The sequence below is a fragment of the Coenobita brevimanus genome, chromosome 86, assembly GCF_032717465.1.
Source record: "Coenobita brevimanus isolate Jiangsu-jjx chromosome 86, ASM3271746v2, whole genome shotgun sequence".
NCBI lineage: Eukaryota > Metazoa > Arthropoda > Malacostraca > Decapoda > Coenobitidae > Coenobita > Coenobita brevimanus.
The window spans coordinates 27,762,304-27,823,251 of NC_137039.1; the positions used below are offsets into that span (position 1 = coordinate 27,762,304).

Below are 60,948 nucleotides of genomic sequence, written 5' to 3' on the forward strand. Positions count from 1 at the left end.
AGGAGAATGATGGACTGCAGGAAAAGGGGAGTGTCAGCCTGCAGGCCACCAAATTCACGTCCAAATGAACTTGGGGCTGCAACTACTACTACTATTTACTACTACGGTACTACTACTACTACTACTACTATCACAATTTTGTCTCCCATAGTTTTCTGCTACCGTCAAATTATTGCCGTTCCGTTAAAAATAACCCGCTCGATTTTTTTTTCCCGACACTGTGCATGAACTTAGTGACCCGTTCCCTGAGGCCCAGAAGCTCTCCGACGTAGCCTAGCACACCGCCACACATGTCACGGGTTAACCTCTTGAGCGCCATGATATATTACTGAATACTGTGCTTCCTACCCCTGATGATTTTGTGTAGGGCAGGATAAACTTTTCTCCTTTAATAGAGATTGACAGATACTATTGCTACTACTCCTACTCCTACTACTACTACTTCTACTACTGCTACTGTTACTGTTATTACTGTTACTGCTACTGCTATTACTGCTACAACTAGTAGTAGTAGTAGTAGTAGTCGTAGTAGTAGCAGCAGCAGTAGTAGTAATAGTGGCCCAGGTTCATCTGAAATGTTAACACGGTGGAATACAGGCTGAAGTTATCCATCTCCGGCAAGGATAGAGTTGAGGGATATTTTGTATAACCTCGGTGCCACCGCATGAAGGCGTCCCTCCCGAGCATAAAGAGAGGAGAGTGAGTGGTAAGGGTGAGAGTGAGAGTGAGGGTGAAAGTGAGGGGTGGTGTGGCTTCACAACCCCAAGGGAGCCACAACCACAACACTCAAGCACACGAGTCAGGTGCAGAAGTGGAGGGGGAGGAGAACGAGAGGCACGAGAAGAGTGAGAAAGAGAGGAGGAGAGAAAAGAGAAAAGTGAGGGAAATGGGAGAGAGGAGGAAAGGAAGGAAGAGAGCGTGAGGAAAGGGGAAAGGAGGGAAGTGAGGAACAATGGGAGGAAAAGTATTGGGGAAAGGGGAAGAGATGTGAGGGAGAGGAAGAGTGTATGTGGAAAAGGAGGAGGAGGGAAGAGGGAGAGAGGGGGAGAGAAAGAGCAAGAGTAAGAGAGAGAGAGAGAGAGAGGAATGAAGAGTGTGTAGAGAAGGGAAAAAGGGGGGATGTTAGGGGAAGCGAGGGTACACTGAAAGGGAGAAAGAAGGGGAAAGCGGTGGCGATGAAGAGGGGAAGAGGGGAAATGGAGAAGAGTAAGTGGAAAGAGAGAGAGAGAGAGAGAGAGAGAGAGAGAGAATATGGGGATGAGAAGGGAGGGAGGAGAGGAAGAGGGGAAGGGGAAATAAAAAGGGGAAATGCAGATGGGTAAATGAGAGAGTAAAGTGAGACGGTATGTGATGGGGCGATTTTGTGAGGTCTGTCTGTCTGTCTGTCCACATCTTCCTCTCTATCTATCTATTTATCTATCTGTCTATCTATCTATACCTTCCAGTCAAACTATTTATCCATCTACCTAAATACTCTATAGATGCTTGCATGACTATACCCGTATTTCCCATCTATCTATCTTTCTCCTGACCTATCTATTTATCATTCTCACTCCCTCTACCCATCTACCTAGGGTGTTCAAAAATCCTGACTTAGAACCATTTCATTATCTTCGTCTGATTTACCCTACTCTTGCTTCCTCTACACGATTTTACTCAGCTAAGAATAAATCCCCTGATAGTGAAGGAGTTAGTGAAGGCTGCATTTAATCCCTCCCTTTCGAAAAGTCAATCCTATGCTGAATGAAGTTGTCAGGAGATCGTGAAATAGTAGTAGTAGTAGCAGCAGTAGTAATAGTAGTAGAAGTAGCAGCAGCAGTAGTAGTAGTAGTAGTAGTAGTAGTAGCAGTAGTAGTAGTAATGGTGGTGGTGGTGGTAGTGGTAGCAGTGGTGGTAGTGTGGTGGAAGTGGTATAACAGTTGCAACCACAGGCTCATCTGAACGTGAACTCAGTGGACTGCAGGCTTAAGGCGTCCTCTGGCAGCCCACCATCTCTCTGTAAGGGCAAAGGGAGGGAGTCGAGGGACATTCGTACAACCTGGCAGTTCAGCGGCCAAGGTATATTGGTGCCACCACATGAAGGCGTCTCCCTCCGGCATCATGAGAAGACAGCAAGCATGAAAAAAATGGCGTCCTAAGCCTGAAAGGGTTAAACTGTTCACCATAAAAGGGTTTACCTGAAAATAAGTTGTGGCAGTAATCATCATCATCATCATCATCATCTGAGGTAAGAGAGTATGCAGCCCCGCCTCCTGTGATACCAAAGTTTACTGGTCCCTCCTCCTCCCTCCCTACACTGTCCCACGATTCCCACCCCACTTGACCTGGCATGAGGCCGGATTGTGTCCTTTCCGTACTTTTCATTCCTTGCCAAACGTCGGAGTAGTCTGTGTGGTCCATACTTTTCAATTTTGCTGAATCCTGTAACAGCAGACATGTGCAAAAAATGAAATGAAAAACATAAAATTCAAGAAAATTTCCATGAAGCATTATTCTGTAAATGGCCTATGGCGTATTGTTGATTCCCTTCCAAATCTTCAATTGTAGTACTTAGTGAGCAGGGTCATGGGGAAGCGAACTGCAACCAATAGTCTGGCCGGTCCAAAAAATCAAACCCAGTTTAATGGCAGCGTGAGAGGGGGCGGGATGGCGGGAGGCGTGGCGGCGGCGGCAGGGGGGCGGGGCCATCGATCCCGGGTGGCGGTGAGTGGCGGTGACGGCGGCGGCGGCGGCGGTGATGGCAGAGTGCAGGGCCAGCTGGGCGGAAGAGCACTGGTGCGCCCCTTACCGCCGCCATGAAGCCACACCCGCCACACAGCGACAGGGACAGACTGCGAGCCCGATGTGCTACCACCCTTAAGCCATCCAAACAATCCGATCTACAGCACTCTAAACCGCCTACACTACAGCCCATAGACAAGCCTGCAGGACAGTCCACTCTACAGCCATTAGACAGGCCTGCAATACAGCCCGCGCTACAGCCCTCAGACAAGGCCACACTACAATCCTTACACCATTCCTCACTACAGCCCTCAGCACAGTCTTCAACACAATCCCTACTGAGAACCCCGTGCTCCTCCAGTTGTGACCAGCCATCCACGTCCGCGGGTGTAAGTGAGGCGAGTGCTGGTGTGGATACAAATGCAGAAGACGATACAAGTGCCGGTGCAGGTGCGGAAGGTGGTACAAATGCAGGTACAGGTGCGGAAGACGGTTCGAGCGCGGGTGCAACAGCTGCAGGATGTGGTACAACTGAGGGCGATGGTACAAGTGCTGGAACAGGTGCGGAAAGTGGTACAAATAGTGCGGGTGAGAAAGGAAGTGAGATGCGGATGTACCTGAACAAATTACGTGAGTTAGTGCCATATGTACCTCGGGAGGGTCGAGTGTCTAAGGTGGCGCTCATTCACTCCGCCATCGACTACATCACCGACCTTCAGGAGGCACTCGAGGCCCGTGCCAGGAGGAAGCTAAGAGACCGAGCTGACCCTTCTTCCCGGCCCCCCCTAGCAGCTCTTCCCCAGGCCCAGCACTGCCCCAACACCGACCCTCACTGCCCCAACATCAACCCTCACCACCCTTCAGGTGTCACTTCAACCAGTTTGCAACTCAGGGACCGACTCGACCCCACAACACGGCCTCCTCTGGCAACCCTCACCCAGGCACAAGTTTGCCCCAACACCAGCTCCCACTGCCCCAGCACCAGCCCTAATACCAACCCTCACAGTCCCAACTCAAGCCCTCACAATCTCCAGTCCTCCACCGGCCATCACCAGCTGTCTAGTGTCACCCCTAGCAGCACACAGCCCTCAGTCCCCGCTCCTCCAGCCCCCAGCTCTGTCCTGTCCCCCTCTGTCCCTTGCCCATCCACCCTCAGCAAGTCCCCAGTCCTTCCCGGTGCCCCAGGCCCCCCGAGGGATCCCGGTTAGCGCTCTCGCATCATGCCTCCATCTGCCTCACGAACCCCGGCCCCTGTCAGGTCAGGTCAGGCCAGGCCAGTGTGCCTCCCTTGATGAATGTGTGATATGAACGTTGATTCACACATATGATTCATTCCTAATCTAAACTAACCTAACCTAAAAGAGGCTTTCGTCCCAGGGGCTTGTTCTAGGGGTTTGTCCTAGGAGCTTTTGTCTTGGGAAAGTTGTCCGGACCCGGGTTCATTCCCAGTCGTAGCTAAGGCTTGTTTATACATGGAGGTCATTGAACTGAGAAAAGATAGTATATTATTTTCCCATGTCCCACGATAACAACTTTAGTTATTAGAGGAAAATCATTGTGCTTTATTCTGAGTGAAGCACGTACCCAAGTGAGGGACAAAGAAGCACGTGCCCAGGTGTTTGTGAGGGGACGAGAAGGCACATGCATACATATACCGTAAGCATGAGGAGCAAGGAAGCACGTGCTCAGGAGTTTGTGAGGGGCAAGGAAGCAGGTGCCAAAGTATAACGGAAAGGAAACATGTGCCCAAGTGTAAGCACGTGCCAAGGTGTCTGTGAGAGGCAAGGAAGCACGTGTAAAGGACAAAAGAAAAGAACAAGGAAGCACGTGCCAAGATTTAGGGGCAGGGAAGCACGCGTCAAGATGTAGAGGAACAAGAACCGCGTGAACAGATGGTGATTGAAACGCGTGCACTGGTTGTATATATAATGTACAGGTGTTATTAATATTTACCTGAAAACCCCCACCACAGCTGATTACCAAAGAAACCTCACGCCTCTGTATTCAACCCTTTCAAACAAATTACGTATTTTTTATTTAATTCTCACTATACTCTGTTCATTTTAACTAGGCGTAAACTTCACCTCTCTCCACCTTTAATGCGAAACTATAACGGGAGATAAAAAAAAAAAAAAAGTATGGTGCCAGACACGAATAAGTGCCATGGAAAGGATGTAGAGTCGCAGCGTTGTCTTTTTCCGCCACTGAGTTACGAGGAAGGTATTTCAAAAGGACGAAAGAAAAAAATATATCCTTCAGTTTAAAGTGAGTGATCTTTAGTTTCAGACGATTTTACTTAGTTTAGAGGAGATATTTCTAACTGGGGAGGTTAAATCTAGCCTTCATTAACCCCCTCGCTACCAGAGATCCTTCCTAAGCTGAATAAAATCGTCTGGAGGTGGCAAGAAAAAACTAAGAAAAAAGAACAAAAAACGCATCATCATACTAGAAGGGTTCAGGGTCAATTTATCCACTTTTAAAGACCGATGACGAATTTAATTATCTTTATTCCTGCATTTCATTTTTTTTTTTTCAATTATTATTATCATTTTATTTTTGCTGTCACGATACTTTATTATATATTAAAATCATGATAGACTTTTAGATGTGAAGGAGTTAGGGAAGGTTATATTTAAGTGTTCTAGTTCAAAAAAGGCTTTCCTAAGTCAAATCAGATTATGTGGGGACTGCAAGAACACACACACACACACACACACACACACACACACACACACACACACACACACACACACACACACACACACACACACACACACACACACACACACACTCATCCCTTCCTCAGCTACTTATTTTGCATGTTACACCTTTCTATCCTGTAATGGTGCTGGAGAGGAACGCCTTCGTGCGGTGGCGCTGAAGGAATTGGTTGGTTTTGCTGCCCGGTTATACAAACTTCTCTCAACTTCTCTATCTCCCGAAACGAGGATGGTGGACTGTAGTAAGAGGGCAACTTCAGCCGGCAGTCCACCGAGTTCACATTCAGATGAGCCTGGGAGTAGAACTAATACTACTATCCTCTTATATGCTGCTAAAATAAATAAATAGATAAATAGCATCAAATTATATATGAAGGCATAATATGCATAATGAATCGCCAAAAGAATGGTGCTACGAAATATGCAATGCCACCTAGAACTGAATCACATTATTCTGCTTATTATTTTTCTTATATCATCCTACGGTTCAAATGTATGTTACTCGCGTTAATGGAGGTGTGAATATTCGAAAAAAATGAAAATAACAAGACATTTGCTCAACCCTGATGAAACTGAATACTGTATTAACAAAATAAAGCGGTGTTCAGTGAGCATCACCTAAACGCGAGAAGAACAGTGCCTCCCAAAAAAGATCGTTTCATCTTGGCGTCAGAGTTACAAATGAAAGAAATTGTAATGTTGTGTGTACCAGCTCACAGAAGGCAGGTGAAGTGAGGATAACTGCAGCGAAGTAGTGTTGTCCTGGTGGTCCTAGACTCATCTGAATGTGAACCCAGTTGGTTGCAGGCAGAACCTGTCTCTTTCCTGTTGCCCACCTTCATCTGTTCATGGGATCAAAATGGAGGTGAGAGATGTTTGCACAACCAAACAGCTACCCCGCCCTGTTATACTGGTGCCACCACGTAGATGCACCACTGAAGTATTAAGAGCCTGAAATAAAGTGTAAGCTATCTTAATGAAGGAAAGTGCAGGGGGCGTTGTTATGTTGATATAATACAAGGAACTTTCCGGCACTGAAGTGAGATGCCTTCCTGTGGTGGCGCCGATTCGCCGGAACGGAAGACCTGCCCGGATGCACAAACGTCCTTCCGTTTCCCCTCCCCCCCACCTCCGACAAGGAGGATGGTGGGCTGTAGTGTTAGTTTCCTGTGGTCCATTGGGTTCACGTTCCGATGACCTTACGAATAACTACCACCATCAATACTACTACTATTGTTACTACTACGTCCACCACCACCAACACCACCACTACTACTACTACTACTACTACTACTACTACTACTACTACTGCTACTACTACTACTACTACTGCTACTACTACTACTACTACTACTGTACTACAATTTATAATGTTCGGTTGTGCTTGGTCCCAGTGACGTTAGTTCAATAGCTTTCTTAATGAATCTAGCTTTAAAAAATCATAGAAAATGTTATACTGAATCGCTTCAAATGGTCATCAACTCACCTTCTTTCGTTCATATTATTTATTTTAGGTCCTGCAGAGCGTGTTTCATAATGACAATGCTCTTTTCACCTTAGATTGGCCTAAAACTGTCACCTCTCAAACTTGAATGCTGAGCTGTAAGAAGACATATACTTGAATATGGTGCTAGTCGCAAAGAAGTGCTATGGAAGGATGTAGAGCCGTAGATAAAGGTGCTAGTCATGAAGAAATGCTATGGAAGGATGCAGTGCCGTAGATAAACGTGCTAATCGCAAAGAAGTGCTGTTGAAGGATGTAAAGCCGTAGATAAAGGCGCTAGTCACAAAGAAATGTTATGGAATTAAGGATGTAGAGCCATAGATAAAGGTGCTAGTCACAAAGAGGTGCTGTGGAAAGGATGTAGAGTCGTAGTATCATCTTATTCTGCCACTGAGCTACGAACAATAGGCTGCAAAAGGATGAAAATCTCCGCCATGACAAGGTGAACAGAATACAGTTTGAAACCGATGAAAATGCAAGGGAAAATGAATATGACTGGGACAATACGAACGAAAATGAATTTACTAGCGGAACATACCAACCAGTGCGAAAATACTGGGTAAAATACAAGGGAAAATGAAAACTCCAAGGAAAAGTACCAGGGAAAGTTAAAATATCGGGGATAATACTAACAAAATTCAAAATACCGGAGAAAACACCAGTGAAAATGCAAACACCAATGAAAATAAAAATACCAGGGAAAACACCAGGGAAAGTGAAAATGCCAGGGAACATAAAAATATCATGAAAAATACAAGAAAAAAAAAAAACGGATAAATTCCCAGGAAAATTTAAGTACCAGGCAAACTGAAGAAATACTATAAAGTAATCTCTTCAGTGCAATAGCATTTTAAAAATCTTGGTCTTGCTATCTCGGGACAATTTGACGCAGCTTAAGAGAGACCTTTTGAACTCGGTGTGTTAGATATGCGATGACGTCTTATTTTGTTTTAATTTTGCTATCTCCAGACGATTTGATTCAGCTTAAGAAAGAACTTTTGAAGTGGAGGGATTGGATATGGCCTTCATTAACCCCATTCATTACCAGGAGGGTGGCACTGACAAGGAGCCAACACCTTACGGAGCTGTACACCTTTGCTGGAGCAACTGTTGTATCCAGTCGGGGCAAGTCCTCACATTTTCCTACACTTCGCCGTGGGAAGGACCCCGGTCCAACCCTGGTATTGTGATGTCTAGCACAAAGGGGTGCCGAAGCCCTACACAACGCATGTATTGTACTGTACCTGTAGGAGGACAACCCCACACAAACAGTTTCTTACCTGTGGTCGACAGGTCTGATCAGCCACGCAGTGGTATGGATATGGATATATCCTAGTTCGTCTTCAGGTGAGAGAGTCTCATAATTTGAGTGGCAAGAGCGGAAGAGTTAGATGTGTTATATTCCGCCCCAGGCAAAGTGTGCGTAGAATCACAAAACCCAACAGTCACCTTTAAGTAGTTAGGGTAATTGTCTTCTTATTGATAAAATTCTGGTCTGTGTCATGCAGTATGCTCACGTTTATTCGTAAATTTCACACTGATCTTTCATGAGTCTCGGTGTGGTGGTTGAGACAATGGGGCTCTACAGACATGCAGGTTGACGCGGAGGACGGCTATTACCACCCACGTCTGTTCTGGATTAGGAGAAAGCTCAGTATGCAATCTGATCATGCAGCAAGCAAGCGAGTACTGTTTATTTATTCAACTTTTTATAATTTTTTTTTACATCAATGAAAGTCACACAGGGTCGGATTTAGGCCTAAGCTAAACAAACCACAGCTTAGGCCGGGCCTCGGACTGAAGAGGCCACTTATAACCTGAAGTATTGTCATTTGTTACAGTTTTATTATTACTTATGTTTAAGTAATGTTTTAACCTAATTAACCCGTTGTGCACGAATTTCATATGCATCTTGGCGACATTCTTGTCAAGTTTAGTGTACAGCCTTATTCTGTTAACAGGTGTCAAACAGGGACTCCACAGCTTCCCATAGCTTAGAGCAGCGTTTCTTAACCTTCTCCGACCTCAGCACCCCCCTTGTAATAAGGTCTCAGTCCAGCACCCCTCTACATCTGGTTACTGGGACTGCAGTTGCTACACTACTGCAGGGTTAAAGTAAAGTGAAGTACTGCCTGACAGTTTATTTTATACTCTCAAAAAAAAAAAAAAAAAAAAAAAAAAAAATCAAGGATGTCAATACTAAGCAAATCCAGTAAGAAAAAATATAATGCAGCATTTTCCAGCACCCCCTAAAACTGATTTCAGCACTCCCTGGGGGTGCTAGCACCCCAGGTTAAGAAACACTGGCTTAGAGACTCACCATGTCAAAATCCGGCCCTGAAGCCTGAAACGAAGTTAACGGGGTCATGTTTTATTTCATTCCACTTGGCTTAGAATTTCGTCTTTTTTCAACTTATTTCCTTTGACTCAGTAACAGAATAAGACAATACTACGGCTTTACATTCTTTTCGGAGCACTTCTTCTTCGTGACTTGCACTGCATTTTAGTGTTAATCTGTTCTTATTGTTCAGTATTCAGAATGGAGAGATGCTGAGTTTGCGCATAGTAAAATTAAGGAAAATTTATTGTAAGTGAGAGAAGTAACTGAACAGTGTATGCATTAGTTCTGTTATTTAGTAAATTCCCGGAATGCTCCCTGCTTGTCTTCATGAACTCGACTGGTTACCAACAAGGTTCTTTGTTACAGTACTTCGTGTTGACTGTAAAGATGTGGTCACCCAAGGTTGGTACAAGCCTGTTATTGGTTTAGTTTAAGGTCGTCCAACAGACAACAGACAACTTTCATGCTTGCCACAACGACGCAGCTTTATTAACGGTCAGGCAATGAAAATTCCGTTCGTGTGTTCACAAATATCGTTTGTATTAGACATTACTTTGAAATTCTACAGTTTTAGCTACTGAGTGACCACAGTCTGCTGGAGTGATAATGCAGTACAGCTCATCGCTGTTAATAAGGTATACAAACAAATTTTCAATAGCACGGTGAAAAATCCACACTGATTATACACTGTTGACTTCTCCTATCCTATGATATATGGAAAAAAGTAACATGTAGTACCAGTCAAGATACATAGGTGATGTGTGTTATACAGCCATATTTTCACTGAGACAGGAGACTTTATAACACCTCATCCTAAGCGATTATCTGCAATTTATTCCTGGGTATACACCTTACATTATACGTTATTCACGACAGTAAAGAGGCCATTACTTAGTAAGTGCAAAATAAATCGATGAGGAGGAGGTGTTATGTAAAGCATGACCCATTAACACCCTCAGTCCGAGTATATATGATTTGTTTTCCTGCTGTTATCAAAGGGTTTTATTCAGCATATGAGAGGCTTTGTGAACTAAGCGGGTTAGATATAGGTCCGTGTTTTCATCGGTTGAGGAAGCTCCTTAACACCTTTTCCTAAACGAATATTACGCATTAATGTCCTCTTCTGTGTTACACAAATTCTCCAGTATGACCATACTCTACATAGACAACGGGAATAAAGGATATTAACCAGCTGTATCCAAAAATAAATCACTAAGAAAGATGTGTTAAGGAGCTTCCTTAACCGACGAGAATACGATCTATAGCCATCATTTTTTAACCCTTCCTAAATCTGAATAAAATCGTCTGGGGAAAGCAAAAATAATGCAGTAACTAACAATCGTCATCGAAGGAACGGGATTAATCGGATATGGCTGCAAAATTCAGCTATGTTTCATGCCTATAATATCATCACCTCAGTGTAACCAGTCCTAACTCCTATTCCTTAGCGATATACTTACTGTTACAGCAAGTCAGTATCAGTTAGTATGTTATTTTTACTGAGTGTCGTGGTACTTAAATGATTTAAATGACACTGAAAAGGATAGTTAGGAATAATAGGCAAAATAAATCGCATGGGAAGAGGTGTTAGGGAGCTAATTCCTTAACCGACGAAAATATGGGCCATGGTCTAGTCGTCTCGTGCAATATTAGCAACATACTCCATATTTATTTATTTATTTATTTATTTTTGTCAAGTATCGTGAGAGAATACAGGATGGCCCGTAAGCAATGCCCACTACAAACTCACGTGTAGGCATTTGGTGCTGTGGGAACTGCTCAGTCTGCTGGTGTGGGTGTAAGAGTGGCAGTGGAGGTTGGAAATGAGGATATATTGCACGTTAGATATTGTTAACACCGAGCCGTCCCCGCAACACACAAGAACTCTCCCGGCAGAGTGGAGGCAGAGGATTACTCGCATATGTACCAACTCGTACAATTAATTTCACGTACAGTACATCACATTACTATACTGTAAATATCTTACAGTAGGTAAAATTTTTCTTAGTTTAATATTTACACAGTGTTATTATCGAATGAAGCTGTGTTATTTAGTCAGTTATTCTCAGTTTTACTCGTTATCCAGTTATACTTTCTGAGCTTTTTTTTTTTTAGTTTATTTATTCTATCCCCCTGTCTTAATCCCGGAGGGGATAGCTACAAACAAATTGCCTCCACGTCGCCCTGTCCTTCGCCATAAGTTTGAGATAGCAGTCCTGTAGGTTATCACAAAAAGTGAAATGAAAAATGATGCAAAAAGGTCCATCAGGTAAACTTCATTAGTTTCTTTTCTTTCTTTCTTTTCTTCTTCTTTTTTTTTTTTTTTACTCTGGCTTTGGAGATCTCGTAACCCCCCTTCCTTAGCGATTTAAACTGAACATCTCGCCTCGTTACCCCCCTGTATTTTGCTGATGTAAATTATATCGGTATTACAACTGTATAAAATCACGTGCAGGACAATGTTCAGATGTAATATGCACAATAAATCGTTAAGGAAAGAACGTCACGAAGCCCCTTGTGCCACGTCTCAACTCGTCATTCTCTGCATCAAGTGGAATGCCTCAGGCAGCCATACAACTTATCTATACCTAACTTACAGTATATGTAACTTATGTTTTCTGTGTTGAGAGAGAGAGAGAGAGAGAGAGAGAGAGAGAGAGAGAGAGAGAGAGAGAGAGAGAGAGAGAGAGAGAGAGAGAGAGAGAGAGAGAGAGAGAGAGAGAGAGAGAGAACGCTTTTCATTGTGCCATAATGTTTTGTATTTATTATGATAGTTGTATACAGATATATAAATAAACATATTTTTGTTACAGTGACTCTACCTTAACCTGCTTCTACTAGAAAATATCGTTACTCTACAATACTTATTAAAGTATTTGAAAGAGCTGGAAATAACTGTGTAAGCTACATATATTTTCTATGGAGTACTGTGGCAACAGATAAAGAACAAGATATAAAAGCAAATATAGAAAAATACGCCATCATATCGAGTTCGAGTTATCCAGCCCACAGAGGGAACTACCCAGTGGGACCCCATGGCCATGGCTATGCACAGTAAGTACGTCCTGGCTATAACAGTGCTGCAACAACATATCAAACACGAGACTACGGTGGCAAGATGGAGGATGTAAGGAAATGGTGATACCTTGTAACATTTCATGGCCCTGAAATAGGTTATTTCCCTAATGCAAGTAAGTCCATCTTGATCTTGAAACCAGCTTACAGAAAGCCTTCAGAGACATAATGGTAGAAGACTAGATGCATTTAGATGCAGTGACTGGAAGCAGGAATTCAAAGACAAATATGTGAGTGATAAGGTAAAGACGGGTAGAAGAAATACATTTGCTGTCCTACTGCGCAAAAACTCAGCCCCACACAGCATACACAACATTTACATATGGTGCAATGCACATATGTTCCTTCGTAATGCAGATCATCCCCGACACAGATTTCTGTTACAACCACTGGAGGATGCTATCAAGTAATCATTCCTCCAATTAATCACCAACGGCCACATCCCCACACTAGAAGAAAGGGATCTTCTAGCAGTACCATTAGAGCAGAGTTTCTTAACCTTTTCCGACCTCAGCATCCCCCTTGTAATAAGGTCTCAGTCCAGCATCCCTCTACATCTGGTTACTGGGACTACAATTGCTACACTACTGCAGGGTTAAAGCAAAGTGAAGTACTGCATGACAGTTTATTTTATACTGTCTCAAAAAAAAAAAAAAAAAAATCAAGGATGCCAATACTAAGCAAATCCAGTAAGAAAAAATATAATGCAGCATATTCCAGCACCCCCTAAAATTGATTTCAGCACCCCCTGGGGGTGCTAGCACCCTAGGTTAAGAAACCCTGTATTAGAGGATGGGAGGTCTTGGCATCATAAATCCAGCAGCCATGGCAGGCTGTGAACAAATAAAGTTTACTCAGACTCATCGAATCCGTGCATCGAATTGTCTGACGACCCTGTCTCTCAAGGCAAAAGGTTTTGACTTCAACAAACAAGAATTTATAGGTACTATATAGCCTTTACATGTGGGCGGCCAATGGAAAAATCTACCTCAGCATTGTGCCTGTAACACTGTCTTTGATACAAACCATGCAATGATTTGCAAGAAGGGAGGCTTCGCGGTTATTCGGCATGATAAAGTGCGCGACCTCACTGCGAAGATGCTGCAGGAAATTTGCCATGATGTCACCTTGAAGCCAGCTCTGCTCCCTCCAGCAGGTGAGCACTTCATCCACAGAAAAGCAAATACACCAGCTAATACCATAGTGGATGTCAGTGCTCGAGATTTCTGGACATGGGGGTAGAAGGCTTTTATTAGACATTACGATATTTGATCCTATGGCAGCGTGTCACCTCGAACTCTCTTGAGACTGCACATCACAGGAATATTCATATACTGTATATATATATATATATATATATATATATATATATATATATATATATATATATATATATATATATATATATATATATATAGTGCGGGCGCTCACCATCCACTCATTCGAAGTAGTGCTGTTCGGGTGTTTGCCCTTTCCTCTCCTTCCTCCTTTCCTTCCTTCCTCTTCTGTCTTTCTTTACTTCATTCTTTCCTCGTCCTTCTGCCTACGGGTGACTTTACACTCTTTTTTTTGTCTTTCTTTCATTCTTTCCAGTTCCTTCTGCCTATGGGTGAATCTACACTGAGTGACAAGCTAAATGGTTTGCTGTACACCAGGAAACCATTTACTACGCTGGGTGGTAACCATATAACCAAATTATGGCGCCTGGTGGTTTAGTGGGTAACTGCGGCGCTCCAATCGGATTGAGCCAGTGTAGGTTTATATCCAATAGGTGGTTGGGGTTATTGCTCACGTAATGTCACTCAGGGATGAGTGAGGCTGGTCACTCAAATTAAGTTTCAGGACCATCTTACCTAGCCCCGGGCTCCTACGCTCCTCATGGGGCAACGTAGGATTGGATGATAGATGGATGGATATTATATATATATATACCTAGGCTGCTTCCCACAAAGAAAGGGAGGTAGCCGAGACAGGACGACACACCCCCAATTTACTCATTCACACACACACATTCATTCGCATCTTAGCCCTTCAAGAAAGAAATCAACATGTAGACCTCGGTCAATTCATTCCCTTTTGTGCTCACATGAGGTGGAATGGGTCCAGAGGAAAGGATACTCTACTCAAAGCTGGTGGAGGTTCTGTCTGAGAGGAATCAACCCCGGAGCTCGTACTGTGGCCTTGTGAGGTCTGTCTTCCTATTTCTTAGTGCATAAGATCATTAGCCCTCAGATCTATCTCTCTGGCGGGTATGGACTACGAAGCTACTGCGATCGAGAGGCCGCACTGATCAGCGACTCCAGTAGATTAACGTTTTAGTTACCCCTGTAATACTGATTGTAAAAAATAATACGAATAAAAACAGTAGCTTATAACAAGCAAGCACAGTATTTAGGGCCAACGGACTGTATTATGAAGGTTAGTGTTAACTTTCACAATGCAACTATAAATGGTGAAATATATTATGTACGTTGATGTTGATCTTCACAGTATAATATCCATATGGATGGTGGTAAGGTTATGTGGAAAAAGCCAGAAGTAGTAATAGTAGTAGTAGTAGTAGTAGTAGTAATAGTAGTAGTAGTAGTAGTAGTAGTTGTTGTTGTTGTTGTTGTTGCTGTTGTTTTTGTTATAGTCCCTGATTCATTTGGAACGTAAACCAGGTGGAATGCAGAATGATGTTACCCTTCTGCATCCCACCATCTTCTTTAGGGGGGATAGGGAAGGGACTGAGGGACGTTTGTAGAACCAGGTAGCCCCACCGCCCGGCCATATCAGTGCGACCCACAGTGCGACAACATACGTGAAGGCTTCCGTCACCAGCACCAGGGGGCCTCTGTAATCGATGAGAATACGATGTTTGAGGATTTCTTTAGACCTTACCATGCCCACCACCCTGCTTTCCACCACTCTACTCTCCTGCATGGGCATCCACCGCCACCAAGCCTTCTCCACTTGCCTCCACCCTGGGCTAGTGTCCACTCCTACAGAGTCTTGTCTCCCGTTTAAGCTGAGGACCCCCTAGGCATGGATATTGTCTCTTATCCTTAATTACCCCCAGGTCTCTCACACTAACACTCCTCGCCTCTGGTAGCTGTTGATAAGACTCGGTTATGGTTCTTAGGTTTTTAAAATATCAAGTAAATATTCGTGTGTGTGTGTGTGTGTGTGTGTGTGTGTGTGTGTGTGTGTGTGTGTGTGTGTGTGTGTTGGTCAGGGTGAGAGTAGTTCTGTTTCGTCAGACGAAAACAAACCACCTATACAGAAATATTAAAAATGTCCCATATTCACAAAGAATTAAGCAAGACATGACAAGTGACTGACTGATATGAACCTAAATTATTATATACAGTACTTCTCTCTCTCTCTCTCTCTCCTGTTCTACTTTTTTTTTTTCGTATACAGTATATCTTCAGGGTAAGAAATGCTGCATAGGTGATTAATGTGAGATCAGTCACTTCATTTTCGTTTTATATTGGTGACTGCGTTGATCTGATTAGAGAGAGAGAGAGAGAGAGAGAGAGAGAGAGAGAGAGAGAGAGTGAGATTTGAAATATTTGTTGTTGTAAAAGATATACAGAGTACTTATACGACAAAGGGTGGTGGGTCTTGCCACACACCTTCAGCCGATACAGTCACGTACATTTAAAGGTTATACATTAGACTATGCAGGCAAAATGCATTAGAGACTGGCAGGCATGTGAGTCATTTTTTCCTTCTGGGCTTGGGTTTGTATGTGTGTGTAGATTCGTCTCTCTTACTAAGAAGAGTGGACACGAGCAGATGGTGGAAGCCCGTCAAACTTGAGTTTACAGATCCTCCACTTTATAGTCCGCGCGTTATGACGTAATTATTTACTATAGTTCAAAGTATGTTTTCACATCGTTGTAAATGCTTCAGAATGGAATTACTTATGTATACCTTTCATTCACGATGAGTGATTATAGCAAGAGGTGTTCTGTTATCACAAATGTTGCTTTGTTCCATTATTGTTTTTAAAGAACCATTTATTCACCTTGCTAGGCAATCATATGATTGTCAGTGCCAATGCTTTGATGTCCCTTTCTTTATTCAGGAATAGTTGTGAGTAAAGACTTTAGCCTCCATTAAAGATTGTGATGTCTATTTAGCTCCCATATACAAGCAGTAATATAGTGTGCATGAGAATGTTACAGATTATGTAAATTCATGGCTAAAATTTGACTTTCAGTAATACTGTGTTTAAAAAGCTTTTGGTTTTCGGACAAAAATAATATACTTTGTTAACCGACTATGATGAATATAACTTTTCAGGTCCTCTGCGTGCTTGAATCAACTACGAAAGCATTATTAAATCAAGATTTTTTTAAACTATTATTATTTCCTGATATTTGTAAGGTGGGGTGGGAGGAGTTTTCATCGAGCGGCTCAATCGTCGTCATGGCCAGCCAGAGTCAGGGGGTGCAGCAGCTTTTGGCCGCTGAGAAAAAGGCTGCGGAGAAGGTTGCAGAGGCGAGAAAGCGTAAGAATTAAAAATGAATTCATACATTTTACCAAATCAACTTGATGTAAGGCAACAGGTCTCGCAGACTTGCGTACCTATTGATCTGAAGCTTATATTTTTCATAAGCTGATTGTAGATGAATTTTGGAGAATAGGATGACCTTATTTTGTCTCGGTCAGTTTTCAGTAGTTACATCACTCAATTTTGAAACAAAAAATATTAATTCTTTACCAAGCAGATGCGCCCTTACCATATTTTATACTGAAGTGAGTCTCACAGGTTACTTGTGACTTGGATTACCACAGCTCCTGGGCATTTTTATAACCTTACCTCTGAAAGCTGTAAATGAGGATTTGGAATGCATAAATATTCCACTGACGTCTACCAGTAGCTGGCCATATTTAATGTTCCTAACACGCATTTTTTTCACTTGAAAACTGGCTGTCAGATGCAAATGAGGTTAGGTTGGTTTGGTTAAATCATTGTCTCCCATAGCTTTTACACGATACACTGGCGCATCCAGTTAGAGCTATGGTTGGTAAACCGCGTCAAGTTGGGGAGAGCGTCGGTAAATATTGCTGCAGACGACCTTGCTACTTCCTTAAATACCCTAGAATTGGTATATTTTGTTTGTTGCTGGGGAGCAAGTTGGCTCAGTGGTAAAGCTTGTGACATGAGATCACGAGGCCAAGAGTTCATGCCGCGCCCGGGTAGGTTCCTTTGCTGGTAGAGGTAGCATTCTCCTGCAACCCTAGCAGGGCTAGGCCTATATGATCTAGCTTTGGGGAATAATCCCCTTTATTTGTTTCCAATCGTTTCTTGCTGTCAAAATTCTACAGTTAAATACTGTATCTGTGTTGCATATGTATACTGTATACCAAAATTTCTTACCTTGAGATCGTGAGGTTGTTATAGTATAGGTGAAATCACTGCATCCATTTGGTAAAGAATTGCTGTATTTTTTTCTGGTAGATTTTAGTGTGGTTGGAATGAATCTGAGCTTAATTTTTGTTAGAATTCACCCATTTTGGAGATAGACCTACCCAAGGCTATTTTTAAAACACGTGAATTCTGACAAAAAATGAAGGATTAAAAACACTCAAATCACACTAAAACAATCAGAAAATCACATTTCTAACTTAACCTAACACACCCTAGCATAGCCTGACCTTACCTTATGCAGCATAACTGATTTTCTTGATACAGTACCATTTATGCTGGTCCTGTCTAAAGTGAAGTTCACTTCCACACTTTTTACATCTCATGGAAGAAGGCAGAACACCATGATGGCATAGGAAGTTCACGGTTTCTTTGTCATTCTTTAAAAAATGAGCGATTACATGTTCTGTCAGGGTACACCCACTACAAGAGGAAGCCCTTGTGCAACTGGCTGAAGTAAGGGATATTTGAAATTTGAAGATGTGCATATGGTCTCAGCAATTTGATTGGCTTGCCTTTTGTCCGACTTTAATCTCATTGGCCGTGAGGCCTGAGCATGTGCAGTTGTCATGTGACGTCACGCCCGGGAGCAGCAGCTGGTAAGTCAGAAATTGAGGGGGAGGTCCAAGGTAAATAAATACTGTATAGGGTTTTCACGTTAAGTATGGGTCGTCCATGCTAAACAATGAGATGAGTTTGGGAAAACCCATCGTTGACCCAGGGTATCGTTAAATGGGGACATTATAGAAAGTATAGGGATGCGTTTGGGAGCCTTGGGATCCCCCCCCCCCAGCCAAGTCCAAAACCTACCCAGATGAGTCCAAAATCAAGTTTCTAGCTGACCTATACCCCCAAATAACATTTAAACAAGCTAAACTAAGCCTAAAAGCAGTTATAACTCACCTAAACCCAAAAATAAAATCTGAAAATCATCAAAATTTCATTCATTCATTCATTCATTGCCAGACGCCATGTATCCCAGACGGGGTGGCCAAGGGCTTAGAGTTAATTGTTTTACAGGGAGGGGCACTAATCCTCCACCAACCCCACTTGACACGTAGGGATGCCAACAGCATCTGGTGTTCCCAGGCGGTCACCCATCCAAGTACTAACCAGACTCATCAAAATTATGTCTGGAAAAATCAGACGTAGTAAACTGTACCCAGAAATGACAGTGTTCACCCCACCTATGACTAAAACACATTAATCTAGGTCTAAAAGCAGTTTTTAAATCAACCTAAACACAAAATTTGTCAAAAAAAAAAAAAATGCATAACCGGGGACTGGCCATCGTTAGGCAAGGAAGGCTGTTGAATTTTTTACATCACTAAGGCGGGGTATCACATTAAGGAGGATCAAATAGTGGGGTATACCAGTGCTTGTATACATTTCTGAGAACAATTTTATAGTGGAGTAGATTCAGAATAACATGGGTGTGTCAGATTTCCTGGATCATGTGATGTAAACTAATGAATATTGACCTTTCTTATTTCTACCTTAGCCCCATATTTTGAAGTCAATGAAAGAGTATTAGGACCTTATAAAAGGAAGTATGGTAGGCCTAGATTTCCAGTATTTTTTTTCCCTTGACCACTGTTTGACTGTGTCAGCATCATGGAAGGGTACCATATTGATGTCCCAGATTTGACTGGAAAGATGTTTACCCCAGTTGTTAATTTCTAGTTTTACGATCATGTAAAAGCAGTCAGGGTTGGATGTAGTTTGGTCTCCTACTCACAAATGTTATACAGTATATATATATTACTTTAGCTTGGCCTAGGGTGCTGATACATCCCAAATGATGTACCGGGTATGATCGGATGTTATGGTACTGTATTCTCGTTTTAGCTCATACTCATCATTTTGTGAGTGTTAAATAGTTAAATCATGTTTGTGCAAATGTATAACATTTTTAACCCCTCAGTAGCCACAGACGTCAAACAACGCCCCACAGTGCCAGTGGTGGGGGTGTCAAATTAGTGTGCCATAAAAAAAAAAAAAAAAAAAATGCAAACAGTAATAGGAAGGGAACAAAGGTCAGTGGTATGTTTACATGACACTACTGTACCGTCACAAGCACTCTGGCAGTTAGTTTATCTTGCATGTTTTCGGCCATTGGTTTACATATTATTGGCATATGCATAGTAATATTATTGATTTTTCCTTGAATCATAGGAAGTCACAGGGTGGGTCGGGTTTAGGAAACTAGAAAACATATTGCCAGTTGTGCCAGATGATTCTCTTCGCATCTGTAAGAAAAAAGGGGAAAAAAAAGTCAGTTATCAAAATTCAAAAAATGGTCCTGGGGTCTGGCCTGTGGTGCACATGAATGTATTTACCTCTCAGCCACTGAGAAATTAAGTCTAGTCATTTGGCAACCAGAAACTCATGTAATATAAGTTACGGTACTCAGGTCTTTCACCAGATAAGGTGCCACCTGGCAACTCAAGTTCTACCATGATCTTCATGAGTAACAGGTGTTGTCCCACTCATGCTGTTTGTTTTTCAGTTTTTGGTTAAGTGGAGACAAGGTAGGTTAATGCCTAAAATGGCTTGTAATTTAATCATTTTGGCAAGGAATTTATGTATTAAAAAAAAAAAAAAAAAAAAAAAAAAAAAAAAAAAGTAATTTCCAGTGGAATTAAATGTAGAAATAAAATTCATGCATAAAAGATAAGCAGAAAAATCATAGATATAACACCAAGTTGAGTATATGCTGAAATGAGAAAATTACCATCATCTTTACTGACTGACATAGGAAGAAAAGTGGGATGTACTTTGCGGTGCAAACTGTAACACTGTTGGCGCTGTACCAGTTTATTAAAAATTCAGCACCAGTTGTAGACAGGCATACAAGCTATGCAAAAAATACTGTAGCAATTTTATTCATAAGACAACCCTCAGTCTCCCCTGGGAGTTTTGAACTCTGGCCATAAGGCAAAATTGACCCTCTGGCTGGTGTCTCTGATCACTCATCCTTCAGGCAATAATCACATTAATCAAATAGGCCACCTTAGGGCAAGTAAAGATAATTCTTTCCCCTTAGTGATTGCGGCACTGATTTTTGTGACCCATGACATGGATACCCAGAAAAACCCCATTGCTCTTCCCATGCGTAACTCATTAGTACCTCACACTGCATCAGTTCTGTACAGTTATCAGTACATTGAACACTGCCCTTGTTATTGAAAATATACAGCCTATAGAATATTCTTAATGATATCAGTAACCTACAGTAGTGTATTTGATATGCCCATACGTTTGGGATATGACAGAATTTGCTGTATCGTATGCATGTTGTTGGTAGGTCGGGGCGCTCACCATCCACTCATTTGATGTAGTGCTTCTCTCAGGTGTCTGCCCTTTCCTCTCCTCCATCCTTCTTTCTTTCCATCCTCTTCGGTCTTTCTTTCATTCTTTCTTCTTTTTCTACAGGTGACTTTACACTCCCTTTTCTGTCATTCTTTCCCTCATTCTTTCCTCTTCCTTCTGCTTGTGGGTGACTTTACACTGAGAGACAAGCCAAATGGTTTCCTGTACACCAGAAAACCATTTACTACACTGGGTGGTAACCATATAATCAAATTTTGGTGCCTGGTAGTTTAGTGGGTAATTACGGCGCTTCAGTCGGATTGAGCCGGTGAAGGTTTCTATCCAAGGGGTGGTTGGGGTATATTGCTCACGTAATGCCACTCAGAGATGAGTGAGGCTGGTCACTCTCATCTTAAATGTCAGGACCAACTTGTCTAGCCCCGGCTCCTGCACTCCTCATGGGGCAACGTAGGATTGGATGATGGATTGATGGATGGTACAGTATAAGGAAATACAGTATATTTTATTTATGTTAAGGCTGTATCATAGGTAGATGTATATTTATGTTCAGGCTGTATCATACATAAATATATATTTATGTTAAGACTGTATCATACATATACAGTATACATATGTTAAGGCTGTATCACACATACTGTATACAGTATACCCTGTACTTAAGTTAAGGCTGTATCGTACATAGATATATGTTCACAGGAAAATACAGGTACTGGTATGATTCAATGTGAGCTATCCCTGAAGCATTATTTGAACCTCTAGACTTCTCACTCATGGAGATGAACTCTTTCACTTTTTGTCTGAGCATTGCAGTAGGGATATATGGGACTGCAGAAATTCAGTACTTTCGTTTAACTATACACTGTACTATGTAATAATTTTCACACAGGAAAGGCACGACGATTGAAGCAGGCCAAGGATGAGGCTCAGGCAGAGATAGAAAAGTTTCGACAAGAGCGAGAGAGGCAGTTCAAGGAATATGAGGCCAAGGTAAACTAAAAGCTTTACTGGCAAATATTTTAGGTATTATATAGTATTTACCTGCATTATTTTGGACATTTTGTAGTAGAGGTATGTATTAGGTTTAATTCTTTTGTTACTGTGATTTTACTACTCAGATATACTGGTAGCTAAAGCACCAAGTCCTGTATCAACAGATTTATTCACAAAATATAACTAATTTAAACTTTTCCATATAGATAACTTCACTTCAGGATTATCACTTTTGTTTATGTTGTTGCCATGCTTTGTGCCATGCTCATTGTTGATAATACTGTCCTCTGTAATCACAGTGCTGTGCAGTACTCCTAAGTCTTTACTTGTCAGTGCTTTACTTTCATTTACTTAGTTTTACTATTTACTTTTGTTTAAATACTGTACAGTACTATGGCATAACCAAGGCAAGTAGCACTTAACACAAATGCAGGGGTGATGGTGTGACAGATAGCACTTAACACAAATGCAGGGGTGATGGTGTGACAGATGTGGGTGTTGTGACAAGGTGCGGGTAGTGGCTGTAATGATGGTGCATGGCTAAGTTGTCATAATTTTTCTAGGTAACTTGATAGCCACTGATCCTGTATAGGTCATGGTGATGATGGCAGACATTAACTCAGGCACTGGGAGGCAATGTATGAGCCAGTGTCATGCGTGGGTAGCAGTTGGTCAGAAAATAAACCCCCAGTTTTAGGATCTTTCAGGACACCATTCACATCCATACTGCTGTGATATGGTTAATACTGCCTGAACCTCACTCTCCCAGACTCAGAACCACAAAATTATAGTTATGAAAGCAACATATAATTAATGCATGAAAATAAACATACAGGTCATTGAAAAAGATTACTGTAAAGAGTTTGGAGTAGAGGTCATGAATCCAGTGAGTAGTATTGATCTGCATAGTGATTTAACAAGTGGTTAGCAGTTAAGATATAATCTCAACATCTTTATCATGCAAATTCGAAAAGTTAGTTATTTTTCATTGGTGGTAGCAAGTCACTCATGCTTAGTGTAAGGGTCATTCATGATCTGTTTTCAGCACCTTGGGTCCCAGGATGACACTGCCCTCAAGATCAAGCAGGATACCCATGTAAAGGTAGCAGCCATGAATAAACAGGTGGCTGCCAACAAGGATCAGGTCAGTGTTATTATGTGGCTTTTAACTTCATCAGGGGCACAGGGGGCTCAGTGGTCGAGTGTCATACTCAGGACCAGGGGGTCGTGAGTTTGAGCCATGCCTGGTAGCTGCCATGCCAGGAAGAGTAGCACCCTCCTGTCACCTAACAGGGCTGTATGATCTAGTAAGATTTAGTTCAGGGAAACATTTTCCTTAACCTCATCAGTCCAACAGCATTTTTGTAGGTTTTATTCTTGCAGTCTCCGGGTACCTTAACTTTAATGATTACAGTAAACTGTCAGTTATCATCTGCCCTTGCAATATCCAGCCATCTACAGTATCTGGGGCTCCTGATTCGGCTCTGTTAAAGCAATATCCGGCGAAATTATGCGATATCCAGCACCGAAATGGGAGGTAACAGGTGGTTCTATGCAATATCCGGTGTTGAGGCATATCAACCAGCTCATAAATGGTACGGTAACCAACTGGTGCTGTGCTACAGTATTGCTGTACTGTATGATTATTTTATTGTATTTTATGCGTAGTTTTCATCTTTTACTCATGGGAATGTTTTGAGGATGGAGGTTTGAAGCAGATAGTAACATAATATCCAGCTTGTTGCTGAATGTTGGGCCTTTGGTGGGGATACTATGCAGTATCCGGCATTTCACTTTATTCAACATACGTCTTGGCTGAATTACAACAGGTAATTGAGAGTTTACTTTGTATATTGGAGAGGCCTTTGTATCAAGGGGTTAAGTATGCTTTCACTGACCTGTCTGCATAAAAGGGTCTGCCTCTGATGTAAATAAAATCATCTGTAGATAGTAAGAATCGAATAATTTAAGTGTTGCCAGATTGAAGAGGTTAAACCCTTCAGCCACCATAGCATATTTATTCTAACCTGACAAAGATGCCTAACATCTTTCAGCTCGGTTGATGCCCAGGTGTAGTCAGATTGGAGGACTGATTTGACTTGTAACCTCATAATTAAGGCTTATCATCATGCAACTGTAACTTAGTACAGTATTGAAGTTATGAAAGTGTCCCAGTTTCGTCAGTCAAGACCTTGTTATATTAGGTGTCAAGGAAAACTTTTACAAGTAAATTAAGCAGCAATGTAAATAGACGTGTCACTTTACATTATTACCACCTTGAGCCTCTTACAATCTTGCTTTCTTTAACAGATGCACTGGATGATTTGTAACTTGTGTTCCCCCCCCCCCTCCCCCACCAGAACCAGTCTTACTGGCAATTTTCCAGTGTTCAAGAGCAAATTTTATGTACCAGTATTGAGATTGACACTTTCGGTTATTTTAGTGTGGGATTTCTGCTGTAGATGAGTATGTGAGATGATTTGAGACATTTTTGTCGCTGCCTCTTTGGATGAACTTTGGGATTTGGCAACAGACATAAGACAAGTCAGATACTTAGACCTGTATTCTAAGTGATACGAGATTTTGTAATAAGTCCTTAGAAATTGACTTTGTGTATTGCACTTCAGTATCCATGTTTATGTTATGGATGCAAAGTATTTAAGAAGTTTAATGAAGTACCGTAATCAAGTGGAAATAAGTACAGTATAGGATCATGTATTGCGTATTCTTTTTTCTGCGTTCCTTGGGTACCTGTCTGCATTTATGGTCGCTGTGCATCCTAAATATTTGCATACTGAGGGTCTCTAATGGGTACTGAGAAGTCACCTGTTCCACTCAGAATACGACTTTTAATGTCACAATCTTTCCTAGGTGATCGAGCGCATCTTGCAGCTGGTGAGAGACATTCGACCAGAACTTCACACGAATGCCAAGAGAGGGTGAGAGCTATTGATGACACCTGCCTGATCTTATTGTGAAGGATCTTGTAGATGTGGAAATGTGTCTGTAATGTGATTGGTGTTGTTGAAGAAATGCTTTTGACATTAGTTGTACAGTACTATTTCAGATGTTTATTCTTTGTGCATAAATGAACATGGTAGGTTACGTTTGGTTGTACTTAATTCTGTCATTCTCAAATGAGCTGAGAAAATTGTTTTGATTGTCTCTCCTGTAAAGGGTGATGAGCACAATGATATAATGGGGAAGTTGTGAGGATACTTTGTTATTTAAGCAGTTTTGTACAGTAGAAGAGATTATCACAAACCCTACAATTTGACCTAAGATTTTAATTAAGAACAATGACCCTTCAATTATCTGACCCCTGGATGAAGCAGCTACCCAGCTTTACATTTATTGCTTCATTGGCTGTTAACCACATGAGCAACAAGGAATCTCTCTCTGGCTTTAGTTGCCCATGTACCCCCTCCTCCCCCTGTGGTGATAGGATTTATTTTTCCAATTGAAATTGATTACTGATACATTGTACAAAGAGTGAAGTGAAAATAAAGCATACAGCTCTTAGTGTTCACTAGAAAGAACTTGAAGAGTTGATGATTATTGATTTCACAGGTGGACAAGTTACTTGAAAGGCAGTGAGAGAATACAGTACAGTGCATGCATATGTATGTACACTATACCCACACAAAAGAGAGAGAAGAGGGAAGTGATTGTGTGTGCATGTGCATATGTATTTACTGTACATACTGCATTTTCATTGGACTCAGATTATCTGACTGTATAGCTTACCTATCCCATCCTTCTCCAAGTATAAGTTAGAAAATTGAGGGATCATTGTGCAGTATTCAGGTTTTGTGCATGGTATTAAACTGTCAGTAAACAGGCATTGGTTTTCTTTTACCTGGTTAATTATCATGTTCCTCCCAACTCAGCTCTAGGAGCAGTCTGCTGCCGGGGATAACTTAATGTAGAAAACGTTTCATTGTGCATTAATTATATATATATATATAAAACACCACATTTCTTGCAGAGTTCATAAATTGTCAGATTATTGTATACTCCTGGATATTTAACTAATTTCAGTTTAGTCATTCAGAAGCTGTATGTGGAAGCAGAGGTGCTACTTAACCATGATTGCATCTTTAGGTTTATTCAGAGGTAAGATAATGCAGATTTTACCTACTTCAGCTAAACATTTCTATTATTTACTGGTGCTGCTCTTGAGTGTCCGCCCTTTCCTCTCCTCCATTCTTCTTTCCTTCCATCTTCTTCTGTTTTTCTTTCCTTCATTATTTCCTCATCCTTTGCCTATGGATGACTTTACACTCCCTCTTGTCTTTCTTTCCTTTATTCTTTCCCCTTACTTCTGCCTGTGGGTGACTGTACACTGAGTGACAAGCCAAATGGTTTCGTGTACACCAGGAAACCATTTACTACGCTAGGTGGTAAACATATAACCAAATTTTAGCGCCTGGTGGTTTAGTGGGTAACAATTATGGCATTCCAGTCGGATTGAGCCGGTGAAGGTTTATATCCAAGGGGTGGTTGGGGTTTATTGCTCATGTAATGCCACTCGGGGATGAGTGAGGCTGGTCACTCTCATCTTAAATGTCAGGACCAACTTGCCTAGCCCTGGGCTCCTACACTCCTAATGGGGCAACGTTGGACTGGATGATCAATGGATGGATGGAGTCGTATTTTAGTGAGTTGTAACTCTATCCTTCTGGTTACTTTCCAGATGAAAGTGCATAATCTGCCTTCTATAATGCTGCTAGTTCCTGTAGGAACACAATTATATTTGCTGACTATGGAAAACCTTGTAGTAACTTATGCAAGCCAGTAACTGAATGTTTGTGTGGAATAATAAATTCATCATACACATGGCTAATTTCATGGCACAGTCGTTACATGTTTAGTTTCACTGTGTGTAATGTTTCTGTTCATAGGTCAGTTGGTTTGAATCTGATTATTCTTGCTTACTGTTCCACCTACTTAATGCTTTCCTTTTCTTAATTTTTGGGTCCTACCTCATCCCATCCCTAAGTGGAAAAAGCTTTCTGTATGTCATTACGCCCAGATTCAAGTTGTCAGTTAGATGTTTATCATGTCAAAAGCTAAATAATGAAAAATGTAGTTGGCTCCAAAAGTAGAAAGAAAAGGTTACAGCAAGTTGTTTTTCAAACCAAGTTTGGCTGGACACTCAGGAACCACAGGCAAGGAACTCCCCTTGCAAGACCATCCCATACAGTGAACCATGTTGCCTTATGGCTGACAGTGTCCCTCAAATGCAAGATGAGGGGAAAAGTGTGGGAGTTTGGTTCCTGAATGAATGGCACAATAACATTACCACCCAATTATCGGGCACCATAGCAGGTTCCACTTCACCTTGTAATTTGTTTATATGGATACCACCCAGCATTGTAAATGGTTTCATGGGTTACAGGAAACCATTAGATTTGTCACTTAGTGTAGAGCCACCTGAAGTGGAAAGCATAGTAGTAAAAAGTGATAGGAAGGAAAGGGAGAATTAAGAAGTGAGGAGAGCAAGCACAAAGAACGAAAAAGAGGAAAGATATAGGCAGCACTACATCAGGTAAGTGGATAATGGTTGTCATCTCCTACCATCATCCACTCAAGCCATGGCTACAAAGGGATGACTTCAAAATGCAAGGGTCCAGCATAAATTATTTTTACCTACAAACTCACAAAAGAACAAATCCCCCAGTCCAGCAAGATGGGCTGGCGCATATTGCTGGGCACCAGGTTGGTTGACGTACTGTATAAGTTAACTGATAGCCTGGTAACTCAAAGGTATTTCAGGACCTGCCCAAGGGTTTGGTAATTATAAACATGTCACTGACTATTGTTATCACAAACTTTTAATGAGTTTATCCCAAACATGAGGAAGCAATACCCCTACTCTGGCATTATGGAGAAAAAGATGGAAGTAAAATGCATTACCCCTCACTTCAGTGACATCTTTATTTTCATGCAACTGTCAGATTTATGAATCTCAGAAGTTCTTCAGTCTTGAGGTATTAGATGTCATAATGCATTAACTCTTAAATATGAGACCTATTTTTCCAAGTTGAGTAAAATCAATAACAGGAAGCATGTATAAAACAAAAGATGTCACTGTAGTTCAGGTGTCAAAAGCTAGGCCCACAGTACCCTTTGCAAGGTGTGAAGATCTAAAGGCCCGTCCAGACGATCGAGCAATGCCCGCGGGCACAAGCGAGCAGTTTGCCTGTTGACGGGCTCACCGCTTGTGCCCGCGGGCAAATGTGTAAATTGCCACGGGCAATTTACGCATTTGCCCGCGGGCACAAGCGGTGAGCCCGTCAACAGGCAAACTGCTCGCTTGTGCCCGCGGGCATTGCTCGATCGTCTGGACGGGACTTAAGGCTATGTACTGTAGTCCAGAACATACAGTACAGTATATGGGTTGATGATTGGCCTCTACACCAAGTGTTAATGTAGGCTACAACTGAGAATCTTTTGGCCATCTGTTGGAGATTCATACTTGGGTACATAACATTACCTTTGCCCCAGTTGGCACAGACTACTAGACCATCAGGGGGAAAATAAATCCATCTCTTTCTGTATGTTGGAAAAAAAAAAAAACAGTATTGAACCCTATGTAATGTACTGGACAATCTTACAACTCAAACTGAGGCTGCAAGTGCACTGAAAATTTCCTCTCAGAATATCCAATTTATGATGAAATAGAAATATGACTCTGGGTGCTATATTTTAGCTAAATGATAAATGTAATCTGCAGGCAAGTGAATTTGATATGAAATCTTGTCGTCACTTAATCTACTCATATCAGTCTATCTCTAGCCTGAGGCCTTAATCCTGGAAAGGGAGGCTACAAATAAATCTCCTCTATCTCTCCACCCTCTGCCATCAGGCTGCCCTTCTCTCAGTCTCACACCCCTTTCCTTCTTAACACCTCTCCACCCCATCCCTCTACTTCATCATCCAATCTTCCTCTCCATTTACATATACTTCTAGTCAGTATCTCATTCAACATTCACTTCACACGGCCAAACCATCTCAAAGTACTTCAAATGCTTTCTAGCATATCCACATAAACACAACACTCACTTCCTTATTTGTTTGTCATCTCTCTACATAAACTCCACATGCTCCCCTCAGGTAACTCATTTCCACTGCTGTCTTTCTTTTGTTTCCAACAGAGTCCAAGTTTCGTTTCCCTACATTTGAGTGGGAACCATAATACTGCCATGCAGTTTTTTTTTTTTTTTTTTTTTTTTTTTTTTAATGCCCACTTGCCTGTTTCATATCACTGATCTTAGTGAACCTGCAAAAATTCTTCCCTTATGTAACCTTTCATGTACTTCATCCTGTAAACTTCCTTCTCTGCTTATCACACCACCTAAGGCACTTACAGTCTCAATTTTTTTTTTTTTCCCCTTTAGAAATGCCTTTTGCATTACTAAATGATGTTTTTTTTACTTAGGAATGGTGATATTGGTAGCCATCATCCATTAACAATGTAATGCTGCCACTTCTTCCTTCACCTTTGTCATTCTATTTCTTTGTCTGCCCCCCCTCTCTTCTTTATTGCCCCTTTCCTCCTGTCACTTCTTATTACTGTACTCTTCTTTCCAGTTCAGGTGGCTGTACACAAAGTGACAAGTCTAATGGTTTCCTGTGACCCAGGAAACCATTTACAATGCTGGGTGGTAACCATGTACCCAGATAATGGAGTGGCATAGAGCCTGCTATGGAGCCCCTGCTAAATGAGTGGAGTGCCATAAATGCAGCATTCATCCAGGAACCAGACCTCCACAATTTTCCCATCTCAAGGTGCTGTCAGTGGCAAGGGAACATCAGTTCATTACACAGAACTGCTTTGCAGGGATGACTGCTTGCCAGCAGTTGATGGGTCTGCTCAGCCAGACAGACTGTGGTTAATCAACACTCACAATTGGTTAGTAATACATTGTTTACTTTCCTTTAACTCTCTTCTAGTCCTGTTTTTGTCATTATGTTTTTTCTGCTTAGAAATGCATCGTTTTGACTCGCTTTTCAACTGAAGTGACAAAATAAGAAATCAAAACAATCTGTGATAATTAGCAAACTGTTGTGGAAACTTATCAACTGAAAATCCTTCATTTTTTGTTGCTTATGGGAATAATTGGGGAAGCTTTAAAAGTGATGTGACATAAAGTATGGTAACTGTATGTGATAATTATGGAAATATATACCAACAGCACAGCAGCAACAAGGGGAGCAAGTGAGGATGCAAAGCCCTCATTCCTCTACAAGCTTACTGATTTATATTTAAAGGTGAGTTATTATTCTTTCCTTACTATAAGTCAGAATCATGTTTTGCTTATTTAAACCAATCATAATCATCATTATCCAGATCTTTCCCACCCCAAGGTGAGGTGAGGATCTGAACAGTACTGATCAATTGCACTACAGTACTTGGTAAAAATGGGTAATTTTTTTTTTCTTCAGTCCTAGATTAGTCTTTCCTATATCTCAAGATTTTTCAACTGGATTGAATAAACCAAAGATGTGTGAAAGTGCTTTATATAAATGGGATCATCTCACTCCTTATTCCCACTAAAAGATGTGGTAAGGTAGCATCCAGAATCATGGGTATACCTTAATCATATAATTATAATAATAAAGAGCCTTTCCTTCTCAAAAAGTGCCAGTTTTTACAAAGGAATTCACTAGTGCTTGAAAAATATTTGCATCTTGACAGTTACATGTATAATGAGATTATTCACATACATACAACCTTCATCTGCAGAAGTGACAACAACCAAATCCTATTATCATTCATCACAACATCTCTTTCAAGACTGTGACTTCTCAAGAGGGGAAACCTTTTGAGCTGCCCTTTAAAAGATGCAACAGAAATTAAGTCATTGATAACAGCACTCTGTTCTATAGCACAGGGGACATATAGGGGGAAAAAATAAGAGAAAGATTAGTGATGAACCACTTCCAATTCATCCAGGTGCAAAGGATCATCTTCACTTTAAAATACCTCATCCTGGCATGCCAATGGAAGTTTGTATGATTCAGCAAGATACTTCGGTTTGCCAAACATAAGAATCTTGGAAGTCAGGAGGCAGTTTAAATTCTATTCCAGCTTTTACTGATAACCAGTGTATCTCAAATAGAAATGGGGTAGTCAAAAAAACACAATAGTGGAAGAATCATAATAGCTTCCTCAGTGAAGTGGTAATTCATACGTCTGGAATCTTGGCTCCACCTCACAAGCAGAGTCATCTACATGTTTTTTTTTCCTTAGTAAAATATCTTTTTAAGTGGACTTCACACACACCTATCAGTCATTCTGCTGACTACTCGGATAAGAAATGGGTGCCAAACCCTTGTCATTTGCTTCAACTTGCATATTTCACCCATGCATTAGTTTCATCAACTTCCACACCTCACTTTCTCTCACACTCATTTACCATGCACATACCATGCTTTCTCCCACACTCACTTATCATGTCTATACCTTGCTTTCTCCCACACTCAATTACCATGTCCATCTTTTCGGTGTGCCACAGCACCTCCCACCTTTAAACTCACTCACATATACCTGTTTCACCATTCTTGATATACAGAGTCTATATTCTTCATATGAACCTACCATCTTCATCCATCCATCATCCAATCCCATGCTGCCCCATAAGGAACATAGGAGCCCAGGGCTTGGCAAGTTGGTCCTGACATTTAAGATACGATTCATCAGCCTCACTCATCCCCGAGTGGCATTATGTGAGCAATAAACCCCAACCACCCCTTGGATGTAAACCTGCACCGGCTCACTCTGATTGGAGCACTTTAATTACTCACTAAACCACCAGGCGCCATAATTTGGTTATATGGTTGCCATCCAGCATAGTATATGGTTTCATCTTGTACAGGAAAACATTTGGCTTGTCACTCAGTGTAGAGTCACTCATAGGCATAAGGAAGAGGAAAGAATGAAGGAAAGAAAGACACAAGAGGGAGTGTAAAGTCACTTGCAGGCAGAAGGAAGAAAAAAGAATGAAGGAAAAAAAGAAGAGGAAAGAAGGAAGAGAGGAAAGGGCAGACACCCGACAGCTGCACTACATCGCGTGAATGGATAGTGAGCGCCCCCACCTACATACCATCTACATCCACTCAACCCCTTAACCCTGGGTGACGACCATAATCTATCTAGCAAAACATGCTCTACACCCCAGGTAACCACTATAGTTGACCTAGCAAATTTGGAAAAATTGCAGGTGTTTTCCTCCATATCTTAGAAAATCGTGTGTATATATATATATGATTTATACAGTATCTATATATCTATATATCTATATATATATATATATAAAATGTGAAAAATTGCAGGTGTTTTGCAGGCGTATACGTGTCAGTATGGTAGTGACACATGACTTCCTCCCCTCTGCTACCCTCCACCATCACCTGCCTGTCGCAGACTGTTGTCCCATTGTCTCTGTACCGTGGTTTTGGTCACCTGTTTTCCCCACCTCCCCCCACTGTTGACTGCCTACCTACCGGTCTATTGATAATGTCATCGCATAGCCAAAGTTTGTACTTTCATCTCCTGTTTAGTTTTTGACTCTAGGTTAAGTAGGTTTTTTGGGGGCAAATATTTGAAAACAGGGCATAAATCACTGATTATCCCAGGCTAGGAGGGTTAGCTGCCGAGCCCTGAGCCCAGGGTTAAGGAGTTAAAGCACACCACTCCACACACATTCCTTACACACACATACACACACACATCAGAAGTACATAATCATGCCCCAAAAGGGTTAAAGCATTTACCATCACAGCTTTTGTTCTATTACAATTGTGAAGAGTGATATAAACTGTCCACTATAATCATATTCATTATTGGTCACCAACTGCATTATTAACGGAAATATGTATACATAGCTTTCTTAGGATATATTCAGTAATATATGATGTAAGATTAGTAAGCAGATAATCCATTCATCCATCATCTAATCCTTTACTGCCCCATCAAGGACACAGGGGCCTGGAGCTAGCAGATAATGGCTGCACAACAACAACTACCATGTTTGTCAAGAACACATCAAAGTTTATTAACAGAGCCCCACTATGAAGAGTTCCATGGTACGGTACTTGCTACCTTATGTGTCTGGTACTGCAAATTAATAAGAAATATATATAGTATATAAATAAATCATTGCAGGGTAAAGTTAAAGAATTTTCCATTTTAACACAACATTCGTCACATTTCTGTTGCTTAGTGGCTACAGTGTATGAGTAGCATTTCTGTATCAGGTTCAGTGTTAAAGGTACTGTACTTGTCACTAATATATGAGAATAATATTAGATGGCTGGTTGTAGGCAAGAAAAATGGGCAAGTGGAGGAGTAGTGAGTAGCATGATGGATCCAATGCTTGGGACACTGTCAGCCAGTTCTCCATGTACTCCTGCATGGCACTTGTGCTCATGTTCGTTGGGTTCAATCCACGCAGAAACAAGCACTGTTGAGATATATTACATTATTAGAATAACTTACATATTACTGTATTTTTGTCAATTAGTAACTAAAAAAAAACTATCAATAGTCATAAAAGGTAGCTAAGAAGAAAATGGAAGAGGAGGCTTGAAACCCCTCCTCTTTGTACAGGCAATGGAAACACACTTTTATTTCATATGGCACATGAGGGAAGGATATTGCACCTTAAGTTTCCATTCTTCTTTGATTTTCATCCCCCAAAGAAAATGAAAAGCACTGTGGTAGTAGCTGATGTTGCAACCCCAGGCTCATCTGGACGTGAACCTGATTGATTGCAGGCCGAAGCTGCCCTTTTCCTACAGTCCACCATCCTCCTTTAGGGATATGGTGTTATTTATGACAATGTATAGGGATTTCCAACCATGTGGCAAAGTAATGTTTATGACAATGTGGTGTGGTGCTGATTATGACTGCAGTGTGATGGTAGTAATGACAATATAGATGTGTTAATGACCATGTGCTTTCTATCTATCTATCTATTAACAGACGCCTCAATCCCGTACGGGGTGGCAACAAACAAATTGCCTCCACACTGCCCTGTCCCCCGCCATTTCACTGCCCTGCTCCCAATTCACACCCCCCTCTCTCATATACCTCTCCACCCCACCCCTCCATCTCATCCTCGGCCTCCCCCTCCCTCTCCCCCCCTCCACCTCACTCACATACACTCTCCTCGTCAGTCTCTCATCCTCCATCCTCTCCACATGGCCAAACCACCTCAGTGTGTTCCTCATAATGCTTCCTATCACATCCACATCCACACCACAACGCTCCTTTATATCCTCATTTGTCAGCCTGTCTCTCCATGTTACTCCACAGGCTTCTCTTAAATAACTCATTTCCACTGCTCTCACTCTTGACTTGTGTCCTTCCAACTACGCCAAGCTTCACCTCCATACGTTAGAGTTGGTAACACAATACTGTCATGTAGTAACTTTTTCACTTCCAAGCTCACTTCCCTGTTTCTTATCACTGCTTTCAAGGAACCTGCAACCTTTCTTCCTTGTTGTACCCTTTCAAGCATTTCACCCTCCAAACTTCCATTCTTACTCATCACACTACCCAAGTACTTAAATGTACTCACAGTTTCCAATTCCTCACCATCCAACCTCACTGTACATTCACTGACTTCACCTCTCTCAAAGACCATTACTTTACTCTTCCCTATATTCACCTTTAGATTCCGTTTCTTACACACTCTCCCAAACTCAACCACCAAGCCTTTTCCTCTTCGTCTTCACTCAACAACACAGTATCATCTGCAAACAACAGTACAGGGAGTTTCCAAACACTCCCCTTTCTCACCAGGGCCACTCCAACATCCACTACCCTACCTTGTGCCTCTTTTATTACTCCATCCATGTACAGATTGAACAACCATGGAGACATGACACATCCCTGTTTCAACCCAACCTTCAAAGAGAAAAATTCACTCAGTTCACCATCCACACGCACTGCAGCATTAGCACCGTCATACATACTCTTCACAGCATTCAACGACTTCCTATCTACTCCAAATATTCTTAATACTTTCCACAATCCTTGTCTATCCACCCTGTCATATACTTTCTCCAAATTCATGAAAGCCGCATACAACTTCTTTCCCTTCTCTAGGAACTTTTCCACTAAAGATCTAAGAATGAATATCTGATCTAAACAACCTCTTCCCTTCCTAAGGCCTATCTGTTCTTTTCCAACTAATTCCTCTGTTCTTTCCCTAACTCTGTCAATAAGTATCCTACCATACACTTTTCCTATTACACTAAGAAGAAAAATGCCCCTATGATTACCACACACTTCTTTTTCCCCTTTTCCTTTGTACAAGGGAATAATTATACCTGACTTCCAATCCTCCAGGACTCTACCCTCCTCCCAGGCCAATCTGCAGATCTTCCACATCCATTCTACTACTCTCTCTCCCCCATGCTTCAGCATTTCACCACACACTCCATCAATTCCTGGGGCTTTCCCCAATTTGACTTTCTTCATTGCTTCCACAACTTCTATCCTACTGATTTCTTCCTGTCTTCCAACCTCCCTCCTTCTCCCAGCCATTCCCCAGCCATTTATACTTGCATTACTTCCACCCTCTATGTTCAACAATTCCTTAAAGTGTTCTCTCCATCTGCTCACTTTTTCTCCCTTCTCCACTAGTAATCTACCATTTTTATCTTTTACTCCCCTGCTAACTTCACTGCAACCCTGTCTTACTCTCTTCACCTCTTTCCAGAACATTTTCTTAAAGTCCCTCCACTTTACACTCAAATTCCTTCCAAATTCCTCATCCACTCTCTTCTTACTCTTTCATACTAATCTTTTCACCTCTCTCTTCCTTTATACATATAACTCTCTTTTCCGCCTCTCAACTTCTTCCACGTCCCTATTTCTTATCCATTCATTGTATGCTTTCTTTTTTTGTGCCACAGCCTGTCTCACCTCTTCATTCCACCATGCTGTTCCTTGAACCCCCTTCCGTCTTCCCTTCACCCCACACACCACATCACATGCTGCACATATTTCTTCTGTGAAAATCTTGCACACACCTTCCATGTCCCCCATCTGCTCCAATTCATATTTACCCAATCGTTCCTCCACTTCTCTCTTATATCCTGCTTTTTTCTCATCCTCTTGTAACCTTTCCAATCCCCGTGCAACTACTCCTTCCTCCCATCTTTCCCTTCTTCTATTTCTCCATCTTACTTGGATCCTGATTCTGGCCATCACCAAGTAGTGGTCAGAAGGTCCACTCCTCCAACCTCTATAAGCTCTTGCATCTATTACACATCTTTGCATCCTTTCATCCACACACACATAATCAATCACTGCCTTCCTTTCATTCAGTTCACCACCCACCCTTCTCATCACTCGCCATGTATACCTGTGGATCATTTTGTGCCTGAAGAGGGTATTGGCTATCACCAACCCCCTCCCGGCACAAATGTCCACTAACGAACTGCCATTCTCATCTATCTCAGCAGGCACACCCCAGTCACCAACTATTCCATCCTCCTTCACATTCCCTACTTTACCATTCATATCACCAATCAAAAACACTCTCTCATTCCTTCCAAACTTTTCCATGCACACTTCTACATTTGTCCAGAACTCTTCTCTCACTCTGCTTGCACGATCTTGCGTTGGCGCATACACACACACAATCGCCCACATTTGTATTCCCACTTTCAATTTTACCCACACAATCCTTGAGCCAACTGATCCATACTCTCCTATGTTCTTCTTCCATCTTTTACTCACAACAATACACACTCCTTCTTTTGCCCTCTCATTCTCACCTACTCCTGCACATATACCCCATCCATACTCCCATTCTCTCACACTCTCACCTCCCCATTTAGTTTCAGTTACTCCACATATATCCACTTTCGCACCCTCAAGCACCTGGACAATCTCTCTCTCTTTCACCTCATCACTTGCACCCCTTACAATCCACGTCACGATCTGTACCATCTCCTTTGTCTGGTCCTTGGTCGTCATCTTTTGGTCAGTCCTTGTCCGAGGCTTCTTGTTTGTCTTTTTAGTTAGCTGTTTTCTGGGGAGGGACACAAACCCTCCACCAACCCTTTTAGTCACTTCATACAACAAGCAGGGATACTGGGGAAGTATTCTTGAAAACCTCCCTACACCCAGGGGGTAATGTGGTACTATTTATTATCATGTGGTGTGATGATGTTTATTACTGTAATATGTTGTGTGGTGGTGTTTATTACCACACAGCAAGGTGGTATAGTGGTGTTTATAATCATGCTGTGCAGTGGTGTTTATATCATAATTATGGAGGTGTTTATGATCACATGTAGGTGTCTATGACACTGTTGGTGTTTATGAATATTTTAATAGCATTTTGATTGTAATTTTTTTTAACAAAGTATATGTTGCAAGGGATGGGTACATTTTAATTTTTATCATATATATCTCAAATATATATAGTAAACTGTCAATTATCCTTTGTAATTCAGCCAAGCCCTATGCCGAATAATGTGAAACACCAATTATTGCATAGCATCCCCCCCATTGGCTAACATTCGGCGTTGGGCTGGATATTGCACTATCCGTCTCAGCCCTCTATCCTAAAACCTTTCCCATGAGTAAAAGATGAAAACTAAGCATAAAACACAATAAAATAATGATACAGTACAGAAATACAGCGCTGGCTGGCTATGGATCATGAGCCAGCTGATACACCATAACCCATTAACTGCTCTATGCAGCCTGGGCTGTTCCGAGTGTGACTGCTCAATACAGCCCTGGCTGTGCGGGTGAATTCTGAATATAGTGCAATGGTGACCAAGGCCGACCCATGCAAGCATGTTTGAACCTTCAAAACTGAAGCCGAAACCGAAAAAGAAAACGAAAACCATACATTCCAATAGGGAATCAGATACTTCGATGTTCATCCATGGCTTTACCAAAGTAAATATTGAGCTAATATTTCGGTACTATATACATTGGGATGTGTTCTCTCAATTCCTAAGACAAAATTTGGCCTTTGGGAAATTTCATTTTTACCCCTATGTCTGCGCACCACGGACACCTAAAAAAAAAACGCCATGCGCAGTTAATGGGTTAATGCCGGATATTGCACAGAACCACAGGTTATGTCCTGTTTCAGCACCAGATATTGCTGTAATAGAACCCAGCCAGCAGTGCCAGATATTGTGTTGGGCCTGATATTGCGATGACAGATAACTGAGAGTTTACTGGATCTGATGAAGGGAAGAGAGGAGAGGGTGGAGGAGGGGCATGGAATTAAGGAGCAACTGCTGTATGGTACACAATCCTAAAAAATTATGAACTGCTGGGTGATTTTAACAGAACCAGCCATATTCCTTGCTTCAGTCACACTACTTTAAGTTTCCTATCTACACCTCTTTCTTTTGTTTCACAGTTTCAAAGTACAGTATTTATGATATTCCATTAATCTTTTTCCATTACACCGCCATCTCTTTCATCTGTACTATACAGTACCTTCATTAATTTCCAGCCCATGCCAACCACAACATTTATGAAACTCAACCAACCTGCAAAGATCCCATTCTCCAAGTCTAAGATATCTGATGCAATATGGTCAAGCTGGAATTGTAAAGTAAGACACTCCCACCCAGCATTCTAAATGGTTTCCTGATGTACAGGAAACCATTTGGCTTGTCACTCAATGTAAGGCCCTCTGAAAATTAAAGAAGCATAATAAAAAGTGACAGGAAAGATGGGAGAAATAGGAAGACAGGAGGGCAGACACAGAAAAAGAATGATAAAGGTGAAGAAGTAGGCAGCACTGCATCAAGCAAGCAGATGATGGTCGGCATCACCTACCACAAAGTAAGAGACTAATAGCTGTATCATTAAAACTGAATATGTAATAGTGTTGACCAGTTCCTAATTTTTTACATGTTTTGACATACATAGTAAAAAAGCATAGATGTTTGATCTTTCTACTTCATAGAAAGTACTGTTATGTAAAGTGAAGTACTGTAAATTCTAACTAGTTCCTCTCCTCATAAGTATTTTACTGTTGACCACCATATATCAGAGGCCTTCCCAAACTGTACCTTTACATATTCAGTTTCAATAATAATGCTAAGTGTGGCATAAGTTCACATGGATATATAGGTGTTGTGCATGAAGGGTGAAAGTACACTTACAGTCTTGAGATTGTCATGAGAGAATGAGAACAGTTTTTCTGAAATCAGAGCTGCATCCATACAGTGCAGTATTCGTGCGTGATCTTCCAGCCGCCTCCGCCGGAACCCCCACACTGATCGTCCATGCAGACGAAGCAGTCCATTCTAAAGAAAATATATTTTTTATTATTATTACTTTTACTTATACATCACAGATGACATTTATGTTTCTTACAACTATCAGCTGATTACTCAGTTCAAAACCCACTCTGGCTTCACTCTCGTGTCATCCCTTATAATGTATGTGACTGACAAGGAAAGCACCCAAACATTGCCCCAGACTACAATAACTATAGGAATTAAGGTCCACGACTCTGTTTCAGTTCTATAGTAAGTATGAATAGGCTTGGGGTCAAGAGAATTTGCCCATTCCTTTACCACAGTGTTCATAAGTAACTATGGATGCAGTAAGCCACCATGGTCTAGTGGGTTACAGTACTAATTCAGGCTAATTTCATTGTGGTAATCTGGTCTGGTCCAAGCTCTAAACATTATACTCAGCACAGTCACAGCAATACTGGTACAGTATTAAGTAATGAAATTAACTACAACACCACACAGAAACATTAGGAAAACTTCAGTAAAGCCCTAATGCAATGAACCAAAATACATCATTATCTAATACAAAAATATTGTCATTACACATCTTATGCAATCAAACAATGATGCATCATTTGGTAGAATTTTTGAGGTCCTCATCCCTGTTCTTGGCCCTGTCCCCATTATTAGTCACTGCTCATTTCTTGTGAGTTCACTTTTGGCAGTTTCAGTTATTTGTTGGTTATGCCTTGTATAACCTTTGCAGTCCAGTAAATGCCCATAACTGCTGAGAAGCATCCATCAAGGGTATGACAGTGCTTGCATTTGCTTTAAGGCTTAGTAAGTATATGAAAAACTTACCAAAATAATGAAAATCAAGAACCCTTTGCATTCCAGTTGTAGTAGTAAGGGCTGGTCCATCCATCCATCATCCAATCCTACCCTAACCCATGAGGAGCATAGGAGCCCAGGGCTAGGCATGTTGGTCCTAACATTAAAGATGAGAGTGACCAGCCTCACTCATCCCTGAGTGGCATTACATGAACAATAACCCCAACCACCTCTTGGATAGAAACCTTCACCGGCTCAATCCGATTGGAGCACCTTAATTAACCACTAAACCACCAGGCGCCATAATTTGGTTCTATGGTCACCACCCAGTGTAGTAAATGTTTCCTGGTGTACAGGAAACAATTTGGCTTGTCACTCAATGTAGAGTCACCCACAGGCAGAAGAAGAGGAAAGAATGAAGGAAAGAAAGACAAGAGAGAGAGTGTAAAGTCACCCACAGGCAGAAGGACAAGGAAAGAAAGACAGAATAGGAAGGAAGGAAAGGACAGACACCCGAGAGCAGCACTACATCGAGTGAGTGGATGGTAAGGCTGGTTACTACACAAAAACAGCACCATGTAGTACTTGGTGAAGGAATGAGCTAAAAGTGTTTTTTATTCATACCTTTGCAAGTCTGGTCAATAAATTAACCTCAATGTTTTGGTAAATTCAGTCCACTTCCATGATAAGGGTATGTAACTAAACTTGGTGTTTAAGTAATGTGAGCCAATTAAATTGTAAGCAAGTTTAAGACTGGTATTTCAAGGTGTCAAGTTCTGTCTATGTTCTAAGTCAATCATCTTTCAACCCATAATAATCATTGCAGAAAATTTACATATTTATTTGAACCAATGAATAGGGTCAGAATAAAGTTGGCTGATTTTGCTGAACCAGTTGACTGATATTAGTGGATCAGTTTCACAGTGATGAAACTACCACATCAAAAGTATCATTACAGCTGGATCCGCCCGCCACTAGTAACACATAAACAACAATCATGTGTGACAAATACTGTTATTTGCACTTAACATCACATGTTTATTGATAATTTAACATCTGATTGTTACTTACCATATTATCCAGGAAAAAAAAAAAAATTGCTATGCTTGGTCACTTGAAGGTCAGCAGCATTACCTTACTGTGTCCATTTCAGAAACTTCAATACAGTGCTGCATTCTGAATTAGGGAATTTACAAGCACAGAATGGTTTGCTTCTTCTGTAAACCTATTCAAAGGCATATGTGATAATCATACAGTTATAACACTTGCGTCACACTATATTACTTCCAGAAAATGCCATCTGCAGCAATGAAACCACTGCATGCCCAATAATTGGAACCCTACCTTTGTCCCTGAGCTTGAACATATTTCACCCCGGGCAATTTTTCCGGGCCTTTTCTTTACTTCTATTTTTTTTTTTAATCTTATATGCCAGAAAATATAAAGTTATGACGTGACTAGGTCCAGTGATGATCAGTAAATGGATTATGATGTCTGATGATATGTGGGGACACCATTATGGGACACATCCATATCAAACTGCACAATATTTTATGATTTAACAGGTTTTACCACCAATGACCTGTATCTGTGTTGTTAAATCATCTCAAAATACACTTTAAAACAAGTAAATTCTGGCATCTGATGGCAATATGGAGCACCAAAAGGATTTTTAGGCCACTAGATAATTAAATTATGCCTCTTTCAGCCTTAAGGGGTGGGCTAAATATCATCATCAGGACCTCATTTCCCACCCTAAGGCAAGGTGAGGAGTAGAAATGTCCAGACAGCCCAAGTTTGCCCAATTCAATGGGCCACGCTTCCATTCACTCATCATTCAAGCCCCTGGAATCCTGACTCTATCTGATATGCCAAAAACTTTCACCACATTCTGTAGCTTCACATAAATATATCCGACAGAGTTGTGGAAATTCACTATAAGTGTTGTTAGGTCATTATATAATTAAATTACTGCTCTTTAGGCCTTTAAGGGGTGGGTTAAACATTGGTGGAAATTCAGGTCATTAGGCCATTATACTGTTAAATTACAGCTCTTTAGGCCTTTAATGGAGTGGGTAAAACATAGCTGTGGAAAATCACTATTTGTGAATGTTCTTGTTCCTTAACCCACTGACAAATGAGTGAAGACTGTACAGTACCCTGCGTCCAACACGTATTTGTCCAGCACGATTCGCGTCCAGCATGGAAAGCAAAAAATTAGTACGATTTAAATACTGTAAAACGGATGCGTAAGCATAACACGGATGGAGCTCCGAGAAGTGGGCGAAATCCGCAGAGTTCGCCTCCAGCACGATCACCTCTGGTCCAACACAGTCATACTGGATGTTCCCGTGACGCTGACAGCCAATCAAAAATTCCACTATCGTGACGTGATCGTGATGTCGCCCAATGAAAAACGCTTATGCTCTCATGTAATGTTTTGTTTAAATTTCTCCCGCCACAGCGCCACTCAGTCGCATAATTCGCATTGGATGGTGCTTTTTTTCTTGCTGCATTTTCTGCCCTTGCTACTGCATTTTACTCAGCTCATGATGCCTAGGAAGTCTTCTGAGAACCCCAAGAAGTCGCGGCACCTCCCTCAGGCCACCAAGTTAGAATTCATCGAGAGGCAGAAGAAACGGGAGAGGAATTTCGAAAGATTTATGAGGGAGGTTAAGGAGGAGCAGCAGCCATTACCCGCTAGTGACACCAGCAGTCATCCTCCGGGAACCCAATAGGACTACCTACAGCCTCGGATACCACTTTCCATTCATAATGAACCAACCAACATTATCCTAAAAGGTTAGTTATCATTCATAGTTCAGTACCATTCACTATAATTACAGCAGTACTAATATATGTATAGGTATATGGTAGATATATAGAGTGACTTTTCCTAGGGTTGCTGACATAATTCATTTTTCCCCATAAGCTCTATTGTTTGTCCAACACGTTTTTGGTCCAACATGGGACCCATGCATGACAATATTACCGTGTTGGACGCAAGGGTACTGTATAATCTCCCAAAATCAGGCATGTAAAATGACCAATATACAAGACTGGAGAATAATGAAGATTTCTTAATTTGAAACCCACTTACATGATCAGGAAGAAGTGGGAGGGAAGGTGTGAGTTTGTTCATCATCATCATCATCATTTTTTTTTTCTCTCTGACCTAAAGATGAGGTAAGGTAGGATTTAAAAATAAATAAATAAATATAATGAGAAAGAACAAAAGTGGGAGAACCATCAAGGGCATACTGGTTCAATGACAAGGAGGTACAATGATAAATCTTTCTAGGAAGGAACAATGTGGGCATCTAGCCTTTGGTTCCTTCTTTCTTGCAAAGAAAAAGGCACAATACATGAATTGGACTTTGCAATGAGATGTTGCCTCCTAAGAGCTTGAGATACAAACTAAAGTTGCAAGAGCACTGGAAAAGCCACCTCCCACTGCACAGCCCACTTGCCACATAGTCTAAATTTTTTGTGCACTACAGGGTAACCTTACCACATGATTCACCCATATACTCCTGATATGGAAAGGATCACCTCGAAATAATGGTATTAGTGATATTATTTCATCTGTGCTTGGGTGAATTCCTGAGCCAAGCTTGAAGAACACTTCCCTGCACTTATCTTGCTCCTCTTCATCAGCTATGGTTGAAAGCGCAGCCTGGAGTGACCTGGAATAAAGTGGAAGAGTCCTCATTACATGTCTGGGATGTGTTCCAAAATATCAGAACTTTTCCCTTACAAATGGTAAAGTAAATGGAGAGCAAGAATTTGACAGAGAATGTATGATAGTGAAGTGAATGAAAGAAGAGCAAATGGGTTGCCTGAGAGCAACAAATGGGGAAATTGTGGGAAAGCTGTGATGGTACTAAGTAAGTTCCAGACACCATCATGCATTCACAAGAGCTCCAGAAACGAAGCCAAGATACAGGGAAGGTCCGGACCAATACCTGAGTTACCATTTCATAAATTCTATGAGTGTCCCCTGAATATCTGAGTCACCTTTATTTTCTTTAAACCATGGACAGACCCATTCTACCCAAACTAGCTGTACACCACCAAGGAGTCACACGATCCAATTTCAACTATGCTGACTCTGAAATTAATAGCTCTTTGTAAAGCTTTTCCATGCTAGACAATATTAAGTCAGACAGCAACACTGGGGGTCCTGGCATAATGAGACAACATGGTATTGCACCTAGGAAGAGTCTTGCCTTAAAGATTCCAATATCCTCACTGGAGATCTGGCCCTCTAGAAATGGGCCTCACTTCAGGTATGCAGTTAAAATTGATTAAACAGAGAGGCAATGGGGGAAGAAGGAGAACATTTAGGCAAGAAATAACTTCTGTGTTGTAGCTTATCTTAGAGCCAGACCTACTTGAAGGCCACAGCCTGCCGAGGTCAGCTTGCCAGACACTTCTGAACAGGATTTACTTAAGAACTGCCATTTGAAAGAGTTGGACACAATTTGTGTCAGTCACCTACATTTCAGTCTCACAAGCATGCCATCCAGCATCACCAACTTTCCTGAGATGCTTTAGTGCAGTTTCAGGGGTAATATCTCATTCCCTGACCCAGTACTGGGGTTTAGAGGCAAGCAAACAGCCTTGGAACAGGCCATTCTCAAAGAGAAGAGAGAATTCAAGTAAAAAGTTGACACCTACATACTCATGCCACCAAGGCCTTTGAAACTATAGCTGCTATGCCTTATACAAGTTGACACCTACATACTCACTCCACCACTAAGGCCTTTGAAACTGTAGCTGGTATGCCTTTTTTTTTTTTTTTTTTTTTTTTTAACGTGTCCAACTCTGGGCCTATTTCTTGGGGGCAGTCACCTATCCCAAGGCCCAGTAGTCCTCCTACACCTCCACATGTCACCACTTCGGCGCTAACACCCACCGTCCATATTGAATACATGCTAGGGCTGTCTCATACAGGACTGGTGTATTGGTATTAGCGGGGGTATTTTTACGACATGTCGGCGGGTCATCTGGTAGATCAGGAAAGTCTGCCTTTTAGGAAATTCAAATCCTTAAACTGTTCCCTGCCCCAGCCGGGATTCGATCCTGGGTCCATTAGGACTGCAGGCCGCCTCTCTACCGATTCAGCCACCGCCTCCCCCATACCTAGGCAGAGAATTGCTTCCCACATTATATGCATTAAAAAAAAAAAAAAATCCCGTCCACTGTAATGAATCAAAACAGGCTATGCTTTAAAAACTAAAGAGGGATCATGACGTAAAAAAAAAAAAATTGTTTACCCTGTAATTCTTGAATAAATTTCAAATGCAGGCATAAGAAAGATGGGTTGTGTAAGTAACTGTGAAATATCAGAGTCTGATGGAATCAAAGAAAGAGTATTAGTAGCGAGATGTGGAATGATTGACTTGATAAAAAGGAATACACTGATGTGATTTGGACATTTTGTGAAAGCGAGATGAAGAGTAATGTTGGTAGAACCAAACCTTACATGGTATGAAAAGGAGAGTGGAGCAGTATATTGATGAGTGAGAAGGAAGAGAAAGAGTGCTTGAGAGAGAGGTATATGAGCATAAAGCAGCTTGGAGATGGTTCTGTCATGACCTTCTCCTGTTTGGGGGTTCCCAGGAGGGAACAAGCTTTCAGTAATGATGATCCCAATCAACACAATGACAGTGACACAGATGACAGTGACACAGACATGCTTTCTTGGAGAAATTTATATGCCATACCAAAGTGATGATAAAGTTGATCAAATTAATGAGAAAACCAGTTAAACTGAAAAGGATTTTAAGTTAACAAAGATATTTTATTTGAATTAGCACACCTAAAGACTGGCCGAGCATTGAACAGTCGTTGTTTAAGTCCCATGACTGCAAATTCATGCCGTTGCTGAATATCCCAAAAATGTCTGCATAAGAGATGGCGAGGGAACCAATACCTGCGGAAAATGTGAGAATCAGTTTAACTGTTTAACCTAGCACTATTAAAATAAGGGTTTTTACATTTATCAAGTGTGAAATTGGGAGAACTATTAACAGCATACTCAGTCAAATGAGCATAATTGAAGCCTCCAGAATCTTGGCTTCACCTCACAGGCCTAGTTATCTGCATGTATTATTTTTAGTTACATTCCAGTAGATTCATGTCCCATTCACCTGACAGACAATCAGTCAACCAATGTAATGAGCCACCACCTTACACATTGTGGTACTCTTTTTCTTACCCTTTAAAAACCCCTATTATTTTGTCCAACAGACCAACCAGTACAAAATGCATCTTACCCAATAGGAAAGGCAATATTCTGTCCAAAGGGTAGTGATGACAGGAGGAGGACTGGGAAGACCCTGATCATGTCCCCAGGCATTTGGTGGTACAACAGCAGCTGGTGATGGTTCAGAGAGTCCAGATGCCACCCAGGCAGGCTCAGCAACATCAACACCTTAATGAAGTCTCTGCACATACAAATTAAAATTCTGAACACAAATCAGTTATAACAATCTAAATAAATACGTACAGTACGGTACTGTACAGAGAAATGGAAATATATATACAGTACACTGTACTGTATTCACATGGCTGCTATCTGAGGACTTGGTGAAAAAGTCTAGTGAAACCCCCAGCATACACAGCTCAAGTATTTTCTTATTTTGATGTATTAGTGAATCTGACACATGGATATATGGAATAGTTTATGTGGGGACAGTAAAATGAAATAGAGGTAAATAGGTAGAGGGAGTAGTGCAAAGTGACAGGGAGGAGAGGTGGATTGTGTAATGCTGGCCTTGATACAAAACAGGAGGCTGCCAACAGAGACCATAAGAGGACTGTATGGTGTTAGTGCCTACATAAATGTATGAGAGACTGGTATGAGGATGGATGTGAAAAATCAAGACTGAGGGCTGTTGAAATGGGACAATAGGAATATGCATGGAATGCACAGAATGGAGAATATATACAGTATATACATATATATATATATATATATATATATATATATATATATATATATATATACAGTATATATATATATATATATATATATATATATATAGAGTGTATATATATATACAGTATATATATATATATATATACACTCAATCCTCGTAAATTGTGTGTTCATAAATCACGGATTCGTAAATCACGGCTAGGTGGCCGTCAGACTGCTGGCAACCTTAAATCACTGTTGTCACGAAAATCACGGACCTAGGCACCCAAGTGGGCCTTTTCCAAGGAGAACCGTAAACCGCGGCATTCAAACTGAAAATCGTGACCCAACGATACAGGGGTGGATCAGCCAGAAAGATTGTTGGGAAGGACTGTTGCTATAAGTTGTTTTGGCAGGAGGGGACAGACGGATATGGAGGCGTTGGTGTGATGGTTGCGGAGAAATGGGTGGAATATGTTATGAATGTTTTGAGAGTAAGCAATAGGATATTGGTAGTGAAAATTCTGTTGGAAAAAAAGATAGCTGCGATTATATCGGCATATGCTCCACAGGCAGGATTGGATGAATCAGAGAAAGATAGATTTTGGAATGATTTAATACGTGTAGTGGGTGGTATGCGGGATGATGAGATAGTGATTTTGGGAGGGGACTTAAATGGTCATGTAGGTGAAGCAGCACAAGGTTATGAAGGAGTGCATGGGGGATGTGCATATGGGTTAAGGAATGCAGAAGGGGAAAGGATATTCGAGTTTGGGGAGGCAACGGACATGATTGTGTGCAACACATATTTTAGGAAAAGAGACAGTAGGTTAATTACGTATGAGTCTGGGGGAAATAGCAGTCAGATAGATTATTTTCTGGTTAGGAAGGCCGATAGGAGGTTAGTGAGGGATGTTAAAGTTATAGGAAGTGAGGAGTGTGTGCAGCAGCACAAACTATTGATTTGTGATATGGTGCTTAAAGAACAAGTGATGAAAATGAGGACTTATGTACCTAGGAGGAAAATATGGAAGCCGAAAAACCAAGTAGTAAGGGATGCCTTCTATAGCGAGTTGAGGAGAGTGGTGGCTGAACAGGGAGCTGTAGACAGGGGCGTTAATGAACAGTACAGAGCCCTCAAGAACAATTTCTTGAGAGTTACTGACGTAACATGCGGCTGGACAAGAGGACCACCAAGACATAAAGTAACTTGGTGGTGGGATGAGGGTGTAAAAGCTGCAATTAAGGAGAAAAGATGGCTTTTCCGGGAATGGAAGAAGGGTGGTAGCAAAGAGGAATATTTGGCTGCCAAGCGTAGGGCTAGAAGAGAGGTATACAGGGCAAAGTCTGAGTCACAGAGACAATTACTTGATAACCTAAATCATGGGGAAAGGAAAAATATATTTAGGGTGGCAGGTCAGGTGAACAGGGATAATCGGGATATCATAGGTGAGCAGTGTGTGAAGAATGATGAAGGAAGGGTAGTGGTGAACAGCGAGGATATTAAAGATGCATGGAGAGAGCATTATAATCGGTTGTTGAATGAGGAGTTTGACTGGGACAGGGAAGGTTTGGAGCCAGCAGATCCAGTGTCTGGCCCTTGGCCTTTGATTGATACTGCTACTGTGAGTGAGGCAATAGGCAGGATGAGGGTGGGGAAGGCAGCAGGTGTGTCTGGGTTGACTGCCGAAATGTTGAAGGCCTCAGGCGATATAGGGGTGAGTTTAGTCACTGACCTGATAAAATAGGATTATTTATGAGTGTGTTGTCCCAGATGATTGGCTGAAGAGTGTAATTGTAAATGTGTATAAAGGAAAGGGTGATGCCCTGGAAAGAGGAAATTATAGAGGTATAAAGCTCTTAGATCAGATAATGAAGGTAATGGAGAGAGTTTTAGAAGGTATGATTAGAGAAAGAGTGAATATTGATGAGATGCAGTTTGGATTTATGCCAGGTAGGGGGACCACTGATGCCATATTCATTGTTCGACAGCTTCAGGAAAAATATATTGGTAGGAGAAGGGATCTTTATTTTGTTTTTGTTGATTTGAAAAAGGCCTTTGACAGAGTCCCTAGAGAGGTGGTGAAGTGGGCAATGAGAAAGCTTGGCTTGGAGGAGTGGCTGGTTAGGGTGGTTATGGCCATGTATGTGGGTGCTCACACCCAGGTGAGAGTGAATGGAGATTTGAGTGATGAGTTTTCTGTGAATGTTGGTGTGCATCAGGGGTCAGTCTTGAGTCCCATGTTGTTTATCATGGTACTTGAAGCCCTTTCACGTGACTTTAGAAACGGACTCCCGTGGGAGTTGTTGTATGCTGATGATTTGGTGTTGATTGCAGAGAATGAAAGGGAGGCAGAGGAAAGGTTTAGGAAGTGGAGAGATGGTATGGGGCAAAAGGGTTTAAGGGTAAATGCAGATAAAACAAAAGTGATGATATCTAGGGTTGGTGGCGGTACTGTCAAAGACGAGGGAGAGTGGCCATGTGCAGTTTGCCACAAGGGCGTGGGAAGTAATTCCATCTTGTGCGGTGTGTGTGATAAATGGGTGCATAAGAGATGTAGTGGTATCAGAGGTAGACTGCAAGATAATGCTGATTTTATGTGTACGGCGTGCCGGGGTGAGCAGGTGGAGACTGTCAGACGTGAAAGGATTGAACCTGCTGGTGAATCTCTTGAGTGTGTGGAAGAGTTTTGTTATTTGGGAGACATGTTGTGTGCTGGAGGTGGGGCTGGAACTAGCTCTGTGGCTAGGGTGAGAAGTGGTTGGAAGAAGTTCAGGGAGCTCTTGCCTCTCCTGACATTGAGAGGGCTCTCCCTACGTGCTAAGGGGTCTTTGTATGCAGCATGTGTTAGGAGTGTAATGCTGTATGGCAGTGAGACCTGGGCAGTGAAGGAGGAAGATATTCGCCGGCTCAGATGTACAGAAACGACAATGATTAGGTGGATGTGCAGTGCGTCCCTGCGTCCAAGGCCTGCAGGGGCTGGGTTTACAATGGAAGAGTTGAGAGGTAGGATGGGACTGGAGTGTATTGGTGTTGTGATGAGGAGAGGTAGATTGAGGTGGTTTGGACATGTGGAGAGGATGGGGGATGATAATTGGGTGAAGAAGGTGAGAAGTGTTAATATTGGGGGTGGGGTTATGAGGGGTAGACCGAGAAAGACATGGGACGAGGTCATTAAGTGTGACCTTAGGGTTAAGGGACTGAACAGGGAGGCTGCAATGGATCGTGCAGCGTGGATAGCCGCCATTAGGTGACCAAGGCCGACACATGCAAGCATGTTGGAGCCTTTAAAAACGAAAACGAAAACGAAACAACCAATCACCGCACATCCCTGGTGGCATATGTTCATACTAATGCCGCCATGTTGTTGTTGTTCTTGTCCCGCCAGTCCGCACACTACAGACCATCACCATGGAGTACGAGAGTTACCTGCCTTTTTTGTGCAACTTCCCCCCGCCACCTACCTGCCATGACCCCTCCCGACCCCCCGATGAAGCGCTTTAAGCAGTATGGCGTCAAGAAGCTGCCGCAGTTGTTGTACAGTCAACGTTTGGAGCTCATTCGTCGTGTTGAGAGGGGAGAGAAGTTGTCAAAGCTGGTGAAAGAGTTTGGGAAGAATAAGTGCTGAGAGGTTCTAAGTTCTTCCCAACACCACCCCAATCCATTCACTTAAGCAATTTCGTCATAGGATTAAGGTGAAATCCCTTAATGTGGCTTATTTCTATTTAATACATGCACTGAATATTCCTAAACTTGTATGTTTGTGTTTGATGGTGCCTAGATAGGTGTAGGTAGGGTGCTCTGGGGGCGGGCTGGCCAAAGTCCAGACCCATATTAATTTTTCACATCAGAGTTATTATTCATAAATCACAGAATTCGTAAATCACGGCAGTGGTCCAGACCCAAATTGCCGCGATTTACGAGGATTGAGTGTATATATACTGTGTACGTATATATATATATATATATATATATATATATATGTATACAGTTACCTCTCAACTAACACGAGTTTAAAAAACGCATTTTCATTTTAACACGAGCAAATATTTAAGGAAGTACAGTATGTTTAACTAACAAGGGTTTCTCAATTAAACACAACTTTTCATGTACGTGATGGTTTCAAATTAGCCACGCGCGCCTTGGACAGTCCCGAGCTGATAGACCGTGTGTGGCAGTTTATGCATGAATACAATTTTTTATTTGTCTGTTGCTTAAACTGGTTTTATTCGAACTATAATATTCGAAAATGAAGTTTGGCCCCATTCTGAGCAATTTGGCTCATTTTCGGACAAAATTTGGCCAGGAAAGTGATGGTAGATCTAAACTGTTACAACTTGATGCGCAGAACAGAAAGAAGAAAACCACTCAGACCAAGATAGAGCAGTTCTTTATGAAGAAGACAGAAAACCTAAGGGAGTTATCTTCATCACCAGTAGCACGGGAGTCAGAGGAAGAGGAAGAGGAAGGACAGCAGAGCGAGGAGGGACAACAAATTTAGGGTGGGGAGCGGCGGGAGGTGGGGTAGAGGGGTAAGGAGGGACAGCAGCAGACGAGTGATGCATAGATGAAGTGAGGCTGTGTTGTTATTGTTTGTGATCTACTTACTGTAATGAAAATGTTGCTTTTACTGTAATGTTTTTATGACCTACCAATGCATTAATAATGTTGAGGAACTTTCACAATGCCGTGAATGAAGTAGAATTGAAAGAGAATCCACGTAAAAAACTAAAACAGTATGTATTTGGGGAGATGTAAACAACACTTCGGCCCAACTAGGGCTCAAATGTTTTTTATTTCTCCCCAGATATACTGTTTTAGTGTTTTATGTGGATTTTCCTTCAAATTAATATTGTTGCTTTTAAGTTTAAAGTAGCATAACTCCCCAAATGGGTAGACTTTCCCAGGGTCCAGGAACGTAACCCCCAATATTACCACTGTTTCTTATGGGAAAATTATGTTTAAAAAACGTGTTTTTAACTAACACAACCTCTCCAGGAACCTAACGCTTGTGTTATTTGAGAGGTTACTGTATATATATATATATATATATATATATATATATATATATATACAGTATATATGTCTACTGCCAGACGCTATAATCCCGTAAGGGGTGGCCATTTGACTTTGAGTTATTTGTTTTACGGGAAGGGGCACTAACCCTCCACCAACCCACTTGTTGACACGTAGGAAGCATGTATGGTTTGGTTATATGTTACCACCCAGCACTGTAAATGGTTTCTTGGTTTACAGGAAACCATTTGGATTGTCACTCAATGTAAAGACACCTGTAAAGGAAAGAAAAGCAATAAGAAGCGACAGGAAAGATGGGAGAAATAGGAAGAGAGGAGAGCAGGCACAGAAAAAGAATGATAAAAGGCTAAGGAAGAAGTAGGAAGCACTACATTAAGTGAGTGGCTGATGGTCGTCACCACCTACCACTATATATATATATATATATATATATATATATATATATACTGTATATATATCCATCCATCCATCCATCATCCAATCCTACATTGCCCCATGAGGAGCGTAGGAGCCCGGGGCTAGGCAGTTGGTCCCAACATTTAAGATGAGAGTGACCAGCCTCACTCATCCCTGAGTGGCATTACATGAGCAATCAACTCCAACCACCCCTTGGATATAAACTTTCACCAGCTCAATCCGATTGGAGCGCAATAATTACCCATTAAACCACTAGGCACCTAAATTTGGTTATATGGTTACCACCCTGCATAGTGAATGGTTTCCTGGTGCACAGAAAACCATTTGGCTTGTCACTCAGTGTAGAGTCACCCACAGGCTGAAGGAAGTGGAAAGAATGAAGGAAAGAAGGACAGAAGAGGGAGTGTAAAGTCACCCGTATGCAGAAGGACAAGGAAAGAATAAAGGAAAGAAAGACAGAAGAGATTGGAAGGAAAGAAGGATGGAGCAGAAAGGGCAGATATATATATATATATATATATATATATATATAGTGGTAGGTGGTGGCGACCATCATCCACTCACTTGATGTAGCGCTGCCTACTTCTTCCTTAGCCTTTATCATTCGTTTTCTGTACCTGTCCTCCTCTCGTCCTATTTCTCCCATCTTTCCTGTCACTTCTTATTGCTTTTGTTTCCTTTACAGGTGTCTTTACATTGAGTGACAAGCCAAATGGTTTCCTGTAAGCTATGAAACCATTTACAACGCTGGGTGGTAACCATATAACCAAACCATACGTGCTCCCTACGTGTCAGCAAGTGGGTTGGTGGAGGGTTAGTGCCCCTCCCCGTAAAACAAATAACTCAAAGTCAAATGGCCACCCCTTACGGGATTATGGCGTCTGGCAATAAAAAAATAAATAAAATATATATATATATATATATATATATATATATATATAGCTTAAACAATATGGTCACATTGACAGAATGCATACCTATATAGATAGGGTGGTGCAAAGGATACATGTGAACAAGTTTGAAGGTGAAGAGAGGTGCCGAGTTATATATACACTGTGAAGTTCAAGCCCAATCCTACTTCTGCAGGTTTTTACTTACAGTTTAGCCTTACACATTCAGCACTGATACATAATAACACTAATACACTATTGCAAATATGACTCACTTAACTAAATTAACCCTAGGGATGTTTAACAGAAAAAAACACTTACTTGAAGTCAATGACAAATTCTTTTACACCAACTGTGAAGATGTGGAACATTTTAAAAGTGTCTGGCATCTCATGTTTCAGGGACTCTTGAAATTTCTTCAAGTACCACGAATATCGCCACAAAAAGTAGCGCTGAACTCTTGACTGCAGCTGTGGAGTTTCTATGGTGCCTGTATTATCCTTTTTAACAGACGAGAGCACTGGAATCTGGTCACTTCTTGCAGGTAGTTTTCTGCTGGTCATTTTGCTGTCACATTTGCTCTCAGTATCACCAGATGGAATACTGTCTGATGCTGACATGGCTGGGACTCTTTCACTGCGAGAAACATCAGTGTTTTTACAAGGCTTATTTTCAGTATTCATACCAAGATTTGTTACCTGCTCATTCTCCTCCAGAGCTTCTTTACCTGGTCTGGTATTGAATTTCTTTTGAGTGTTTAAACTGCTGGCTTTGTGAAAAAAACACCAAGAACATTTTTGTATACTGTAATTTAATTCCCTCATAGACAGTGTATTGCAACATGAATAACTGATATGCGCCTTCATCCTGGCTTTGCTGTAGAGTGATCTTTTTAGTGTCTGTGGTCCACAACATGAATAGCACAGCAGGGCTTCAGACCAGAGAAATCTGTACTGTTGGCTCCTAAAATACCACTGTAAGCACCTGCAGGGAGAAAACATTATTAGTATTTAGAATAAGTATGAGTATGCATTTCACTGTAATACATAACTGCATTACATCAATACTACCCCACCTGGTGTGCAGGGGTCTGGGGATAAACTATTCTATCCTGATATTTCAGGCAAAAATGACCAGTCACAACTGGCTAAATACATAATGAAAAATACCCCTAAAACTGGGTATTCTAGCCACATTTTACATTTATCACTCTTAGATGTGCAAAAATCACATTCAGTGCTCAGGGTTGGGCCCAAGAATGCCAAGGTTATGACCAAAGAACGGCAAGGTTTGGGCCAAAGAATGCCACAATTAGGGTCAAAAGATGCCAAAGTCTAGGCTGCAGGATGATGATGATGACAATAATAAAAACTATAATAATAATAAATATTATAATAAATAATAATAATAATAATAATAATTCATTCATTCATTCATTGCCAGACGCCATGTATCCCAAACGGGGTAGCCAAGGGCTCAGAGTTAATTGTTTTACAGGGAGAGGCACCAATCCTCCACCAACCCCACTTGACACGTAATAATAATAATAATCATAATCCATCCATCAATCATCTAATCCTGTGTTGCCCCATGAGGAGCATAGGAACTGGGGGTTAGGCATGTTGGTCCTGATATTTAAAATGAGTGACCAGTCTCTTCCCTGAGTGGCACTGTGAACAATAAACTCCAAACACCCCTTGGATATAAACCTACGGAGACTCAAGCCGACTGAAGCACCGTAATTACCCACTATAACACCAAGCAGCATGGATGGAGAAGTACAACTTGATAATGTTAAATGATGATCTAGACTGTATAGGGGAAGTGACGTGGAGCAAAAACGAACAACAAAGTGTAATTGATTTTGCACTAGTAACAGCTAAATTCTATGATGTATACCAGGAAATGATTATAGATGAGGAAAAAGAAATATTTGATCTATCAGACCATAATTTAATACAAATAAAACTTAAGATTAAGGGGAGATCGAATAAAAATCATAAGAAAAAAGGGAGGGAAGAGAGTACCTACTACAAAACAGAGGGAGGAAAAGTTAAGGAGTATATAAAGGAAATAGAACAGAGAATACAAACAGAGGTCATAAGTAATATGGAAAAGTTGAATAAAATAATCAAAGACAGTGCTGACAAAAACCTTACATCAAAATATAGAAGGAGGATAAATAAGACTGGACAAATAAAAGAAGAACCTTGGATGAATAAAAGTATTAGAGAGGGAATAAAAAAGCGAAAGTACTATAATAGACTTACAAGGAATGCTAAAACACAAGAAGAAAAAGAGAGGAATAAAGTTTTATATAATGAACAAAAGAAAAAGGTCCAGCTAGAAATAAAAGAGGCCATAACCATTCATGAAGTAAAAATAACAAAAGAAATAACCCATGGAGAAAATAGAAGCAAAAAATTATGGGAAAATATAAATAAATTAAGAAAGAAAAAAGGAAAAGAAGAAAGGGAATTAAAGATATATAACGAAAATGGGGAAGAGTTAGAAAAAGAAAATATCAAAACAGAAATAGAGAGATATTGGTCAAAAATATACAACAGACAACAAAATGGAATAGATATGGTGTGGAATGAGGAGAAAAAAAATGAGTACAAATGGATAGCCAGCAGAAATAAAGCTGGAAAAATCGAGATAAAAAGACAAAATAATGAAAATACAGATGAACAAATAATAACAATCACGCAACAATTAGGGGAACATATGGACATGGCATTACCAATAACCAAGAATACATCATACATGGAAAAACCAGTAGTAACAACAATACAACTGAGAGAAAATATAAAGAAACTAAAAAATAAGAAAGCACCGGGACCAGACATGCTAAAACCAGAATTATATAAAATCCTAATAAAAAGTGACAAGATAATGGACACAATGACAGTGTGTTTTAACGAAATAATAGATAAAGGAAAGGTACCAAAAGAATGGAAAGAATCAAGAACTATGATGGTGCCAAAAGTAAACAGACCAAAAGCAAACGAATTAAGACCAATAGCGTTAACTAACATCTCGTATAAATTATTCATGTCAACTGTCATAAAAGATAGAATAGAAGAGCATCTAAGGAATAATAATGAAATAAAGGAAACACAAAATGGATTTACTGAAGGAGGAAGAATTGAAAATAACCTTTTCATTTTAAAATATTGTATAGACAAAATTTATGAGCAGAAAAAGAGTCTAGTAGTAATATCAGTAGACTTTGCAAAAGCTTATGACTCAGTAAAAAGGAAAAAAATGATTGAAATACTAAAAGAGTACAAGGTACAAGAAGATATAATAGAGGTAATAGCGGTCACTTATACAGGGGACAGAACAACAATAGAATTTGGCAAAGAAAATAAAACAGAAATAAAGATTAATAGTGGCATAAGGCAAGGATGCACAAGCTCAACCACAATATTTAAAATGATAACGTACTATATAATAAACAGGTTGGAAAAAGAAGGCACAGGGTATAAGGATGAAATATTTAAAATAGCAGCACTGTTCTTTGCAGATGACGGGCTGCTACTAGCTCATACAATAGAAGATTACAGTAGGAGAAGAGTGTGGGCTAAATATAAATAAAACAAAAAGTAAAATCCTGATCTTTAACATGAAAAACAAACCCGAAAAAATAAGAGAGATAGAGGTAACAAATGAAACCAAATATTTAGGAATTACAATAAACGACCAGAGAAGATGCTTTAGAGTGCACAAGAGACGGATAATTGAAAAAGCTAAAAAGATGGCAAACATCACATACACAATTATAGCCCAAAGTGTCAATAAGGTACTAATAGGCAAAACTTACTGGAAAAGTGTGGTACTCCCAACTATACTATACGGGGCAAATATACTAGAATTTACAAAAAATGAAATAGAGGAACTACAAAGAATTGAAAACAGCGTTTACCGATACATCTTAGGGGCACCAAGATATGCTCAGATACCAACACTAAGAGGAGAAATAGGGGCATCATGTATGCAGAGCAGAATAATGGAAGGTTATATCAAGTACTTAAAATATGGACTAGAAGAAGGTAAAAATGACTTAATTAAAAGAATAATGCAAGAAAAGATGGAAAGTAGAAAAGACCAGTGGATATGTACAGTAAAAACATACATGAGAGAAATAGGATTAGAAAATAAATCAGTAAAAAATATTAGTATTAAAGACATCAAAGAAAAAGTAAAGAACTGGGACTCATCTCAATGGAAGAAAGAAATAAATGAAAAAAAGAGTCTGGAAATTTATAAAAATTATAAATCAAATATAAAAGAAGAAAAAATATATGATAATACCATAGCATCCATAATATTATATAAAAGTAGAACAAATAATTTACCACTAAATGATAGGAAGAGATTTTCAGGGGGCAATATTAAATGTGATTTGTGCGGGGCAGCAGAAGAGAACATAAAACACTTTTTATTATGGTGCCCATTGTATCAGGAAGACAGGAATAAGGAAGAACACCTACAACAGCCTTATATAGAAAATGAAAACAATTTAATAGGACAATTACTGTTTAGTGAAGAAAATATAGGAAGAACAAAAGACTATTTATATAATATATGGAGGAAAAGAGAGAAATTAAGGAAAGAAAGAGGAATACGTTAACAAATAGCAAAGAATAGAAAAAAATACAAAACAAAATAAAACAAAAGACACACGAGCAAAACACGAGCTAAATACAAGAAAAATAATAAACTAGAAAAATTAATTGACAAGAGGAGTGCCGAGGAAAAGGCAATACTCCTCACCTATCAACTGAACTGAATGGTTACCACCCAGCTTAGTAAATGGTTTCCTGGGTTACAGGAAGCCATTTGGTTTGTCATTCAGTGTAGAGACCATAAGGCAACACTACATTTAGTGAGTGGATGATGGGCACCCTCACCTACCACAAATAATAATAATTATTATTACAGTATTATTTATGTGGTAGGTGGGGGTGCCCATCATCCACCCACTTGGTGTAGTGGTACTCTATTTTAGGGTAGCTCTACAATGAGTGGCAAGCCAAATGGTTTCCTGTAAACCAAGAAATCATTTACAACACTGGGTGGTAACCTTATGACCAACCAACACATGTTCTCTATGTAATAACAAGTGCGTTGGCAGAGGGTTAGTGCCCCTCCCTGGAAAACAACTAACTTATATGAACAAGATTCCTTGGCCCAAGGTGATAAAGAAGTAAGTTGGGGAGTGAAAGATAACAATGGTAGACTGCTAGTGGAGAAAGAAGAAAAAGTGAGTAAATGGAAAGAACACTTTATGAACTGTTGAAATTAGAGAATGAAAGTAATGCAAGTGTAAGTGGCTGGGGAACAGCTGGGAGAAGGAGGGAGGTGAGAAGAGAGGAAGAAATCAATTGGATAGAAGTACTGTAGTGGAAGCAATGAAGAAAGTCAAATTGGGGAAAGCCCCAGGAATTGATGGAGAGTGTGGTGAAATGCTGAAGCATGGGGGAGAGATAGTACATAATACAATGGATATGGAAGATGTGCAGACTGGCCTGGGAGGAGATAGAGTCCCGGAGGAAGGGAAGTCAGGTATAATTATCCCCATGTAACGGTCATACCACGTTGAGTACACCGCTTCCCATCCGATCAGCGAAGTTAAGCAACGTTGGGTCTGGTTAGTACTTGGATGGGTGACCGCCTGGGAACACCAGATGCTGTTGGCATCCCTACGTGTCAAGTGGGGTTGGTGGAGGATTAGTGCCCCTCCCTGTAAAACAATTAACTCTAAGCCCTTGGCCACCCCGTCTGGGATACATGGCGTCTGGCAATGAATGAATGAATGAACAAAGGAAAAGGGAAAAAAGAAGTGCGTGGTATTCATAGGGGCATTTATCCTCTTAGTGTAAGAGGAAAAGTATATGGTGGGATACTTATTGACCAAGTAAGGGAAATATGAGGAATTATATAGTTGGAGAAGAACAAAGAGGTTTTAGGAAGGGAAGAGGTTGTGTAGATCAGATATTCATTCTTATGGAAAAGTTTCTAGAGAAGGGAAAGAAGTTGTGTGTGGCCTTCATGGATTTGGAGAATGCATATGACAGAGTGGATAGACAAGGAATGTGGTGTCCCCGTGCTGGCAAGGGACACTCCAGTTACTCATTTCTACATGATTAACTACCGTAGCACACATCTCCCTAAGGTATTTCGCTATGAATGGCTAGTTTGACTAGTTACCCACAGACATGAGCTTTACCTAGTTGTGTGTAACGAACGACGAAAAGAGCTCAAGCTGGCTGGAAACAGCATGGCTTAAAAGGATACTTCAACTTCCACCACAGCACGGGATGGTGTAACTTTCGTTTCGTGTGGTGTGTTATCAGCTGATCCGGGCAGACCTTGTTTACTCATATGTGTACGGCGTTACTAAACAGTCCATAATATTGCTGTAAATAGCATACATGTAAGGAAATAACATGTAAAAGTATTGCGTTCGATCCTGTACAAATTGGAGTCATAAATTCATGGTAAGTAAAAACGATAGATATCACAATGGTTGTTTTTCCATATTTGGTAAAGAACAGTATAGCGATTGAGTCACTCAGTCACCATTTCTAGTGGTGATATTCTCCTGCGTTTATGCCGGTGTATATCGTGTGGCGCCGATACACAGGTAATGGTCATTCGTCACGTAAGTTTATGTGGGTGTACAGAATAGTTTTCTGACAATCATTATTTGAACTGGCTCCACATCAAGAACAAATTTTACGGTAGGGATGTAAATTGCCTGAGAAGGTAAATATAGAGTAATTTACCTCATGAAAATTTTGCCTTTACAGAAACTAATAAGTGAAATAGGTAGGTTAAGGGTGTTAACATGCAGCAGATATTCATGGCACTGAGTACAGTATACTGACAGCAAAGTTGTAAGGAAGATACAGCAGTTACTCATTGGAACTCTGTATAAGTCTGGAGACAAGGGAAAAGTTAAAAGACAGAAAAACAAACTGGTGACAAGAGAACATGGTATTTATATAAGACATATAGAGCTTAATTTGGTAATTCTTTGCCAAACGGGCACGGTGATTCCATCCATATTATAACAAACACGATTTCAAGGTAAGTAATTTTGGTATGTGCAGCACACATAGTTAACTGTTGAATTGTGACTGCAAGAAGTGTTTTGGAAAAAAACAAAATATACCTATTTGGGGGTATTTAAGGAAGTGGCCAGGTCGCTGGTGGCAGTGTACTGATGATCTCTTACGACCGGCCATGTTGTTTACCATCGCTCCGACTGGACACGTCAGTGAATCCCATGTCAGAGCTATAGGAAATTTAATGATTTAATCAACCCTAATCTAACCAAACCAAACCTAATCCAATGTAACATAACTTGGATTTGCTTTCAAATGTAAAGTTGCTTGTTAGGGACATATGGCCAGCTGTTGGTAGACATTGTGGAATATTTACTCATTCTGAATCCCCATTTATTGCTAGAGTTAAGTTTATAAATTCCCA

General features: G+C 40.9%; 3 protein-coding genes and 1 non-coding gene across 4 annotated transcripts; 3 read left to right on the forward strand and 1 right to left on the reverse strand.

Annotated features, from left to right (window-relative positions):
- Positions 1-2,795: 2,795 nt before the first annotated feature.
- Positions 2,796-4,006, forward strand: LOC145410627 (uncharacterized). The gene has a single exon (XM_080280739.1). The coding sequence runs from the start codon at positions 2,796-2,798 to the stop codon at positions 3,927-3,929; it is 1,134 nt and encodes a 377-aa protein (XP_080136865.1). The 3' UTR covers positions 3,930-4,006.
- A 12,743-nt stretch (positions 4,007-16,749) lies between these two features.
- On the forward strand, positions 16,750-25,948 carry Vha13 (V-type proton ATPase subunit Vha13). Its single transcript, XM_080280891.1, has 4 exons — positions 16,750-16,862; positions 22,003-22,103; positions 23,152-23,250; positions 24,978-25,948. Exons 1-4 carry the CDS (start codon positions 16,781-16,783, stop codon positions 25,047-25,049), a joined length of 354 nt encoding a protein of 117 aa, XP_080137017.1. The 5' UTR covers positions 16,750-16,780; the 3' UTR covers positions 25,050-25,948.
- Positions 25,949-32,487: 6,539 nt separating this feature from the next.
- On the reverse strand, positions 32,488-59,778 carry LOC145410798 (LETM1 domain-containing protein 1). Its single transcript, XM_080280911.1, has 7 exons — positions 59,684-59,778; positions 53,770-54,432; positions 46,460-46,630; positions 46,003-46,116; positions 43,690-43,864; positions 39,270-39,413; positions 32,488-33,574 (listed from the first exon to the last, which is right to left on the reverse strand). Exons 1-7 carry the CDS (start codon positions 59,734-59,736, stop codon positions 33,398-33,400), a joined length of 1,497 nt encoding a protein of 498 aa, XP_080137037.1. The 5' UTR covers positions 59,737-59,778; the 3' UTR covers positions 32,488-33,397.
- Positions 59,035-59,153, forward strand: LOC145410877 (5S ribosomal RNA). The gene has a single exon (XR_013899329.1). It is a non-coding gene; the product is annotated as a 5S ribosomal RNA (ribosomal RNA).
- Positions 59,779-60,948: the final 1,170 nt, after the last annotated feature.

Bases quoted from the DNA above. Each gene is read 5' to 3' on its own strand.
- LOC145410627 (XM_080280739.1), top strand. From the start codon at position 2,796: ATGAAGCCACACCCGCCACACAGCGACAGGGACAGACTGCGAGCCCGA.
- Vha13 (XM_080280891.1), top strand. From the start codon at position 16,781: ATGGCCAGCCAGAGTCAGGGGGTGCAGCAGCTTTTGGCCGCTGAGAAA. The intron at 16,863-22,002 runs GTAAGAATTAAA...ATTTTCACACAG, and splicing joins GGTTGCAGAGGCGAGAAAGC to GAAAGGCACGACGATTGAAG. The intron at 22,104-23,151 runs GTAAACTAAAAG...ATCTGTTTTCAG, and splicing joins TCAAGGAATATGAGGCCAAG to CACCTTGGGTCCCAGGATGA.
- LOC145410798 (XM_080280911.1), bottom strand. From the start codon at position 59,736: ATGCTGTTTCCAGCCAGCTTGAGCTCTTTTCGTCGTTCGTTACACACA. The intron at 46,117-46,459 runs GTAAGATGCATT...CATTTTCCGCAG, and splicing joins AATATTGCCTTTCCTATTGG to GTATTGGTTCCCTCGCCATC. The intron at 33,575-39,269 runs GTAAGTGTACTT...ATATCTCAACAG, and splicing joins CTCATGACAATCTCAAGACT to TGCTTGTTTCTGCGTGGATT.